Here is a 72,089-nt window from a genome sequence, read left to right as displayed (position 1 = left end):
AGAGTTTAGGTACAAATATTTCCCAAAGTTTATAAAGCATTGATCTGATTTTCTTCTGTAACTTGAAACAGTCCATACTTATGTAGTAGACTTAAGCGTTGTTGCAGGATCAACTAAAGTATAGAAAAAATAACATTTTTATTACGAAAAAAATTTTAAAAATTAAAATGTAAGGTGTGCATTTTTTGTCCTTGTAATATACATAATAGGTGGAATTAAATAGGTCTAGTGCCTCAACCGCCATGTCATGCATAAATTTGGTAAAAATTTGGTCTCCTTCAAACGTATAACATTGGGTTAAATGGTACCTCATTTTAAGAAACCATTTTGGAAAAAAATTGCATCAATTTATTTGTAACCTTAAACGGGTTCAAAAATATTCAAAATAGTTTTAATTTGCTTAGAATGTTTGCTGCGTTACCTGATCTATAAAACATCTATAAAAATCTATAAAACATATATATATTACAAACAGTCCCTGAAAGAAATAGTGTTGATTTTTACACAATATTGAGCCAGAAAAGTACCCTATATCCTTAAGGGATCTGACATTCGACGCTCCGATCCATAGAACGCCAGTTTTCTTTCTCGCAATAACGACGCCCTCTTGAGTAGTCCCCGCCCGGAGATCCGAATGGGGGACTATTTTACCTCCTGAATATTTTACCGAAGAGGGTGCCATTTTCATTTAACCATACAGTAGAGCTGCGTGCCCTCGCGAAAAATTACGGCTGTAGTCTCCCTTTGCTTTCAGCCGTTCGCAGTACCAGCACAGCAAGACCGTTTTGGTTGATGTTACAAGGCCAAATCAGTTAATCATCCAGACTGTTTCCCCTGCAACTTCTGAAAAGGCTGCTGCCCCCTTCAGGAACCACACGTTTGTCTGGCCTCTCAACAGATACCCCTCCGTAGTGGTTGCACCAACGATACGGCTATCTGCATCGCCGAGGCACGCAAGCCTCCCCACCAACAACAAGGTCCAAGGTACTTGTGGGATATTTTTCATGGATGACACTTTTCCGAATGTCAGATAGTATGTCGCCAGACTCATAAATTCTACACACCAACGTCAATATTCGTTTTGTTGCCACTTCCCCCCACATTGTTTTAGAAATTCTTATAGAATGCTGTCTATCCCTTCTGCCTTCTCTGATCTTAAGTCATCCAAAGATCTCTTAAATTCTGATTCCAATACTGGATGCCCTATCTCTTTCAAATCGGCTCCTGTCTATTCTTCTATCACATCAGCTAAATCTTCCCCCTCATAGAGGCCTCCAGTGTTCTCTTTCCACCTATCCGCTCTCTCCTCTTGCCCTTTTTAGAGATGTCCATTCCCTCTTCAACTGTGCTGCTCTCTAAGCTATTCGTTATTGCTGTATCTATATCCTTAGAGAACTTCAAGCGCCTCTCATCGTTTGTTAGTACTTCCGTATCCCACCTCTTTCGGTATTGATTCTTCCTGGCTAATCTCTTAAAATTCAGCCTACTCTTCATCACTACTAAATTGTGATCTGGGTCTATATCTGCTCCTGCATACGCCTTAAAATCCAGTATATGATTTCGAAATGTCTGTCTGACCGTGATGTAATCTAACTGAAATCTTTCCGTATCACTTGATCTTTACCAAGTACACACTACGTGATCAAAACTTCCCGGACACCCTCAAAATCATGCGTTTTTCATATTAGGTGCGTTGTGCTGCCACCTAACACCAGGTACTCCATATCAGCAACCTCAGTAGTCATTAGACATCATGGAAGAGCAGTATGGGGTGCTCCGCGGAACTCACGGACCTCGGATGTGGTCAGGTGATTGGGTGTCACTTGTGTCATACGTCTGTACACGAGATTTCCACGCTTCTAGACATTCCTTGGTACACTGTTTCCGATGTGATAGTGAAGTGGAAACGTGAAGTGACACGTACAGCGCAAAATCGTACAGGCCGACCTCGTCTATTGAGTGAGAGAGGCCGCCGACGGCTGAAGAGGGTCGTAATGTGTAGTAGGCAGACATCTACCCAGACTATCACAGAGGAATTCCAAACTGCATCAGGATCCACTGCAAGTACTTTGACAGTTAGGCGGTAGGTGAGAAAACTTGGGTTTCATGATCGCTTTACTAGCTGAAATTTATTACAGAACTCAATTATTCTCTCTCTTCACCTATTCCTTGTCCGAAGTCCATATTCTCCTGTAGCGTTTTCTTCTACTCCTTCTCCTACAGCTGCATTCCAGTCACCCATGGCTACCTGATTTCCATTTCCCTTTACGTACTGTATTGCCCTTTCAATATCCTTATATACATCTCTGTGTCATCTTCATCTTGCGACGTCGGCATGTATACCTGAACTATCGTTGTCAGTGTTGGTTTGATGTCGAGTCTAGTGAGAACAATCCTATTACTGAACTGTTCGCAGTAACACACTTTTTGCTCCACCTTCCTACTCACTTCGAATTCTACTCCAGTTATATCATTTTCTGCTGCAGTTGATATTACCCTATACTCATCCGACCAGAAATTCTTGTCTTGTTTCCATTTCAGTTCACTGACCTCTACCACATCTAGATTGAGCCTTTACGTTTCCCTTTCCTGATCTTATACTTTCCCCATTACGTTGAAGCTTCTGACATTTCACGCCCCGACTCGCAGAACTCTGTCCTGTCGTTGCTCATTCAATCTTTTTCTCATTGCCACCTCCCCTTTGGCATTCCCCTTCAGGAGTTTCGAGTGGGGGACTATTCCGGAATCTTTTGCCAATGGAGATATCATCATGACACATTTTTAGTTACAAGTCACATGTCCTGTGGATACACGTTGTGTGTCTTTAAACCTGTGGTTTCCATTGCCTTCTGCATCCTCGTGTCGCTGATCATTGCTGATTCTTCCGCTTGTAGGGGCAGTTTCCCACCCCAATGGCAAGAGAGTGCCCTGAACCTGTGTCCACTCCTCCGCCCTCTTTGACAAGGCCGTTGGCAGAGTGAGGGTGACTTTTAGTGACGGAAGTTTCTGGCCGCCAATGTCGATTGTTAATCAAAATTTAAGTGGCGGCAGGTTTCTAACCCGTGACTGAGGACATTTTTATTACTAATACATATTTTAAAAATGGACGCATATGTGCCTATATGCGCGCGTTTGTGCGTGGGTGTGTGTGTGTGTGTGGGGAGGGGGGGAGGTGGGGTAGGTGGGTGGGTGTTCCACTTCTTCTCCTGGCGGTGTGTGTGTGTGTGTGTGTGTGTGTGTGTGTGTGTGTGTGTGTGTGTGCGTGCGTGTATGAGTGTTCCACATCTCCTCCTAAACCACCGAACCGATTTCAACCAAACTTACTACACGTATCCCTTACTGTTAGGAAACAATTGCAGTGGGGGTAAGAATCACCTAATATCATAGTCCAGGAGATATGACATCATAAACGGTGAGATGCGTGTAAGACTGCCGTATCACGCATGATGTTTAAATGTATTACTTCTGTGGTACGAGGTACATTCGCAATAAATTTTGCAAGCAGTATTCTCATACGCCACTAAATGCACCTACAAAAGTACACCATGGTACTTCACATAGTTCAGGAGATATGACACCACAGACACTGAGATGAGTGAAAAGTTTCTGCATTGTGCCTGACGGTTAAATTCATTACTTCTTTTCTACGAACTCAATTCTCAACACATCTTTCAGGCAGTATCCAGATATACCGCTGAGTGTACGAATAGTATTATATCATTCAATGACGTCATAAACAATGAGATTCGAATACAACTTTCCATATGATAGTTGTACAGTTTTTATTAGTTACATATATACAGGTATAGAATGTAGCCCAAACAAATACTAACAGGTATTATGTGAAGAGAACTGATTATATAAAAAGTTAACTTTCATAAATTCTCCCTGCGACTTCACTGCACTTTCCATCTCTTGATAATATCGCATGTAGCTCTTTTAATGTCGTCTTGGGGTTTCATAATGAGGGCTGCACTACTTATTATCCGAAAGATCAATTTGTCTCTTGTGTTTACTTTTTCTTTATATACTACGTCTTTCTACCATCCTCACAGGAAAATATCTAAAAGATAAAGTCCAGGGATCTTGTTGGCCAAGAAACGCGACCACTTCTGCCGATTCATCTTCTGACGAATGTTAGGTTAGATGTCGTGTGACCTGACGGCTAGAATGTGCAACGACCCTGCGATCATGTTGGCACACATCCTTACGGCCAAAATACCATAAAATACCACACAGTTACAGAGAAGCGTTACTAATAATGTGTCTCCACAAAGACACAGACAAGTGATGTGAGTTACTATTGTTATTCATATCGTCACGAGAGGAAATTGTGTCATCAGTAAAGAGTATTTTGGCTTTCCTCGGCGATTTGCAAGTACGCAGCGACAAAATTCCAGTCACCGTTCTTCATCTTTTTCTCAAAGGTGCTGAATACGCTGTAAATGATAAGAATAGAGGCCGTGCATACGTAAAGGTTGACAAACCAAATAACTTTCGGCCATCAATTTTCAACCTTATTTTATTTGGAAACCAGTTTCAGCGTTTTACTACGCCATCTTCAGGCCCCTGACCGACGTGTAGGAAGAATGTACCTCGGTTGTGATCAAACCAGGCGTCAGCAATAGTGGGATTATTAGATATTTGCTACAATGATAACTTCAACCATTACCTGACATCGGGTAGGCAGGTGATGGTTGAAGTGTTCACGGTAGCAAATATTTTTTGTGTCATAACAATTCCAGAATAGTGTCCAGCCAGTATGGTAACAAATTGTAAGTGGTGGCAGACACTGTGAAACGTTATGTAGGACATGATTGAGGCACCTAAGTGCTTCCGACATTTGTCATGGTAACTGTATTAGTTAGCAGTTATTGAAACAGAGTGAAACGTCCCCTTAGAACAATTATACACGACTGTCCTTAACCTGACACACAATATTTTGTTAGCGCAACGCAATCTGACTTTCAAAATTCCCTACAAAAGAATGGCCCTGACTAACATTAAACTATACCTTTCACAAATCACTTACCTCACAAAAATCTTCGCTGCTCAAGCTATTGCAATACAGCGAGCGCCACTACTGCCAGCTAAATAAAAGATTCAAACTATGGAAGGCACTAACTACTGATAGGGATAGTTAGCAAATGAAAGATATTAATAGAGAACAAACAATGTATTTACCTTGATATCATCATATATAAATATAGCAGTTCATGACAAATTTCAAAACTCCGCCATCTCTCTCCCCACATCCACCACTGCTGGCGGCTCACCTCCAACTGCGCAACGCTACGCGCTGTTCACATCCAGCTGCCGCTGCCCAACACTACAATGGCGAGTATTACAACAATGCAAAGCAGCCACAGACTGCACACAGCACAGCCAGTGATTTTCATACAGAGGTGGCGTTACCAATAAAAAAACCTAAACAGCCTACTTACATAGCCCCCATGCTCCCCACAAAAAATTTTCACAAATTGGATTGGGCAGTGGCCAATACAGATTTGAAAGAAAAATTTCATAATTACAATAACAAAGAAATCAAATGCACACACTTATTGATACAATGTTGGTCAAAAGCTCAAATTTTCTCACAGTCCATAAAGACAGTCCTGATCGTTCATCACAGTAAAATAGTAGTTTTTTTCTCAAAGTCTGAGCAGTAAAAGAAAATGCACACGGAAGTAGTGGATATCCACACAGTCTTGAAGAAGTAGTGTTGTCCTTCAAACGGAAAGACAGTACTGACTCTTGACATGCAGACAGGTAATGGGCCACAACAGAGCAAGCCCACAGCAGAGTCATTTGACGTCTTGAAGAATATTGGTAGGTAGGTCATCACAGAGCAGACCCACTGTAGTCCTGGTAGAGATTACGGTATTGGTGGGCCACTAGAGGTGCAGACCCACTGCAGTCCTTGTAGAAATAATGATATTGATGGATCATCAAAGATGTAGACCCACTGTAGTCCTTGTAGAGATAGCCAGCAGCCATCTGTTGTGACTGTGCAGGTGCACAATCACCATTGAAGAGTCTTGCGGATAATATAGCAAGTCCATAAACCACCACTTGTGCACTCACAAAGTTTTTGAAATTGTCCTTAGAACCAGCAATGCTGTTATCCAGTCCCTTGCTGAATTATTAACACACGTGCAAACACTAACAGTCCCTACTTCTCACATATTGTCCATATACTATGACCAACTGAAACGTGTGCAGTGGAATGTAACTTACAAGTTACTTAATTTGATGAACTGGTGTCAATTACAATTTTATAACATAAGAATACAATTACAAAGGTACAAAATACATCATTAAAGAACATAACAATACAGATAACATTCGTGGTACAGGCTTTACAAAAGAATCGAACTAACATATACATCAGTGTTACAGGAATTATGACATAAGTAAATACATAAAAGGTCAGAATAACTTTCGAAACATCAACTCCACACATGAGCATTAACGCAAAACAGAACAAATAATGTCTAAACATCTTTACAAAGTAAATAACACATTATTAATGCCAATTGTATTTGAGGATAACAGTATTCCTCATCATAGTGAATGTAACTTAGTATTAGAAGAGAAAAAAGTTATATGAAACAGTACACAGAGACAGGAAGAAAACAAATAGACAAGGGTACACAAACATATAGTGGGATAACACAAAAGGGAAAGGACAGGGTTTGTTTTACTGCAGTATTTTGCATGGAGATCTCCCTATGTTCATCATTATTCCCAAAAAGTCCTATCTAAGCCTGCTTTCTGTATTCTGTTCATATTTCTTTCAAAATAATTATTTCTGATTGTACAATACTCATTTGGGCCCAAATCTTTTTCATATAACTTCGCAATGCATTCTTTACCTATTCTCCATAGTCAGTTTCTTATATAGTCTACCCCCTCTTAAGCTAACTTAAATCTACTGAGCTCAGATGCTAAACTAAGGGACGAGGCAATGCAGCAGCACATAAAACAATTAATATAAACAGCAATGAAAAAAAAAATGGAAAATCGCAAAGCAAGCTACAGTAAATCTAAATTACCAAGCAATTCAACATTACAACTAATATGAGGCAATGCGCAGCAAACAAAGAAATAAATCTGGCTTAGCAGAGTAACACAAATTAAAGTTCAGTAGCACTATGCCTGGCAAACAGCAGCTTATATCTAAACATGACATAGCTCAAGCAGAAAAAATAGTACACTAAAGATAACAATGCAGATAAGGGAAATGTATAATCACATCTTAATGTCTAAGTAATTAAAGTGGTGCACCACAACAACTTATTGTAAAAGAAATATTACCATGTACTTGAAAAGAATATTATGTATGCAGTTACTGTTACTAGTCCCTTCTTATTGTTCTTTCCTTTCCAAGTGCTCCTTTTTTTAAGAATGTGGATCACAAAATTATTATTTAATAGATCTGTTGACAGAAAGTGTTCACATTAGCAAATGCATCTAAGTTTATTTTATAAAACTAATGCTGTAACACAGCTGGAAAACAGGTATCAAATGAAATAAGCAATTACGCAAACCAAAGCATAAAAATATCATTTAATAGTCATGTGACATTTCATAAGTTAGTAGAAATTCTCTCAACTCTCGTAGAAAGACGCTTGTCGTAATCAGGTGTGCAGATGTAAAAATATTTCTCGTCATTTCATTAGGCATTTCAGTAAATATCATAAATTACGAGCTCCACAGTATGCTTTCAACAAGGAAATGTCAATAGCGAGGATAATGGCCTCCCCTTTTTTTTTCTACCTGTGCTTCCGGAAAGGCACACCCTAATGGCTTGTTCTTCAGGTGTCTGACACAGCGGTGTGCCGACGACGCACGTGCAGGTGGTCACTTAACTTTCTTACGGAAATATTTACGACAGCAGTTTCCGCTACAGTGACAGTCTCATATAAAAATTTCACAGGTCGAGAATTTACGTTGCAAATGTGTAGAAACAAAATCCTATGAATATAACAGTGTCCAAAAGAAATTTTCGCCGGCATTGTGATACATTCACGCATTTACACACATTTCATAACTCTTAAAGTACGATTCTTGGTTTCCAACATCCTGTTTCACAAGTCAAGAGTCCCTAACTTCTATTCATTATTCATATACATATAAACACGTAATCACATTCCTCATATATGGTAGCATCATCTTATTGACATAAACATACCTCAACAGCATAATACACATCGTCGTCGTAAAAATAACATTATAATACCTCAGTCAAATCTCAAAAAGGTCGTAGCTTTCTGCAATAATTTCAAACCATAAAAAACATTCTCTGCTCATTTCAATAGTGTCATCTGCCTCAAACGTACTTTAAAATCATGCTCCCTTACCAAATATATCATTCAAAGCTCTCATAGTATCACAATGGTTCCGAAAAAATATGAGCATTTCACAAAGTACAGACAAAATACAATTTCATAAGTGTGAAGTTATCCAACTGTGTAATTGCGTAAACATCTGTCACTGATGTAATAAAAAAAGTTTATCTCTCAGTTACATGATCAGATAGCTGTGTAATTTGTGTGTTAGAGAAATATGGTACCGATGTGTAAAGTTGTATAAGCAAATACCATATTAGCTAGGGTTCCTTGTGGTTGCCACACACATGGTACACAAAGTAAGCGTGTACCCCCCTGAGGATTAATGTAATTATACCCTCAGGTGTTACAGATTACAGCAATGGAATGAAATGTATCACGGAAAACTTTCTTTGTAATTCAAAAATGTTTAAAAATAAATGTTTTAAGTACAAAATTAATCACCAAAATGCGTGTCCTGTAGCGCTAAATGTGCATCTTGTTGTAAGATAATCTCTGTGGAAGTGTCGTAGTTATTTTCCTCCGAAAGCTAAGTTCTGCAGAAGCCAATGTCCTTACCTCATGATAAACAAAAGTGAAATGCTTTGCGTAGAGATATCTTAGTTATTACGCTTATTGTTGTGATGATGAAAGTACTGTGCTGCAACGTATTGTTGTGCTATGGAAAAGGCTGTCTCCTTGTAGCTATACCACAAAAGTTACTAATAAAACATGTTTTGATTTCCAGAAGAATTCAGAAAAACTGTGCAGATATAAAACAGATACACCGCAAAAGCAACATTGTAAATTGTCACTCATTAGTAGCGTCGTGATAACACCGTGTAGTTGTCACTTAAACTAACCACTGTGTCGTCTGTTCACTATAACAATGCATTCGTAATTTCTGTTTAAAAATGTTCCCTAGGTTCTAGACTGGATATTTAACTTCAAACATTGTTGCATGTTAACAGTTTCTTAAGTCTGACAAAGCATACTAGAAATGTGAAGTGAAAAGTTTTATGGCAAAGACAAAGTTAAAAAGCAGATTATCTTTCAATAAACGGTTTTACATGTGAAATGTGGTGTAAACCTTTACTCTTCCTAGTACGCAGAGTTTCAACTTCAACGCAATTATCATGTGGTATACGTCGGATTCTGTAAGGTCCATTGTAAACTAGAAAGAATTTGTGACTCAAGTGTTTCTTCTTATGTGACAATGAATGAGCTTTAATGAGAACTTTCTGACCAGTATACAATTTCTTTGCATTTGCTTTACCGTGTAGTTTTCTCCTTTTGTCTGCTGCAGATTTTATATTTTTAAGAGCCAAATCAATTATGTCTTTGTGTCGACGTTTACGTGTATTCGGGAAAGGTACAAGCTCTCTGATTCTGTTCGGTGGTTCTTCATTCTTCAGTACAAGAATAGGTGGTAAAGCAGTGGAATCATGAGGCATTTCATTCAGCACATTTTGAAATAAGTGTAAATATCTGTCCCAATGCTGATGCTTTCTGTGACAATAAAGTCTGCAAAGCTTATTGATTTCTTTCATAATCCTTTCAGACGGGTTGCAATGTGGTGAGTACAATGAAATAAAAACAGGTTTGATTTTATGATTCCGAAGCGTGCGTGACCAAACAGCAGATCTAAATTGCGGTCCGTTATCTGAAATGACTTTAGCAACGTGGCCAACTTCATGTAAGAAATTTTTAACAAAGGCGTTGGATACAGATCGTCCAGTGGCTTTACGTAACGGAGTGAAAGAAACAAATTTTGAAGTAAGTTCAACAGCGACTAGAACGTACGAAAATCCATTGGATGTTCTGACAAGGGGTCCCAAGAGATCAACAGCAGCAAATTCTTTTAATTTAGAAGGAATAATAGGAAACAACGGAGCATGATGTGAGATAGTAGATGGTTTCGCCTTTTGACAAAGTTTACAAATAGACAAGACTCTTCGAATTCGCTTTTCCATATTGTTAAAATAACAAGTCGTTCGAAGAATATGATAACATTTTCGTGGACCAAAATGTGCGTAGCTGAAATGAATGTACCAAATGAGCTTATTAACAAAATCGTCTGGAATGCAAAGTACCCATAGCTTGTCATCAACAGTGCAGCGTTTGAAGAGTATGTTGTTTCTAACCAGGTAATAATGCCGAATCTGAGTGTATGTCTTTTCATGCCATTTACTTTTGATGTCTTTCCAAATCGGATCTTTATCTTGTTCATGAGCAATGTCCTCTAAAGATGTGGCGATGAAGTTTTCAAAGGCGACTTTCTGAATGTAAAGAATACTGAAATTTTTCTCGAGGTTGCCTTCTGTGTTACTTTTCTCAAGCCCAGCCGGTGCGCGAGACAGCGCGTCCGCAACAATGTTCTCCTTGCCGGGAATGTAGACTATTGTAAAGTGGAATTCTTGCAGAAACAATACCCAACGTTTTAACCTGTCATGATTTAATTTTGAAGACATAAGAAATTGTAATGCACGATGATCACTGTATACTTTTACGTGCTTACCAGAAAGAAAGAAACGGAATTTGTTAAATGCCCAAACGATAGCTAAAGCTTCTAATTCAGTAACGGAATAATTTTTTTCAGATTTTGTTAGCACTCGGCTAGCAAAAGCAATGGTTTTCTGAATGGTAGTGTCATTTTCTATGGCTTCTTGAAATAAATGGGCACCAAGACCGACTTTAGAAGAATCCGTGCTAAGGCAGAAATCTTGTGACAGATCTGGATGAGCTAAGATTGGCACGTGAAGTAACGCTTCTTTCAAAGAATTGAATTCCAATTGTGCTTGTTCGTCCCAGTTCCAAATAGTATTTTTTCCAGTGAGAGAACAAAGTTTTGGTGTAACAAGAATTTGCATATTCAGAAAACGACGGTAAAAATTTACGAGACCTAGAAAGCTGCGGACTTGTCTTTTTGTGGATGGAACTGGAATGGCTCTGATTGCTTCTAACTTTGCAGGATCTGGCTGAATCCCTTCAGAAGAAATAATATGTCCCAAAAACTTCACCTTTGTCCTACCGAATTCAGACTTTTCCAAGTTAACTGTAATTGCAGATTCTGCAAAAATACGTAACAAACTGTTGAGAATGCGATTATGTTGTTCCCATGAAGCTTCTGCTATCAGAATATCGTCCACATATAAGGTGATGTGACGTTTTAAGAACTCAGGTAATATGGAATTTAACCCACGAATGAATGCTGCCGAAGAAATGTTCAAACCAAAAGGAAGTTTCCGAAACTGGTAACAAACGCCGAAACAAAGGAAAGCTGTGTATTTTCTACATTCTGGATGAAGTTCGATCTGATAAAAGCTGGATCTGAGATCAATGGAAGACAACACTTTTACACCATTAAAATTTTGAAGAAGTTCTTCCATCGTCTGCGGCCTGTCTGTTTCAGGAATGATGATAGTATTGATTTGTCTCGAATCTAAAACAAGCCTGATAGATCCATTTTTCTGCTCAACAACATGTAATGGGTTGTTGTATGAGCTTACTGCAGGCTCAATAATGCCCTCAATAAGCATAGATTGTATTTCTGTTCTAACACGGACCCTATAATGCGCCGGAATTACGTATGGTCTAACACAAAATTTAGTATGTTCACGAACACGAAATTGGTATTGAAATCCCTTGATTGTTCCTGTTTTGTGAGTAAAAACTGTGGAATGTGCTTGTAAAATCTCAAAAAGGTCCTGCCTATCAGTGTCATTACAATTCTCAATTGTTTGAATTTTATTCTGAATTAACTCATTAATTTCAAATATGCCGTCGATGTCATCCCTGTCAGTACCTGCAGAGTGATTGTTAGTGTCTAGTTCCGTAGAAAATTCCGAACTGTTGTCTAACAGAACGTAAAGCCGATTAATTTCCTCATTATGGTTTGAGAGCCAGTCTTCAAATTTCAACGCTATTGACTTACCTTCTTTCTCTAAACTTATTTCAGCATCGTGAAAGTTTAAGATTGCTTTGAATTCATTCAAAAAGTCTACTCCCAATATAATTTCCGTCGACAATAATGGAACAATAAGAAAGTTCGTAGAGAAGCTGTGGCTTTGACAAAAGAATTCTAAGTTGGTTTGTTGGCGTACATCTACACTTTTTCCAAAGATTGCACCTTGTAATTTAATCTTACGTAACGGAAGTGTGGGGCAATCGTTCGATTTGTTGCATTTGCTAAAGGCTGTTTCACTAATTACTGAGATGGGACTGCCAGAGTCAAGTACTGCCGTAAATTTTACGTCATTTACAGTAATGTGAATCACAGGATATGCAATGTTGTTAAGTTTTACGTCGTGTTCCTGGAGTAAGATGTCCCTAATGTCTTCCATTTTTACGTAATTACTAGCTACGGCAGCTGCGTCATCAGTTTCATAAGTACGTTTTGTTGCTGCCAGCGGTGTGAGTCATTGCCTATTGTCTCTTTGTTGGCGCGCGTCGTTATTGGGATTTGGAAACCTAACTTCTACAAATTCACCGTGACGAGAGGGCCCTGCTCTGTTTGAATCCCGCCAGTTCTGATGCAATTCAGGTCTGTCGTTACGATCATATCGTCTGTCGTCATGTTGGTAGATTCCATAGTTTCTTTCTTGTCGGTCACATGGTGGAGAATTTCTCCCTGAATCGTAACTGCGCGCTGGTCCGTTGCGTCTAAAGTTATTCTGTCTCCCTTGATAGTATTTATTTTGGTTCCCATATTGTCTGTTTATCTTATTGTCTCTGTGATAGTCATTACCACGGAGAGGTGATCTTTCCCTGTAGTTATTACTACTCTGCCAACGGTTGTCATACGGGTGGTGTCTGTTTGGTCACGATTTGTGTTGTGAGAATAGCCTTGTCGTGTCAAGTTATTACTTCTTTCATCGCGGAATTGCGACGGATGTGACCTGTAATTGTTGTGTTCCTGGTTTCGCGTTCCGCGATTGTCAGTGTCAATTTCTAATTCTTGTAAGAGTCCCTGAAATGCTTCAATGTCGTCTTTGCAACGTCCTGCCAAAATAATATGTCGTAAATGTTCAGGCAGTATAATTAAGCAAATGCGGATGAGTTCTGATGGGCTGTATGGGTTTGAAAGGTACTGATTCTTATGCAACATGTCTTCAAAATATTTCATAAGACTGGAAAATTCAGATTGTTCGAAACGTTTCATCATTATGATGCTATGTTTTACTCGGTCTTGTGTGGCTTGAGACCAATATGCTGAGAGGGAGGCATGGTAAAACTCTCCTTCACTGTGGCAATCGTGAATTACCGATCGCATTCTTACAGCTGGTTCATTCTCCAAGTAGCCACATATAAATTCTAATCTGTGTTCTAACGACCAGTTGGGAGGAAAACAATGCGAGAATTGATGGAGCCATGTTTGTGGATGAATGTCGTTGCCAGAATTCTTAAATGTTTTGAATTTACGTGTAGTAATGAACAGCTTATAGTCAAAATCATCATGTCGGCGAGTCGCATATTGGTCATTGTTAGGTCGTGTCGGCCGTTCCATCTCAAAATTCGGTGCACATTGCCAATTTCTTTCATAACTTCCGAAATGCCCTGTGTTATTATTTTGTGGCTGTTCCGTATTTCTGTGTCCCTCTTCCCGTATTGGGGAACGAGTATCCTCTGAAATACGTAATTCTTGTATTACCTGTGTCAGCTGATCTTGTACTTCCCGGATTTCTCTTTTGTACTGTGCATTGATTTTATTTTGATTCTGTTTGAATTTTCTAATTTGTTCATATTCTTCTGTGTCAGTGAAGGCTACAGGTCTTGTGTCATTCAGATCATCATCTACCTTTGTAGATAAGTTAGTGACCTGATCCGAAAGTTCGGCTACTTTCTCCGATAGTGAACACATTTCCTCAGTGTGTTTTTCTGAACCAAGTTTCAGAGTGTCCATTTGTGTTGAAATCGAATCTACTGTGTCCTTTAAGTTTTCCTGAGTTTTTGCAAGTTGCGTAACCGAATCGGTAGATGCAACTGAGTCAATTTTAGCCCACAAGGTCTCATGATTTTCATGAACAATGGTTTGCAGTTCTTTTATGGCTGCTTCGTGATCCTGTAATGCATTTTCATGCCGCGAAAAAATAGGTTGAAAATACACACAAATTTGTGTTTTTACGTCATTACAGACTTTTTGACATTTCGATTCAATGTTATGTAACTCAGTAGTTAAATCTTCACGTGTTTGTTCAAGTGTTTGTTCCAATGACTCTAACTTTTTAAGATTTTGTTCCACTGTGTCTAACTTTTGAAGCTTTTGCTGTGTTTGTCTCTGATTTTGTTCCATTGTGTCTAACTTTTGAAGCTTTTGCTGTGTTTGTCTCTGATTTTGTTCCATTGTGTCTAACTGTTGCTGTGTTTGTCTCTGATTTTGTTCCATTTGTTGCATTAATTGCAATAATAATGTATTAGTGTCTGGAATCTGTTTCTCTACGCTTTTCGGCAGTGCATTTGCACCGGTAACATTCACATTTTGACAAGCAGAAAATGTGTCTTGACTTATTTGAGAAAACGGTGATGACCCAAAACCTGAATCTACAGTATTTGCGAAATTGTGCCCTGTCATTTCGGATTCCTGAGGCGAGCTGTTGCCGACCGATCGATCGATAATGCTTCCCTGTTCACTACCTGTTTCACTGTCTACACCATTGTTTGCAGCCCGATCCATTTCCCTATGCACAATTACCAAATTACTACTTTGAACATCAGTTAATTCATTACTCGGTGGCGCTAACACACTGCTTTCATTTTCACTGTCATTTCTCAGTTTACTTTGGAGCCTAGTATTACGTTTTTCACACGCCATTATTGTCACAGTATTTCACACGACAACACAGAAAAACACAATTTGAAGATCAAAAATAAGAGAACACATTAACATACCACTGAAAATAATATCTAGTTAATTGCAGCTGCGAAATACTTGGTGCAAATCTACATGCATGCCACAACTGTTTTACTGTACAACAATGAAAGACTGCAACTACAAAGGAGATTTTCTCTACAATTACGCGCTAGCAATAAACAAAATCTACACTAATTACACAAACTACAACAAAAAATCAGAAGATTCCAGTGAGGTATCCTCGGCTAAGGGTCGACATATGAAACGTCCCCTTAGAACAATTATACACGACTGTCCTTAACCTGACACACAATATTTTGTTAGCGCAACGCAATCTGACTTTCAAAATTCCCTACAAAAGAATGGCCCTGACTAACATTAAACTATACCTTTCACAAATCACTTACCTCACAAAAATCTTCGCTGCTCAAGCTATTGCAATACAGCGAGCGCCACTACTGCCAGCTAAATAAAAGATTCAAACTATGGAAGGCACTAACTACTGATAGGGATAGTTAGCAAATGAAAGATATTAATAGAGAACAAACAATGTATTTACCTTGATATCATCATATATAAATATAGCAGTTCATGACAAATTTCAAAACTCCGCCATCTCTCTCCCCACATCCACCACTGCTGGCGGCTCACCTCCAACTGCGCAACGCTACGCGCTGTTCACATCCAGCTGCCGCTGCCCAACACTACAATGGCGAGTATTACAACAATGCAAAGCAGCCACAGACTGCACACAGCACAGCCAGTGATTTTCATACAGAGGTGGCGTTACCAATAAAAAAACCTAAACAGCCTACTTACAAGAGAACGTTGTTTAATTTATGTTAGTTGCTTCGATAAACATGCACATGAAAATTTAAGAGCTTTAATTATTCAGAAAAATATCCATCCTTTACATACTATCCCTTAACATAATTTTCATATTCGGTATGAACATTTCCTTATGAAATACTGGTTTGCTTTCACGCTTGTAGGCCCGTAATCCGCAGTGCGGCCGTCGCTGTTTCGCGCTGCACACTCGCACGTAGGAAACAAACTGCCCTGATTTAACTAGCGCTGTTCTAACCCGGATTAACTGCTCTATAAATTGTGTGAATTATGCAGCCAAACTTAGCGACGGCAAATTCGTAACGCACATGGCGGGGCCGTTGCCAGACCGCCACCTGCGGCTGGTCTAAAGGTGCGGCGCGAGCACAGCACAGCACAGCCGGCACCCGAGTGCTCGCAGGTAGTGACGGGCATTCACGGGAAACGCTACGCTTCCAGAGATTTACGCAAAATTAGCACGGTGTCGACTGCAATTTCCTAAATGTATTACTCAAGTCCACTCACTTGTCTGCAGCTGAGCGAACTATAAATACAGGGTACCCATAAAGTAAGTATCCATTTCGCGGAAAACGTATATGTGGATTATTTCTGTTACAGGTACCGTGAAAAGACATCACATTGTTAACAGTTGCCGAAAGAATCACAATTCTGGAATATCGCTTACGTGGTGAAACCTGTGCTGAGGTCCAGAGGATGTTTGAGAGAAAGTATCGGAAGGATGCCCTTACAAGACTTGTCATTCGGAGGCTCGTCATCAAATTCCGGCGTACAGGATCTGTAGCTGATGAGAGACGCGCTGGGTGACCACTGCTCAACCCAAAATCTGTACAGCGTGTGAAGGAAGCTATCGAAAGAAGTCCAACGGCATCTACCCGCCAGCTGAGTCGTGATTCACAGTGTGGAAAGTGCTTCACTACACCCTTAAAAAGAGGGCATGTCATATCCAGCTGCTTCACCGGCTAGACGATGAAGACCATGTGGTACGAGCAGCCACGTGTCATGATCTGTTGGAGGCTGTAACGGTGGAGGACCTGATGAGTCATGTTATGTTCAGCGGCGAGGCGACATTTCGTGTCTACGGCGTCGTCATCAAACACTATTGTCAGATCTGTGTGGAGGAGCAACCCCATCAATGCACTGAGTGGCAAAGGGACTCTCCCAAAGTCAATGTGTGGCTTGGTCTCATGAAAGATAGGAGTTATGGGCTCTTTATGTTTGCTGAAAAGACAACTACCAGATCAACCTACCTGGACATGCTGCAGTTGTTCTTGGAGCTACAGCTGCAACAGGATGGTATCCTTGCCTCTGCCATGTATCAACAAGATGGGGCACCACCCCACTATGCAAACGCTGTCCAGGGCTACCTGAACGAGACCTTTCCTAACAGGTGGATAGAAATAGCTGCAGGTCGCATGTGGGCTGCTCGCTCCCCCGACCTCGCTTTGACTTTTTTGTGTGGAGTTTCATCAAGAGCCGAGTTTATTCTTCCAGGGTGACACATTTGAATGAACTGAAACGGCGAATACGAGAGGCATACTTGCTGATAACCCCTGAAAAGCTACAGCGCGTGTTCCACGCAACCACAAGGCGATGGGAACAGTGTGTTGCCAATGAAGGTGGACATGTTGAACAGTATTAGCTACCCTCTGTAAATACGAATCTGTATTTTGTTGTGGCACATCTGGAAAATGAAAATGGAAAAAATGTTCAAAATGTGTGTGAAATCTTATGGGACTTAACTGCTAAGGTCATCAGTCCCTAAGCTTACACACTACTTAACCTAAATTATCCTAAAGACAAACACACACATCCATGCCCGCGGGAGGACTCGAACCTCCGCCGGGACCTGCCGCACAGTCCATGACTGCAGCGCGTTAGACCGCTCGGCTAATCCCGCGCGGCATGAAAATGGATACTTACTTTATGGGCACCCTGTATACGCTCCACATTTCATACCTTATTGTAACTTAGTTTCTCTTCTTGTCCTTCAATTGAAAAGCGACATAGCATCTATAAACTGTCACGCTATTTGCGCCTTTTCGATTTTTTCAGCATCCGCGATTCGTTGTCAAAAATTATAAAGCATTGAATATTGATACATAAGTAATAAAGAACTATGATACTACCAGTTACTAGTTTCTTCCTTATGATTTCTTAAATTATTTTTTGGTACTGATATTTTAATCTAGGTTCTTTTATGCCCTGTAGTAGAGAATTCGTTCACTCTAACACAAAATAATAATAATAATAATAATAATAATAATAATAATAACATACAAGATTATACCACAAATGCCTGAAGTGATAATTTTGCAACATGAAGTCACCCGAGCAATTAATTATACGCACAATTGGAGAGCCCCTGGAAAAGATAAAATAGCAAATTTCTGGCTAAAGAAGTTCACCTCAACACATTCACATCTAACTAAATTATTTAACAGTTACATTGCAGACCCATACACATTCCCTGATACACTTACACATGGAATAACTTATCTGAAACCTAAAGATCAAGCAGACACAGCAAACCCAGCTAAATATCGCCCCATAGCATGCCTACCAACAATATACAAAATATTAACTTCAGTCATTACACAGAAATTAATGACACATACAACACAGAACAAAATTGTAAATGAAGAACAAAAAGGCTGTTGCAAAGGAGTACGAGGATGTAAAGAGCAACTGATAATAGATGCAGAGGTGACATATCAAGCTAAAAGTAAACAAAGGTCGCTACACTACGCATACATAGATTACCAAAAAGCTTTTGATAGAGTACCCCATTCATGGTTACTACTAATATTGGAAATATACAAAGTAGATCCTAAATTAATACAGTTCCTAAACGTAGTAATGAAATATTGGATAACCACACTTAATATCCAAACAAATTCAAATAATATCACATCACAGCCAATACAGATTAAGCGTGGAATATACCAAGGAGACTCATTAAGTCCTCTCTGGTTCTGCCTTGCTCTGAACCCACTATCCAACATGCTAAACAATACAAATTATGGATACAATATTACTGGAACATACCAACACAAAATCACAAATTTGCTATACATCTACATCTACATCTACATCTACATTTATACTCCGCAAGCCACCCAATGGTGTGTGGCGGAAGCCACTTTACGTGCCACTGTCATTACCTCTCTTTCCTGTTCCAGTCGCGTATGGTTCGCGGGAAGAACGACTGTCTGAAAGCCTCCGTGCGCGCTCTAATCCCTCTAATTTTACATTCGTGATCTCCTCGGGAGGTATAAGTAGGGGGAAGCAATATATTCGATACCTCATCCAGAAACGCACCCTCTCGAAACCTGGCAAGCAAGCTACACTGCGATGCAGAGCGCCTCTCTTGCAGAGTCTGTCACATGAGTTTGCTAAACATCTCCGTAACGCTATCACGGTTACCAAATAACCCTGTGACGAAACGCGCCGCTCTTCTTTGGATCTTCTCTATCTCCTCCGTCAACCCGATCTGGTACGGATCCCACACTGATGAGCAATACTCAAGTATAGGTCGAACGAGTGTTTTGTAAGCCACCTCCTTTGTTGATGGACTACATTTTCTAAGGACTCTCCCAATCAATCTCAACCTGGTACCCGCCTTACCAACAATTAATTTTATATGATCATTCCACTTCAAATCGTTCCGCACGCATACTCCCAGATATTTTACAGAAGTAACTGCTACCAGTGTTTGTTCCGCTAACATATAATCATACAATAAAGGATCCTTCTTTCTATGTATTCGCAATATATTACATTTGTCTATGTTAAGGGTCAGTTGCCACTCCCTGCACCAAGTGCCTATCCGCTGCAGATCTTCCTGCATTTCGCTACAATTTTCTAATGCTGCAACTTCTCTTTCTACTACAGCATCATCCGCGGAAAGCCGCATGGAACTTCCGACACTATCTACTAGGTCATTTATATATATTGTGAAAAGCAATGGTCCCATAACACTCCCCTGCGGCACGCCAGAGGTTACTTTAACGTCTGTAGACGTCTCTCCATTGATAACAACATGCTGTGTTCTGTTTGCTAAAAGCTCTTAAATCCAGCCACACAGCTGGTCTGATATTCTGTAGGCTCTTACTTTGTTTATCAGGGGACAGTGCGGAACTGTATCGAACGCCTTCCGGAAGTCAAGAAAAATAGCATGTACCTGGGAGCCTGTATCTAATATTTTCTGGGTCTCATGAACAAATAAAGCGAGTTGGGTCTCACACGATCGCTGTTTCCAGGATCCATGTTGATTCCTACATAGTAGATTCTGGGTTTCCAAAAACGACATGATACTCGAGCAAAAACAACAGATCGACGTCAGAGATATAGGTCTATAGTTTTGCGCATCTGCTCGACGACCCTTCTTGAAGACTGGGACTACCTGTGCTTTTTTCCAATCATTTGGAACCTTCCGTTCCTCTAGAGACTTGCGGTACACGGCTGTTAGAAGGGGGGCAAGTTCTTTCGCGTACTCTGTGTAGAATCGAATTGGTATCCCGTCAGGTCCAGTGGACTTTCCTCTATTGAGTGATTCCAGTTGCTTTTCTATCCCTTGGACATATTTCGATGTCAGCCATTTTTTCGTTTGTGCGAGGATATAGAGCAGGAACTGCAGTGGGGTCTTCCTCTGTGAAACAGCTTTGGAAAAAGGTGTTTAGTATTTCAGCTTTACGCGTGTCATCCTCTGTTTCAATGCCATCATCATCCCGGAGTGTCTGGATATGCTGTTTCGAGCCACTTACTGATTTAACGTAAGACCAGAACTTCCTAGGATTTTCTGTCAAGTCGGTACATAGAATTTTACTTTCGAATTCACTGAACGCTTCACGCATAGCCCTCCTTACGCTAACTTTTACATCGTTTAGCTTCTGTTTGTCTGAGAGGTTTTGGCTGCGTTTAAACTTAGAGTGAAGCTCTCTTTGCTTTCGCAGTAGTTTCCTAACTTTGTTGTTGTACCACGGTGGGTTTTTCCCGTCCCTCACAGTTTTACTCGGCACGTACCTGTCAAAAATGCATTTTACGATTGCCTTGAACTTTTTCCATAAACACTCAACATTGTCAGTGTCGGAACAGAAATTTTCGTTTTGATCTGTTAGGTAGTCTGAAATCTGCCTTCTATTACTCTTGCTAAACGGATAAACCTTCCTCCCTTTTTTTATATTCCTACAAACTTCCATATTCAGGGCTGCTGCAACGGCCTTATGATCACTGATTCCCTGTTCTGTACATACAGAGTCGAAAAGTTCGGGTCTGTTTGTTATCAGTAGGTCCAAGATGTTATCTCCACGAGTCGGCTCTCTGTTTAATTGCTCGAGGTAATTTTCGGATAGTGCACTCAGTATAATGTCACTCGATGCTCTGTCCCTACCACCCGTCCTAAACATCTGAGTGTCCCAGTCTATATCTGGTAAATTGAAATCTCCACCTAAGACTACAACATGCTTAGAAAATTTATGTGAAATGTATTCCAAATTTTCTCTCAGTTGTTCTGCCACTAAAGCTGCTGAGTCGGGAGGTCGGTAAATGGAGCCAATTATTAACCTAGCTCGGTTGTTGAGTGTAACCTCCACCCATAATAATTCACAGGAACTATCCACTTCTACTTCACTACTGGATAAGCTACTACTAACAGCGACGAACACTCCACCACCGGTTGTATGCAATCTATCCTTTCTAAACACCGTCTGTACCTTTGTAAAAATGTCGGCAGAATTTATCTCCGGCTTCAGCCAGTTTTCTGTACCTATAACGATTTCAGCTTCGGTGCTTTCTATCAGCGCTTGAAGTTCCGGTACTTTACCAACGCAGCTTCGACAGTTTACAATTACAATACCGATTGCTGCTTGGTCCCCACATGTCCTGACTTTGCCCCGCACCCGTTGAGGCTGTCGCCCTTTCTGTACTTGCCCAATGCCATCTAACCTAAAAAACCGCCCAGCCCACACCACACAACCCCTGCTACCCGTGTAGCCGCTTGTTGCGTGTAGTGGACTCCTGACCTATCCAGCGGAACCCAAAACCCCACCACCCTATGGCTTAAGTCGAGGAATCTGCAGCCCACACGGTCGCAGAACCGTCTCAGCCTCTGATTCAGACCCTCCACTCGGCTCTGTACAAAAGGTCCGCAGTCAGTCCTGTCGACGATGCTGCAGATGGTGAGCTCTGCTTTCATCCCGCTAGCGAGACTGGCAGTCTTCACCAAATCAGATAGCCGCCGGAAGCCAGAGAGGATTTCCTCCGATCCATAGCGACACACATCATTAGTGCCGACATGAGCGACCACCTGCAGATGGGTGCATCCTGTACCCTTCATGGCATCCGGAAGGAGTCTTTCCACATCTGGAATGACTCCCCCCGGTATGCACACGGAGTGCACATTGGTTTTCTTCCCCTCTCTTGCTGCCATATCCCTAAGGGACCTCATTACGCGCCTGACGTTGGAGCTCCCAACTACCACCAACATGGATGATCTAAAACTACTGGCAGCAGCAAATCAACAACTCAACCAATCACTAAAGATAACAGAAGTATTCAGCAATGAAATAAATATGGCTTTTGGAACAGACAAATGTAAGAAAAATAGCATAGTCAAGGGAATACACACTAACCAAGAAGATTACATGTTGGATTACCACAGCGACTGCATAGAAGCGATGGAAAAAACAGATGCCTATAAAAATGTAGGATACAGACAAAAAATAGGAATAGATAATACAAATATTAAAGAAGAGCTAAAAGAAAAATATAGACAAAGACTAACAAAAATACTGAAAACAGAATTGACAGCAAGAAAGAAGACAAAAGCTACAAATACTTATGCTATACCAATATTGACCTACTCATTTGGAGTAGTGAAATGGAGTAACACAGGCCTAGAAGCACTCAATACACTTTCACGATCACAATGCCACAAATATAGAATACATCACATACATTCAGCAACAGAAAGATTCACATTAAGCAGGAAGGAAGGAGGAAGGGGATTTATAGACATAAAAAACCTACTTTATGGAACGAGCAGAAACTAGCAAAATACACAAAGCAATCACTCATATAAATACATAGGCTACACCATTGCAATTTCGTAACCACTTCTACAACCCTTCAGATCACATAACATCAACAGATACAAAGAAAGTAAATTGGGAAAAGAAAACACTACATGGCAAGCACCTGTATCATCTAACACAGCCACACATTGATCAAGACACACATGGCTAAGAAAAGGCAATATATACAGTGAGACAGAAAGATTCATGATTGCAATACAGGATCAAACAATAAACACCAGACATTACAGCAAGCATATTATTAAAGATCCCAATACCACAACAGATAAATTCAGGCTTTGCAAACAACAAATAGAAACAGTAGACCACATCACAAGCGGATGTACAACACTAACAAATACAGAATACCCCTGAAGACATGACAATGTAGCAAAAATAATACATTAACAACTTGCCATACATATTTAAACTAATAAAACAACACGTTCCCACATACAAGTATGCACCACAAAATGTACTGGAGAATGATGAATACAAATTATACTGGAACAGAACCATTATAACAGATAAAACAACACCACATAACAAACCTGACATCATACTCCAATAAAAAAGAGGAAATTAACACAACTAATTGAAATATCCATACCCAATACAACAAATATACAGAAGAAAACAGGAAAAAAAATTGAAAAATACATCCACCTGGCTGAGGAATTCAAGGACATGTGGCATCAGGATAAAGTTGACATTATACCAATTATACTACAGGAGTCATACCACACAATATCCCCCAGTACATCAACGCAATACAGCTACATCCAAACTTATATATACAACTACAGAAATTTGTAATTATTGATACATGTTCAATTACCCGAAAATTCCTAAATGCAATGTAACATATACCACACAGTTAAAAGGAAGTCACGCTTGATCAAGGTCCGCGTCAATTTCTATTTTTAACCAGACATAACGTCTGAAACAGGAAAGAATAATAATAGACACTTAATGTACTTGTAGAGATAAGGAAATGGTTACAGTTTCAGATGAACTGGATGACTTATTCTGTGAAAACAGCTTCACAAATTGAGCAAGTTAACAACATGTTGAATCACATTTGGCTCGTATTCAAGCAATTATTGGGCTTGACACGGATTTGCAGAGTTGTAGGATGTGCTCCTGAGGGACGTCGTGCCAAATTCTGTCGGATTGGAGCATTGCATCATCAAAATCACGAGGTGTTTGGAGGGGCCTTCCCATAAAGATTCAAACATTCTCTGTTGGGGAGAGACCTAGCTGGTCAAGGTAGACTTTGTCAGGCACTAAGACAAGCGTATGCGGGTGGGCATTATCAGGCTGAAAGCTAAACCCAGTTTAACTTGCCATGATGGGCAATGAATAGGATCCCAGAATATTGCCGAAGTACCGCTATGTTGTAGTGGTGCCGCGGATGACAACCGAAGAGGTCCTGCTATGAAATGAAATGGCACTCGAAACGATCGGTCCTGGTCGCCGAGCCGTATAGCGGGTGTCTCACCGTCGTCCGGGGAGTCTCCAGACACGTATTCACTGGTCATCAGAACTCAGTTCGAAGTAGGACTCATCAGTGAAGAGAATTCTAATTCATTAAATGGGATTCAAGGCCAGATGTGGTGGACACCACTGCAAATGGGCTTACTGGTGTACGAAGATCCGGAGATCAATGGTAGTAGGCGCAAGTTGCGTCCTGATCTCAACCCCCTTTCTGTGAGCCGTTTGTTAATGGTCCTTGTGGTCACTGAAGCACCAGTTACACATCGAATCGATGATAGTGATGAATCCGGTGCTCTCTGTGCCCCTCTGACGACTGCTCGGTCCTGTCGTTCTGTCGCCTCTTTACGTCGACCGCTTCCTTCTTGACGCTGTGTTCGGCCAAGCATCACCCATTCCTGCCAACATTATCGAACAGTGGCATTGCTGCTATTCAAGTGTCGAGCGATTAACCGATTAATCCAACGTGCTTCTTTGAACCCAACTGTAGTTCCTCTCTCAAATCTAAAATTTGCGCCTGTCTATGAGGAATTATTACTGTCCACCTGAGTACACGGAATGAAATTGGCAAAGGCTCTATGCCTTAGTGTCGACACTTCTTCTGTTGATTGTCCTTGCAGCTGAGAGATGAAATTACGCTATTACGCTCCAGCGTCACACATTCGCTCTGATACCTCAGCGACAAGGCCCATGGCACCTGCATCTCAGTCTAAATTGACCTATGTTTCAACAAAACTTACTCGAAGTGTGATGCGATTTTTAACCTAGCAACATTTATTTATGATGCCCATCTGCAGTTTGTGATCTAGTGGCAAGCAAAAAGTTGCAGAAACATCTCCACCAAAAAACTCATGGGAAAAAAGGTGACTGCTTCTAGCTCACGGGTTTCTGACTCGGTTTCTCGGCTGGGTCGGAGATTTCGCTCGGGAATGCACATGTCACCCAAGTGGCGTCAGAGTCAGTGCGGTCGAACAATCCCAGAATGGTTCTCTTGGCCAATAATACCGTACGATGTTTCATTTACGTGGCTGCACAGTATCAACTAGATACTTACCGGAAATGCGTATTCCTCTCAACAGGACATTAAATATTGAGTTTTAGGAAGAATATATGCATATGGTCACAACACATTGTCTGGAAAAAAAGAGATAAATATAGGTGACAGATAAAGGATATCGAGAAAGTGTTCCAAATGCTTTCAAATTCCTGTATTATCGCGCACGATAAACATTTTTGGGGCACTAAGCATTTTCTTGTCGTTTGCAGCAACATTGCCACAAAGGAAGAAGTAAAATTAGTAGCTTATGTGAAGGAAACAATTATTCTGGTTACGTGGGCATTTTCCACTGAAGTGTTGCCGTGTTGCGCTGATCTAATCTCCTCACGCTTCAGACACTACTGTTTATACGATGTATATGGTTTATTAGCAAGAGATATTTAAATAACTCTTAATGACGTAAGAAATGCATAAACCATTTGCCAAACTAGGATATGACGAACGATGCAAACGACTGAAGACACGCCTGTGTTCTATGTTCGAGAATCAGAGTTGTCCATTCTGGTGGTACAGAGATCACTACTCTACATCTACATCTACATGACTACTCTGCAATTCACATTTAAGTGCATGGCAGAGGGTTCATCGAACCACAATCATACTATCTCTCTACCATTCCACTCCCGAACAGCGCGCGGGAAAAACGAACACCTAAACCTTTCTGTTTGAGCTCTGATTTCTCTTATTTTCTTTTGATGATCATTCCTACCTATGTAGGTTGGGCTCAACAAAATATTTCCGCATTCGGAAGAGAAAGTTGGCGACTGAAATTTCGCAAATAGATCTCGCCGCGACGAAAAACGTCTTTGCTTTAATGACTTACATCCCAACTCGCGTATCATATCTGCCACACTCTCTCCCCTATGACGTGATAATACAAAACTAGCTGCCCTTTTTTGCACCCTTTCGATGTCCTCCGTCAGTCCCACCTGGTAAGGATCCCACACCGCGCAGCAATATTCTAACAGCGGACGAACGAGTGTAGTGTAAGCTGTCTCTTTAGTGGACTTGTTGCATCTTCTTAGTGTCCTGCCAATGAAACGCAACCTTTGGCTCGCCTTCCCCACAATATTATCTATGTGGTCTTTCCAACTGAAGTTGTTCGTAATTTTAACACCCAGGTACTTAGTTGAATTGACAGCCTTGAGAATTGTACTATTTATCGAGTAATCGAATTCCAACGGATTTCTTCTGGGACTCATGTGGATCACCTCACACTTTTCGTTATTTAGCGTCGACTGCCACCTGCCACACCATACAGCAATCTTTTCTAAATCGCTTTGCAACTGATACTGGTCTTCGGATGACCTTACTAGACGGTAAATTACAGCATCATCTGCGAACAACCTAAGAGAACTGCTCAGATTGTCACCCAGGTCATTTATATAGATCAGGAACAGCAGAGGTCCCAGGACGCTTCCCTGGGGAACACCTGATATCACTTCAGTTTTACTCGATGATTTGCCGTCTATTACTACGAACTACGACCTTCCTGACAGGAAATCACGAATCCAGTCGCACAACTGAGACGATACCCCATAGGCCCGCAGCTTGATTAGAAGTCGCTTGTAAGGCACGGTATAAAAAGCTTTCCTGAAATCTAGAAATACGGAATCAACTTGAGATCCCCTGTCGATAGCGGCCATTACTTCGTGCGAATAAAGAGCTAGCTGCGTTACACAACAACGATGTTTTCTGAAACCATGCTGATTACGTATCAATAGATCGTTCCCTTCGACGTGATTCATAATGTTTGATATAGTATATGTTCCAAAACCCTACTGCAAACCGATGTCAATGATATAGGTCTGTAGTTCGATGGATTACTGCTACTACACTTCTTAAACACTGGTGCGACCTGCGTAATTTTCCAATCTGTAGGTACAGATCTATCGGTGAGCGAGCGGTTGTATATGATTGCTAAGTAGGGTTCAAATGGTTCAAATGGCTCTGAGCACTATGGGACTTAACATCTGTGGTCATCAGTCCCCTAGAACTTAGAACTACTTAAACCTAACTAACCTAAGGACATCACACACATCCATGCCCGATGCAGGATTCGAACCTGCGACCGTAGTAGTCGCGCGGTTCCGGACTGAGCGCCTGAACCGCTAGACCACCGCGGCCGGCGTTAAGTAGGGAGCTATTGTATCAGCGTAATCTGAAAGGAACCTAATCGGTATACAATCTGGACCTGAAGACTTGCCCGTATCAAGCGATTTGAGTTGTTTCGCAACCCCTAAGGTATCTACTTCTAAGAAACTCATGCTAGCAGCTGTTCGTGTTTATATTCCATTCGTCTTCCCTGGTGAAGGAATTTCGGAAAACTGCGTTCAATAACTCCGCTTTAGCGGCACAGTGTCCGCCCCCGGTAGCTGAGTGCTCAGTGCGACAGACTGTCAATCCAAAGGGCCCGGGTTCGATTCCCGGCTAGGTCGGAGATTTTCTCCGCTCAGGGACTGGGTGTTGTGTTGTCCTACTCATCATCATTTCACCCCCATCGACGCGCAAGTCGCCGAAGTGGCGTCAAATCGAAAGACTTGAACCAGGCGAACGGTCTACCCGACGGGAGGCCCTCGTCACACGACATTTCATTTCAGCGGCACAGTCGTCGGCAACAGTACCATCGGCACTGCGCAGCGGAGGTATTGACTGCGTCTTGCCGCTTATGTACTTTACATACGACAAGAATTTCTTCGGATTTTCTACCAAATTTCGAGACAATGTTTCGTTGTGGAGCCTATTAAAGGCATCTCGCATTGAAGTCCGTGCCAAATTTCGCGCGTCTGTAAATTTTAGTCAATCTTCGGGATTTCGCGTTCTTCTGAAATTCGCATGCTTTTTCCGTTGTCTCTGCAACAGCGTTCGGACCTGTTTTGTGTACCACGGGGGATCAGTTCCATCTCTTACCAATTTATGAGGTATGAATCTTTCAATTGCTGTTGCTACCATTCCGGCCGCGGTGGTCTAGCGGTTCTAGGCGCTCAGTCCGGAACCGCCCAACTGCTACGGTCGCAGGTTCGAATCCTGCCTCGGGCATGGATGTGTGTGATGTCCTTAGGTTAGTTAGGTTTAAGTAGTTCTAAGTTCTAGGGGACTGATGACCACAGATGTTAAGTCCCATAGTGCTCAGAGCCATTTGAACCATTTTTTGTTGCTACTACATATTTGAATTTGAGCCACATCTCGTCTACATTTGCATAGCCAGTTCGGAAGGAATGGAGATTGTCTCTTAGGATGGCTTCTAGTGACACTTTACCCGCTTCTTTACATAAAATTATTTTGCGTTTGTTTCTGGTGGATTTGGAAGAAACGGTATTGAGCCTAGCTACAACGACCTTGTGATCACGAATCCCTGTATCAGTCATGATACTCTCTATCAGCTCTGGATTGTTTGTGGCTAAGAGGTCAAGTGTGTTTTCGCAACCATTTACAATTCGCGTGGGTTCGTGGACTAACTGCTCGAAATAATTTTCGGAGAAGGCATTTAGGACAATCTCAGAAGATGTTTCCTGCCTACCACCGGTTTTGAACAAGTATTTTTGCCAACATATCGAGGGAAGGTTGAAGTCCCCACCAACTATAACCGTATGAGTGGGGTATTTATTTGTTACGAGACTCAAATTTTCTCTGAACTGTTCAGCAACTATATCATCAGAGTCTGGGGGCCGGTAGAAGGAGCCAATTATTAACTTAGTTCGGCTGTTAAGTATAACCTCCACCAATACCAATTCGCACGGAGTATCTACTTCGACTTCACTACAAGATAAACCACTACTGACAGACACAAACGCTCCACCACCAATTCTGCCTAATCTATCTTTCCTGAACACCGTCTGAGACTTCTTAAAAATTTCTGCAGAACTTATTTCAGGCTTTAGCCAGCTTTCTGTACCTGTAACGATGTCAGCTTCTGTGCTTTATATTAACGCTTGAAGCTCAGGGACTTTCCCAGCACAACTACAACAATTTACAACTACAATTCCGACTGTTCCTTGATCCAAGCACGTCCTGTATTTACCATGCACCCTTTGAGATTGCAGCCCACCCCGTACTTTCCCGAGGCCTTCTAACCTAAAAAATCGCCCAGTTCACGCCACACAGCCTCCGCTACCCGTGTACCTGCCAGCTGAGTGTAGTGAACTCTTGACCTCTTCAGCGGAACCCGAAACCCCACCACCCTATGGCACAAGTCAAGAAATCTGCAGCCAACACGGTCGCAAAACCGTCTGAGCCTCTGATTCAGACCCTCCACCCGGCTCTGCACCAAAGGTCAGCAGTCGGTTCTGTCAACAATGCTGCAGATGGTGAGCTCTGCCTTCATCTCGTAAGCAAGACCGGCAGCCTTCACCAAATCAGATAGCCGCTGGAATCCAGAGAGAATTTCCTCAGATCCAACGCGACACACGTCATTAGTGCCGACATGTGCCACCACCTGCAGCTGGCTGCCCCCTGTGCTCTTCATGGCATGCCGAAGGACCCTTTCCACATCAGGAATGACTCCACCCGGAATGCACACGGAGTGCACACTCGATTTCTTCCCCTCCTTAGCCGCCATATCCCTACTGATGTAAATATTAGTGTATTTGTGGATGTTTAGCCAATTTCGTGGAACTATATCTGTTACATGCATTTACTATATTCCTCCTAGTATTCACCGTGAAAGTTTTATCCTCGAAATCTAATCTTGAATTTGCGGAAATGCTTGTAGCTTAAAATCCAATATGACTTTGCACTAGACGTTGTCTAAATCCCATAAGATTATTTCTCTAAAAAACTAAATTTTATCTTTTATATGAATTTATTGACAGAGAATTATGTCCTGCAAATGAGACATCCTAAAATGATCTGTATTTATACGCAAAGCATATTTTACGCCCCTGTTCCGCATTTCGTGGACTCGTACAGCTACCAACTTACCACATAACCTCAAAGAAAGCACCATCATTGGTACTTGCGGCATTTATAGCGTTAACTGTTCGAAACGTGAGTACATGCGAATCTGAGCTTCCGTGGAAGGAACGATGCGGAAAATTATTGGCACACAAGGCCCATGTGGATCTGAGCACGAGTGAATTTTTAGTCGTCCGTTACACAAGCTGCGATGCAAGTATAGCACTCACAAACACGAACTGAATTGAATTTTGCAATTATAATACTGCCACAATGTGACTTTAGTTTTAAGGTGTGATTAATACAAAGGATATGGATAATTAGGAAAGATTCTGAAGAATGAAATATTTACTACTACCGAAAACTAGCCTGACATGTTAGCCGTGAAGCTACAAGAAAAGGTATCTAGTTCATACTGGACGCTATGCTGGAATTGTTTTGACACAAAAAATGTAATTCAATAAACGTTTTCTGTGCTTGAAATGACACTGTGATTTGCACTGAGGTAGAATGTATGCAATTTCCCAGTGCTAGCATATAGAGAGGGCTTCGGAAAAATGTAGGCACTCTTCGGTAGTCAATATTAATGGAATAAAATGACATAGCGTTCGAATTCTTGCAAGGGGGGAAGGTTATTTTATGTGTTCAAAGTGACCCTCATTAGAAGTCCAACAAGGTCGATGCCGCTGAACTACTGACCGAACTACGGCTGCCAGTGTTGCCGATGCGATAGCCGCACAGGACGCCTCAATGGTTTCTCGTAGCTCGTTCAGCGTAGCTGGCTTTTGTTGATAAACTTCATTTTCCAAGATCCCAATAGGTAATCGTCAGAAGGTATAAGGTCCGAACATCGTGGTGGGTACTCCTCCTCTTCGACCTATTCGTCGTCCAGGTACATTTTCATCCAAGTACGATCTGATATCTCTGAGGTAGTGAGGTGGGGCGCGATCTTGTTGTAGGTGAAATCTTCCATTTCAAAACACCTCTCGCACGGCAGGCAAAATCGATGTTTGCAGCATACGAAGATACACCTCACCAGTTACGATACCTTCAAAGAAGAATGGGTCAGTGAAGCCGCGTGTTCACAGGCCACACAACACATTAACAACTGGGAGATTAACATGTTTGTCCACGTGAACGTGAGAACTTTCAGGAGCATCGTTCACGCAGTTGTGGTGGTTTACAGTTTCATTCAGGTTGAACTGCGGCTAGTCAGACCAATAACTATCGCTGCAAAGCGTTCGTCCTCGCAAAACATGCCTTCAAACCACTCGCAGTACTCCATTCTTCGATCTGGGTCGCCCTTGTTCGTAGCGTGCAGCGATCTTGGAATGTACACTTTGCAGCCTTCAGAATTCGTCGTAAGCTTGATCGGCTTAACCTGCTTTCACGTGCACCGTGCATCACAGATTTTTGAGGTGATATGGTGAAATGTTGCAACACAGCAGCGCTGGAAGGTGGACTTGTTGATGATTTTGGTCGCCCAGCCCTTTCCTTATGCACATACTGAACAGTACCGCCGTCTTCAGATTAATCCCGAATTTCGATATATTGTTATATATGTTGGTGGCTAAGTTCCGTACACATTACCTCATTACCGTTGTACCTCCATCATGCTTTCGTACTACCAGCACTACTTCAATACGGCCTTGCTTTGCTCAAACTACAATCTTACTTCATTCATTGCTGCATTGTCATCTGCTGAAAAGACGTGCCAAGATCTGCTGAGAAAACAATGGTCTAGGCTACCTCGCCAAACTGGCACGCTACGTCGCTTTATTCCAAATATATTAACGATCAAAGAATGTCTAAATTTTTCTGGACCTCTCCGTATTATTTCGCTACTTTCATTTACTCACACATAAATTATCCCTGTAAAATCAAACTTGTACTAAAGTAACGGTTCAGTTTGATTGAATATTGTAATAATAATTATTACAAGTATATAAACAATGATTCATAATACATCGGTCATTAATTTTCATATGTACTTTTTCCCCCAGAGTTTACGTTTTCTGCAAATTTGGAGGTCCTATGAATCATAATTTATTAGTAACTATCATCGTATTCAGTGTTATATGTTCGCTATTTCGTGTTTAGGATTTTGTGTTGCTCAGAAATTAATTTCTCGATTCCAAATTGCACACATATTTCAAAATAGCATATTTCACAAAATTAAAGCAAAATAACGCTACATTTATTGTTTTTTATACACATTGGGAGATACTGTGGAGAGCCGTTATCTCTACAACAAAATAATTTTCGTTCGCATAATTTTACATGCTACCACGGAGTATGTTAGAATTGGTGCTACCTGAGTTACAGTGATAATTTACCCAGTTGTCAATTGTATTAAAATTATCTGGTTGCAGTAAGAAGAATAATAATTAATGGAGACAAAAGTAACGTAACACTTACGTATGAAATGTGGAAAATATTAATGTTCTCAAATTCGAATGACTTGGGAGATGTGTTTCTGATATCTCGTTATATCTGGCGGCAGTTCCATTGTTAACTTCGAGCAGAGAAAATGTGTTTATCGTGTAACGCTAAAACTGTGTCAAAGCGCCAGTGTGAAAAAGAAATATATTATGTAAAACACATTTCAAGACGTGTCTCATACACTTCAGATAAAGAAACGAATATTTGTGTAAAACAAAGATCCTACAATCCTCTCGCAGTATGAATTTATTACCTACACAGCTACGTCATTGAAAGCACTTATTCCGATGGAAAGACGATAAAGTCAGATAAGTATTGCAGATTGTGTCATAACAAGAATCAGCCGAATTTACGACGTGTGGGAGGTTAGAAACTGCATTAGGACATTGACTAATGTTTGGTATTTACGTAGAGCGCACGCTGAGATACGACCCAAACAATCGAACATTAGAATACAGTGCGAAGTCATCAACTTCGGTTACTACACGACATGAATTAAAGAATGAATAAGTAAAAGCATTTTAACATAGCAGTGAGATCGGGTCTGACATCCGGAAGTGAGGTGATGTACCTATAAAAAGTAAAAAAAAAAAAAAAAAAAGCAGTGTTAAGCTTTTCCTCTTAACGTCTTACAGTTGTCGTTGACTGAAAATTTGATTCCTTCAAGTAAACATATTTTATGAGCTTTAGAACATGTTTATATTCAAGTTGTCACTATCCTGGACCGAAGGTATGTGTCTTTTCTAACTATGTTTATATCCATTCTCTTCACAGTACTGTGAAGTGCATCAGAGTGGTTATTCCAAATTGGATCATATACATTCATGTTCAGAAAAAAACTTCCTGAACAACTAAGGTCGTTCAAATGCTCAAGGCATGTACATTAATATGTTCTGCAGAAATTAAAGCATTTCAGTCACCTCAGCATGTGTCCTGTTGCCTAGTAGGCACAGGGTTCGCCATGGGCCCTGATAACTTGTTCCACGCGTGGTGACATCGACGCGAATGGCCTTCTGTGGTATATCCATCCACGCTGCGTTCGCCTCGTTCCAAAGTTCATCTGTGGTGGTTGACACTGGGTCACAGCGCTGCACCCGTCGTTTCACCATATCCTACACATTTTCAGTTGGCTACAAGTCTGGTGATGTGGCAGGCGAGGGGAAAAGGCTGACATCCTGTGACACCAAGAAGGCACGTGTTCACGCATTGTCTTGCTGAAAAATGACATCAGGGGTGTTGTGCAGAAAGGGTACGGCTATCGGTCGCAGATCTCATTAACGTATGTCGCAGTGGTCACAGCACAGAGCCCCGCACACTCACCAACTGTGACATGTGGTTGTGTAATCACTGTGATGTCGCTCCCCTGTCTGCGGTGAATCAAAATGCGGCCATCATTTTGAAACAAACAGAAACTGGATTCGTCCCCAGTGACGTCATTATCCACACCATTGCCTTCTAGTAAGTTTCTGCACATTCGTCAAAGGTAGGCGAAGAAGTGGACGACTCGCACGTACCCATGCGGTAATAAACGGCGGAGGACAGTCACCCATGATAGTTTCACCGTTCCACTGTTGCACCAGAGCCGAGGAGGACGCAGATCTGTCCTGCAATGCCATTCGGTGGTGTGACCTGCTCATCTCGTTGTGTTCTACAGCCCGCCGTGAACCATTCTGCATACAACCTTACACTGCCGAAACACTTCGTTCCACACGAGCAGCAGTTTCCCGGATGGATGCATCACATTCTCTTATGCCAATAATGCACCCTTTTTCAAATTCACTGATTTGACGGTACGGTTCTCGCAACCGTCCGCGAGGCATCCTGTACGTTTGTTGAAGTCTCTCTGATCCATTACCTTTATATAGCGACAACGAGAGCAGCAGGCATATTTTACAGTAAATGGCGATGCACCGCGATATCGACGTTGATCTCAAACCCGCGGGCCGACAAGGTTAAAATGCTAATCATTTTGCAGCACATACTAATGTACGTGTCCTGTGAATATGAACGTCCCATCTCTAGTCGTTCAAGATGTTCTGTTCTTTCTGAACATGAGTGTGTTATGTATCATTCCGTTGCATTAGCATATGGAGAGCGAGAGGAATGACTGCTTAGATATTATATAGCTCTGTGGGCGCTGCAGTTATTCTAATCTTGTCTTCTTGGTCCCTACAGGAGCGATATATATAGGGGTATGAAGTAATTACCAGGGTTCAGTCGCATAATGTGACCACCATCTATGTTCGACATCAGTGAGTAATAGCCGCTTACAGACGACAGATGACAATACTAGCAGTGGAGGGTATATAAAGCTTGTCGGCAGGACGCGGAAGACAGTGCAGTCGTTGTCGTAATGCGTCCGAAACGAAATGATAATTGACTGTCGGGCCAGTGGTGGGCGCATTTCCGAAACGACTAAGTTTGTAAACTGTTAGCGAACCTCCGTGATCCAAGCCTATCAAAAGTATCTCCTCAACGACCGTTCAACGAACGTTTCTGCGATTGGGCCTTCGTAGCAGATGCCTGGTTCATGCACCCATTCTGACTTCTGTTCATCGCCGACGAAGGCTGGAATTCACACGCCAGTACCACAACTGGGCGTTCACTGAGCAGCGACAAGTGGACTTTTCAGATGAATCTCTTTGTATGCTTCATTGGACGGATGGCCGTTGGTGCGTACGACGTGAAACGTCTGAAAGCAAACAACCTGCAACCATTAGTGATCGTCATGATCTGGTGAAAGTTTTTGTGGCATTCCCTTGGTGACCTCGACATTCTAGAAGGCTCAGTGTGTAAACACAAGTAGGCATCTATTCTTGGATGTCATGTCCACCACTACAGGCTGTTTTTCCTCGGCATGATGGCATCTACCAGGAGGACAATGCAACGTTTCACACAGCTGATAGTGTACGTGCCTGGTTCTAAGAGCACCAGAAGAGATTTCCGTACTTCCAGGCTGCCAGACTTCCCTGATAGGGCTGTTCGTGTCAAGGAGCACCAACCGAGAAACCCATTACAGTTGTCCACGGCGCTGGAGTCGGCATGGTCTCACGTCCCTGACGGTATCTTCCATAATCTCGCTGATCCTCTTTCTGCACGTATCCCGCTGCAAAAGTTGGTTATTCAGGTTTTTGACAGGTGGTCGCATTAATGTGACTGGACAGCGTAGATCTCTCACATAATACTGGTTTTTGAAATTTTATGACTAGGGATAATCGGCTTCTATCTTCAAGCGTGTATTGAGGCGTAACGCTTCAAATCACTCCTATGTTAAATGAGAGATGGTAGCGGGCAAACAGCTTCAGAAAAAGAGTGCTAGTTATCGCATAACTGATGCGATCTGACCCAACAGCTAGCTGCAAGTAGTTACGACTGCGGCTGAAAGGTGTCATCTTCTTATGTACTATAAAATTATCAAGAAATTATATTTTGGAAACAAAACTGTAGTTATTGTTTATTAGGAATGTTATTAACTACTACTAATTTGTTTATTAGTGTGAATGATGAAGTGAATGGAACGTACGATATTAAATGACTATTGTTATGTCTATTAACTGCATAGACGTTGGCGGGAGAACTGTGATTGTACAGAGAAAATGAATTATAGTCTCAGGGGATTTTTCTTAAATGTACAACTAGCCAGTTTATGGGACTGTAAAAACAAGAAACTTTTACAATAATTCTGTTATTTAAAGAGGGAGTTATTTTGATATCTGTGGAATTTCTAAATTAATTCATTTAGTAAACTGTTCATAAATTCAATTACAAAGTTGTGACTGGTCAAATTAAAAGACACTGGAATTTGCGATTTAATAGTAATATCGGGTTGGACATGATATATATAAGCCAATCAGAGGATAGCACATTTGCGCTTATTTCGTGGGCAATAGAATTGCTTCGTGAAGCTTAAAGAGTCAGTTCGGAGATCAGCCACCATCATGTTCAGATATAAACAGCACTGAAGAGATGTGATAATTTCACAGAAATATGATTAAAACTGACCGTGAAGTGCTGTAAAGTGGATGCGAGAATATGAGAAAAACGAGCACATGAGATTCCAATTGTTAATAACTGCGACTTTTAAATAACCAGAATCCGCATGGCACGTTATACAAGCCGTGACCGCAAACAGAACATTCGTAGTGATCAAATTGTGCAACATATGAGCGAGCATTCTGTGACAGATAATCCGTTTGGTAACCCTTTTGGTAACAGATTCTGTTATTTACCATAAGCTGGCTGTAATGATTGACAGTGATTGTGTGTGAATGTTGAAACTAGAACTGAAAATTAGCACGTGCTTGGCAGTGTTCTTTGTAGCAAACAAGTGACAATATATCAATGTTTTCACTCACAAACTACCTTTCAATCAATCGCTCAGTTGACCTGATACTGAGATCATTTGTTGCACCCATTGGAATCGTATAATAGTACTGTTTCTATGAAAGCTTTCCCATTAGAAGAGCATCATTCGTTTTTAATGGGGAAGGCATGCGGACCGGACTGCGGAAGAAGAAATCACAGCAAGGTGAGTAAACATTATTTTTGTAGGACGAGCACATATGACTTCGCAATACCACTTGAGGTTTATCAGCATTTCCGTGCCACTCTCCAGGGAGTCAAACAAACCTACTACAATTTGTTATGCCCTTCTTTGTGTAAGTTTAGTTAGTCCTACATGGTATGGGCTCCATAAGCTAGAGTTACGTTCCAGGATGAGTCGTACGAGAGTTTTGCAAGCATTCCTATGTATACACTGACTGCATTTTCCCAGTATCTCATCACTGTATCGATGTCTGAAAACTGCATTGCCTTCGCCTGAGCAAACGTGATACTTTTGTTTCATACTTCCACAAATTGTTACATTAGTTATGTGTATGACTTGATTCATCCCAGTTGTACCTATTGATACTGCTGTATTAGAATACTACCCTTCTGCGGATTCTGAAGCGTGCAATTTTTCACGTACGAGCATTTAAATAAAATTTCAAACTGCGTATCACATTGAAATCTTATGTTGTTGTTGTAGAGGGGTTTTGTGGGCGCACGACAGCAAGGTCTTCAGCGCCCGTTCAGTATCATAGTGAGACGGGTCTCAAGGAAAAAAAAAAGCTCAGAATATTTACATAAAACGGAACATAAAACACGGGAAACAATCATCGGAAAAGATGTGCTCACCCACACCGAAGCGTGGGATGAAGCAGGGCGTCAGCAGTAAAACATGGACAACACAGGAAGAAAACGAGAGAGGCGGCTAAAACAATGTAGCAGATGGAAGTGGCTGGCTGACCGCAAGGAAAAAAAGGGAGGAGTCAGCCACTCTGCAATACACTAAAACCTCCAGCCTAAAAGTTTAGGCCAGAGTCCAGACACATCACAAAACTTAAAAACCCTAGACACACACGTCTCATCATTAGCTAAAACACAGGGCAGATCACCATCAACTTGTGCTTCTGCCCTTGCATCACGGTATAAAATGCAGTCTGTTAAAATGTGGCGGACAGAGATGTGCACGCCACAAGCATCACAAAACGGAGGATCCTCCCGCCGTAATAAATAGCTATGCGTCAGAGGACAGTGCCCGATCCGAAGACGTGTGAGGGCCACCTCTTCCCGCCTGAGCAACCGACAGGAGGAACGCCACGGCCGAGTGGTTGACTTTACCGACCGCAGTTTATTGGCCGTCACCGCCAGCCATTCGTCCTCCCACAACTCCATGCACTTCCTCTGGAGTGCAGCGATGACTGACTGCAAGGGGATAGGACACTGGACCACATCCTGCTCTCTGCAGGCCTCCTTGGCAGCCCGATCAGCCTGTTCATTGCCCCAGATGCCGACATGACCAGGCACCCAGCAGAAGGATACCTCTTTACCCCGCTGTTGGAGCAAGTACAGTTGGCTATGTATCAGCTGGACCATCTCTTCAGTCGGGTACAGGTTCTGCAGCGATTGTAAGGCACTAAGAGAATCGGAGCAGAGAAGAAATCGATCGCCCCGAACACGATGCATCTGCTCCAGTGCCGTCAGGATCGCGTGTAGCTCCGCTGCGAAAACGGTATATTCAGCAGGGAGGCGAATCCGGGTAACATGGTCAGGGAACACCACAGAACAGCCAAGGAAATTCTCCTGTTTGGAGCCATCAGTGTAAACGACAGTGAAACCGTGATGCACATCTAAAATGTTAAAAAAAAGTGACTGGAATGTAAAATCTGGCGTGCCATCCTTCTTAAAACGAGTCAAATCTAAAATAAGTTTGGGTCTCCGGAGGAGCCAAGGTGGAGATCTGCTCCAACCGCGACGTAAAACACGAAGACCAGCCATAGACATTGCAGCGAGGCAATCCTGTGCGCGAATCCCATAGGGCTGCGTCGCACGTTGCCGGTTATGAAATAACCGTGCCAGAGGAGGCTGAGCAACGGTATGGTATGGTGTACGGTGTGAACAAAGTTTTATACGCCTGGCGTACCGTAAGTAGCCGTCGCCGCATATGAAGTGGCGGTTCACCAGCCTCTACACAGAGGCTTGGTATGGGGCTAGTTCGGAATGCCCCAGTGGCCAACCGCAGCCCTTCATGGTGGACAACGTCCAAAATCTTTAAGTACGAAGGCCTCGCAGACCCATACACCGTGCACCCATAATCGAGCCGAGATCGCACAAACGCCCTGTAAAAATGGAGCAGACAAGTCCTGTCAGCTCCCCATGTACTGTGGCTAAGACATTTTAAAATGCTTAAAGCCTGAAGCGACCGCCGTTTCAGGTCTTTAAGATGAGGTAACCACGTGAGCCTCGAGTCAAAAATGAGCCCCAGAAATCTCACCGTGTCTTTAAAAGAAAGAATAGTGTCCCTCAAGCGCAACTCAGGAAAGGTGAAAATCGAACGAGAACGGTTAAAAAAAAACACATACAGACTTCTCGGTGGAAAACTTAAATCCACTCTTCAGCGCCCAGTCATCCAAACGCCTAATCGTAAGTTGCAACTGACGAGTTGTCGTTGCAAGGCTTGAAGAAGAGCAGAACAAAGAGAAATCATCCACAAACAAAGAACACTGGACAGGACTTTTCACCATGGACGTAATGCGATTAATAGCGATGGCAAACAGAGTCACACTTAAAACGCTACCCTGAGGGACACCGTTCTCCTGCTCAAAGCGATCAGACAGGACGTCACCAATTCGGTATCTAAAATATCGTGGCGAGAGGAAAGACTGAATAAAAAGAGGAAGACAACCACGAAAACCCCATTCGTGAAGCTGCTCCAGGATGAGACGCCGCCAAGTGGTATCGTAGGCCTTCTCGATGTCGAAAAATACACCTATAAGGTGATGACGGCGTAGGAAAGCTTGTTGGATAGCCGCCTCCAGGAGGGCAAGGTTATCGAAGGTGGAACGAAGCCTCCTGAAACCACACTGATAGCGACTAAGTAGTTGCCGGGATTCTAACATCCAGACAAGGCGGCGGTTGACCATCCGCTCCAAGGTCTTCCCTATGCAACTAGTGAGGGCAATACTACGGTAGCTACTTGGGCTCGAGCGGTCTTTCCCAGGTTTTAAAAAAGGGATTAAAACTGCCTCACGCCACGCGTCAGGAAAGTGACCCGACGCCCAAATGGCATTAAAAAGTGCGAGGAGGATTTCTTTGTTGCGCATTGTGAGGTGCCATAGCATACTGTAATGGATCCTGTCGTGACCAGGGGAAGTGTCACGAGCTCCAGACAATGCAGAATCCAGCTCCCACATAGAAAAAGGGCAGTTGTAAACTTCATGAGAGGTGGGCTGGAAGTTCAGACTACACCTCTCAGCAACCGCTCTATGGCGCTGGAAACCTGGATCCTGACTGGTTGTGGCAGTAACTGTCGCAAAATATGCTGCCATAGTCTGGACAATGTCTCGCGGATCTGTGTGGAGAGTGCCGTTATTCATTACAGCAGCTATGGGGCACCTCCCTCCTCTGCCAGAAATTCTCCTAATGGTCTCCCACACAATGGAACTTTTGATGGAACGATTAATGGTGTTCAGGAACTTTTGCCACGACCTCTTCTTGCTCTCACGAATAATGCGGCGACATCTCGCCCTCGCCGCCCGAAAGGCTGCAAGATTCTCAGCAGTCGGCCGACACTTGAACCGCCGCAGAGCTGCACGCCTGGTCCTGATTGCAGAGCGGCATTCGTCACTCCACCAAGGCACAGGCGGCCTTTTCCGGTGGCCTGTGGACTGTGGAATGGATGCCGCAGCGGCATGGTGGACCGTTTTGGTAATATGATCCACCCACACCTCAACATTCGCACAGTGTTCGAATTGGGCCAACTGGCTATAAAGTGTCCAGTCAGCTCCACTGAGTACCCATCGTGGTGGTCTCCTTTCGGGGCCCACGCCATCTGGCAGGTGAATCCAGATTGGGGAATGATCACTGCCGTGCAAGTCAGCGACCACTTCCCAGTGAGCACTAGCGGCAAGAGCTGGAGAGCAAAGCGAGATATCAATGGCAGAGAACGACCCAGTCGCCGTGCAGAAATGAGTACTCTGTCCTCCATTGAGCAAGTAGGCACAGGATGACAGGAGAAGCCTCTCAATTGCTCTACCCCTGGGACAGGTAATTGCAGAGCCCCAAAGCACATTGTGGGCATTAAAATCACCACAAATAATGAATGGCTGGGGGAGCTGTGTAAGAAGGTCGGTGAGGGCCGCTTCATCAAGAGCATCATGTGGGGGCAAGTAAAGTGAACATACAGTCAATGGATGACGCACGTGCACGGACACAGCGACGGCCTGTAGAGTCGTCGTAAGTGAGAGAGGCGAGGAATGGTAGTCCGTCCTGACGAAAATACCTACGCCTCCTCTAGCTCTCTCTCCACGCAGGTCGTCCTTTTTGTGGAGTGTATAGCCTCGTATCTCAGGGGAGTATGATGGATGGAAATACGTCTCCTGGAGACAGAGACACAGTGGTCTACCCTGAGAAAGTAGACGAAGTTCCTCCACATGCGTCCTGAACCCTTGCAAGTTCCACTGGAGTATGGGAGCCATCTATGTTGGGGGTAGCACCTTCATCCTGTCTCTCCGACGGGGTGGGGAGACCGCAGCAGGTGGAGGGGCAGGCGTGGGACGAGATGATTGCCCCACACATACATCGTACTCCATCAACTCTGGGGAAGAGTCAGATGAAGCCACGCGTAAAACAACATCCGCATGGTCACATGGTTTACCACGGGATTTGACCCGCTGTTGCTGTTGCACAGTAGCTTTCTGTGGCTTGGTGGACTTTGGGGGAGCGGATGTGGGAGTGGTAAGTGGCGCACTGGGCTTGGGGACAACCTCAGCTGTTGGAGGTGCGAGGGGCTGGACCAAGTCCGCCACTGTACTTTTGTCTGCCGTTCGAGTAGGGGCTATTGGCTCTGGAACACTGGCTGCGTTGCAAGTGCACTGACAGCTACAGGTGTTAGTGCCAACACTCACCACCTCAGTATGCGATGAGGCATCGACTTTTGGAGTAGGCTTCTGTACCAGGGATGCAAAAGATGTAGCAAATGTGGGAGGTTGCATCGACTTATAAATCTTCTTGGCCTCATCATAGGGGATACGCTTGGTTGTTTTTATTTCCTGGACCTTGCGTTGCTCTAAAAATATGCGGCAGTCCCTACTCCAAACAGGGTGGTTCCCAGAGCAATTAAGACATTTAGCCGGAGACGAGCAACCAACTCCTTCATGAGCAGCCTGACCACAGTTTCCACAAGTCGCATCGCCTTTACAGCCTAAGGTGGTATGCCCAAAACGCTGGTATTTGAAACAGCGCATTGGGGCCGGGAAATAAGGCCTCACACTAAGGCGAAGGAAGCCAGCTTTAACATGTTCAGGAAGTGTTGTGCTACTGAAGGTCAGAATAAAGGAGTCGGATTTGACAAGAGTGCCATCAACCCTCTTCATGATGTGTTGGACATCAACGATACCTTCCGGAGCCCACTCACGTTGCAGTTCTTCCTTGGGAATATCAGCTAGATCCCGGCATGTCACAACACCTTTGCTATAGTTCAAGGTGCTGTGCAGTTCGGTGTCTATGGCATACTCTCCAAGGCATTTAGCAGACTGGAGGTTAGTTGCTTGCTGGGAAGTGGACGTTTCCACTAGCAAGGTCCCATTACGTAAGCGCTTCACCGATTTTAAGGAGCCACAGATTCCCTCCAATCCCTTTTGTATATAGAAGGGCGAAACCTTCTCGAAACTACCCTCCTTCCGTTTCACAATGAGAAACACATTCGGATTACCAGAATGCATTCTGTTACCTAAGACAGGACTTTTCAAAGAAGCGCCGGAGTCAGGGGGACTGACTGCACGGGCCCTCTTAAGAGACTGGGTGTTAGAACCTTCCAGCGGCCCACCCTTTCCGCTGGGAGGAAGAAAAGAGAATTTCGAAGGATCCATCTCGGTCCCACGAGCAGCTAGGGAACTAGAAGTCCACCTAGACAGAGCCCCGCGTGCCTAGGTAAGCCTTATACAACTGAGGTGCGGCAGGTTCCCCAGAGGTTGCCCGCTATCGACTGTTCCACCTCAACAGCCATGCATCTCATCAGCGCGCAGCACACCTTGAGATTGAGGTTTTTTTTATAGAGGTTTATTCCATCCTCGCGATGCGGGCGGTCAAGCCAAGATCCCCATTCCCTGAGACACACAACATTCCACCGCCGCGCCGCACGGTGGTCGTTGAAGTATGCTTAGAGGTTACGGTGACAGGGGACTGGCGGCGCTAACCAGTCCCCAGCTCAGGAACCCCGGGGTCGCCAAGCCCGTACCCAGCAAACGAATGCTGAGCCCCTGGGGGCGAAATCTTATGAGCTACTGCGCTGTTCAGATAGGATTTCATTACACAAGGCGATTCCGTGATGATGCTACATACTATCAGGGATGATAGAGAAGGGCAATTGAATCAATTTAAGATAAGGGACCCTGGTGAGGAAACGATCGAGTCGAAAGCTAGAAGCGAAAATCGTTCTGATACCTGTGCCAGTGGAATACATGTACCAGTACTGTTTTTGCTAAGGTTATATGGTGGGCAATCCCGAGGAGCACTTAGGTGTAGAGGTTGGGATAATATCTCAACTAATCCAATGCAGATGGCGTTCTGTGTACTGAACATGAGCAGTCCCGGTGTACGGTGTCTGCACTGTAGTAAACGGAAGTCAGTGTTTACAAGTTGAAGTACTAACGTCGATAAGTACTAACCAAATGGAGTTGTACCCGGTGACATGTTTCTCGTATTTGGGTAAGCAAATTGAGGTAGCAGGAAAGTAGGGAGGTTTTTACAGGACCAAATATAGACGACATTCGGCTCACATCTCGTTTCCAAGATTTTTCCAACGATTAGGTGGAAGAGGACAATTGCTATCAACGTAGAACGACCGCGGAGAAAAATAAACTACTCGGAACCCCGACTTAGGTTCAGATGGCTCTAAGCTTTATGGGACTTAACATCTGAGCTCATCAGTCCCTTAGAACTACTTAAACCTAACTAACCTAAGGACATCACACACATACATGCCCGAGGCAGGATTCGATCCTGCGACCGTATCAGCCGCGTGGTTCCGGACTGAAGCGCCTAGAACCACTCGACCACAGCGTATAGTAGACTATTATGTTCTAGAAGCCCCACTATGTTTTGGCCGAGAATACGTTCTAAGACCCGGAGTCACTGACACTGGTCGGTGTTGTGTGAGTCACATTTACTACCCTGGAAGTTATTGTTCGAAATTACAGATATAAGGAAAATTATGATGAAGTGTTAACTGAGCTGCCGATTCTATATGAAATAGGACGGGATTACATCAGACGATGGGTCTTGAAAACTTGCTGTGATACATGAACCTACACCTTCTACTGACACGTCAATGACTGTCAGGTCAACGTATAATATAAGTCTGTTTCCTGGAGAGGAGGCAGAATCCACGTGAGGTAGGAGTATGTGACGTACATTTAGTATGTATAGTACGTGACTCACAGTAATTCTCCAGACGTACCATTTAACTGTAGCCTCCAACGGATCCATAGCAGTTAGAGTGATTTCCAGCCCGAGAACACCATTGCTGCTGGGCCTGCGTCGTGACTGGTGGAATGTTGTAGAATAGTTAACAAACAAATTTAAGTTACCTAATTTCAGAGACTGTTATGTTACATGGATCACAAGTTGCTTTTACAAACTGAAGGAACAACATCCCAGAAAATAGTTTGTCTTATAACAAGGAAAAGCATCTGAGATAAGGTTTACTGATTCCCTGAAGCTAATAGGAACTTCCTGTTTCGAATGTTTCTTTTGTTGTGGTTATGTTCACTAAGATAATTTCGTAACTAACTCAAGAGTAACGGGAATGTATGTGAAACTCAGACAATATACAAAACTTTCGAAGAGTTCCGAAGAAAACACTGGTAAACAAGCCTAAAAAGGCGGAAATATTGTGCTAACCTCCTATGTACACTCCTGGAAATTGAAATAAGAACACCGTGAATTCATTGTCCCAGGAAGGGGAAACTTTATTGACACATTCCTGGGGTCAGATACATCACGTGATCACACTGACAGAACCACAGGCACATAGACACAGGCAACAGAGCATGCACAATGTCGGCACTAGTACAGTGTATATCCACCTTTCGCAGCAATGCAGGCTGCTATTCTCCTATGGAGACGATCGTAGAGATGCTGGATGTAGTCCTGTGGAACGGCTTGCCATGCCATTTCCACCTGGCGCCTCAGTTGGACCAGCGTTCGTGCTGGACGTGCAGACCGCGTGAGACGACGCTTCATCCAGTCCCAAACATGCTCAATGGGGGACAGATCCGGAGATCTTGCTGGCCAGGGTAGTTGACTTACACCTTCTAGAGCACGTTGGGTGGCACGGGATACATGCGGACGTGCATTGTCCTGTTGGAACAGCAAGTTCCCTTGCCGGTCTAGGAATGGTAGAACGATGGGTTCGATGACGGTTTGGATGTACCGTGCACTATTCAGTGTCCCCTCGACGATCACCAGTGGTGTACGGCCAGTGTAGGAGATCGCTCCCCACACCATGATGCCGGGTGTTGGCCCTGTGTGCCTCGGTCGTATGCAGACCTGATTGTGGTGCTCACCTGCACGGCGCCAAACACGCATACGACCATCATTGGCACCAAGGCAGAAGCGACTCTCATCGCTGAAGACGACACGTCTCCATTCGTCCCTCCATTCACGCCTGTCGCGACACCACTGGAGGCGGGCTGCACGATGTTGGGGCGTGAGCGGAAGACGGCCTAACGGTGTGCGGGACCGTAGCCCAGCTTCATGGAGACGGTTGCGAATGGTCCTCGCCGATACCCCAGAAGCAACAGTGTCCCTAATTTGCTGGGAAGTGGCGGTGCGGTCCCCTACGGCACTGCGTAGGATCCTACGGTCTTGGCGTGCATCCGTGCGTCGCTGCGGTCCCGTCCCAGGTCGACGGGCACGTGCACCTTCCGCCGACCACTGGCGACAACATCGATGTACTGTGGAGACCTCACGCCCCACGTGTTGAGCAATTCGGCGGTACGTCCACCCGGCCTCCCGCATGCTCACTATACGCCCTCGCTCAAAGTCCGTCAACTGCACATACGGTTCACGTCCACGCTGTCGCGGCATGATACCAGTGTTAAAGACTGCGATGGAGCTCCGTATGCCACGGCAAACTGGCTGACACTGACGGCGGCGGTGCACAAATGCTGCGCAGCTAGCGCCATTCGACGGCCAACACCGCGGTTCCTGGTGTGTCCGCTGTGCCGTGCGTGTGATCATTGCTTGTACAGCCCTCTCGCAGTGTCCGGAGCAAGTATGGTGGGTCTGACACACCGGTGTCAATGTGTTCTTTTTTCCATTTCCAGGAGTGTATATTGTACACAGTGCAGCTGAACGAAACTCAGACAATATACAAAACTTTCGAGTTCCTTAAAACAAATTGGTAAACAAGCGTAAAAAGGCGGAAATATTGTACTAACCTCCTACGTTTATAGTACACAGTGCAGTTGAAAGGATTATTCGAAAAAAGATATTACTGTTAAAATTACACAGCTGTAGCTCACAACTGGCAATTTAGTACAAAATATCAAGTTTGCTACATTCACAGTAAGCCAAAAATTCCTGCAACTTTATCTTTAATTCAATAGTGAAAGCGATTGTCTCAAAGAAGATACTACTACCAAAATACGTAGGACATACAAATATAGTTTTCGTCCAACAGTAATGCACGACCTACATTTGGCTCATTACTCGTAATAGCACAAAAATTCTCAAAAATACACACTATAGCACGACACACACACACAAGTTATGTTCAAATGTGTGTGAGATCTTATGGGACTTAATTGCTAAGGTCATCAGTCCCTAAGCTTAGACACTACTTAAACTAAATTATCCTAAGGACAAACACATACACACCCATGCCCGAGGGAGGACTCGAACCTCAGCCGGGACCAGTCGCACAGTCCATGACTGCAGCGCCATAAGGTATGATACGATCCGTGACAAATAATAGAGAAACGATACAAACAGTAATTTTAGTTCATATGTAACATGTAAGGAGCTAGAGTCACGAAGTGAAATTCTCTGACACAGTTAGCACCGCTCGTACGAAATGGAAAAACCGGAAGTCCGTTTATATAAGCGAGCGCAATACACATATGTTACATTTAGGTGAATTAGTGATACCATCTACTGCTGCATCAGCTTATCCCACGTATAATAGAGAATATCGTCCCCTGTCACAGCAGCACATCTTTCATTATTTGCATTATGAGATAATTTTATTCACTAGTAACATCAAACGAAAACACATCACTTTTCCTAATACGATACTCAAACAACAAGTACTTCTTTAATCTGTATCATATACCCTCCTTGAGTGAGCAATTAATTTCTGAATGATGTTTTATTCATACTACTAGAAACACAGCAGTAGAGCCCTCTGCATTTAGCCCAGTAAAGTGTCGTCAGTCCTACGAAATAGCTTTGTCACTAAATCTCCTTCATCAAGCATTCCTCCTAAATACGCCACAGCTGAAATGCTTAGACAACCAGTTTGTGTCAGTGGTTACAGAAACCCTTTGATCAGTATATTATGAGACTATTGTCAATTATTTGTGTAAGATTAATCAAGTCGTCAATATACACATGTAAACTGGTAGAAAATATCTGAAGCGGAAGAATTCAGACATTTGAAACGTGTCTAATGATATAACACGGGTAGACAACGATAGATGCTATGTAGTGGTTATGCCAATGCACTAGCAATCAGGAGGATGGTGGTTCAAATTCTCGTTCGTACATGTAGATTTAGGTTCTCGTAGTTTCCATAAACCGCAGACTCTAATGGTTCAATCGAAATGGAAACGTTCGTACTTCGAAACTATGAGCGTGTGCTCCGTCTTTAGTTATTTCCGTTTCATCGGTGGGTTGTGGTTCGCAGTTCATTTTAAACTGCAAGTCCCCCTTACAAATGAGTGGATGAGATCGTTTAAAGGTCAAAGGAAGGAAATGGGCTAGTAGCTCCTATAGGACGTGTTCAAACCAACCTTTATTTTGCAGTGTAGTTCACTGTGATCTGCGAAGCGTAGTCGTGGTCGCAGCTATGCAAGCACGGGAGAGTTGTCCTTCGTCCTCTGGGCGCCACTTGTGCAGTGCAGTGTCTCTCGCCCCTCTCTGCCACTCCTCCTGCAACGCGGGCAGCTGTATTGTTCTTCGGACGGCCCCCCGCCTGCTGACGCGGGCCATGAATAATTTGTCGCCAAGTCGGGAGTAAGTTGCAACGCGCGGCCGTGATTGACGGCCGACTGGCCACGTACGAGCGCCGTGCTCCGGCCTGGGGCTTGATTTAGATGCCACCTTTGTGGGAAATCAATACCTTCCAACACCGATGTATAATACATGCCGAAAGAGGATATCGGCTCAGCTCACTACGCACGCTTTTCAATTATTAATTATCTCTTGATTGAAACGGATGGTAATGTTGTCGGTCATGAATTCTAGCCTGCGCAAATATTCATCGCCACGAGACTGTGTTAGTGAGCGAGTGTGTGTGCGTGTACGTGTGTTTGTGGCCGGGTGAGTGTATGCCGATAATGACATGGGTTTCCCCCGAGCTTTCGTTCAGGTGTTCGCCGTTGCAGATCCAGGAACGTTTGATGTTGCATTTCAGCTGCTTCGTTATTTATTTTCTCCTCGTTTCGAGGGAATCCTGCAGCCTGCAGGATCTACAATGTTCCATACTGTGCATCGACCCTTTTACGGTAGTAATTACTGACTGGGTCATTCGTGAGACTTGCAACATGATATGAGCTGTGCTTTCTATTGATGTCCTAGACAGCTCCGTACTGATTTATAGATGAGCATCAGTTGACCTGCAGAGTTCACTCTCATTTCCTCTAGACACAAATTTTAAGCTCCTGTCGGTAAAAACGGAACCCTTATGGAATCGCTTTTTTGCCCGTCTGTCTTTCTGTCTGTGTATCCGACTGTTAAAAACTCTATCTGGAACGGGTGGGCGTATCAACTTGAAATTCATGTCACATACTAAGGGTGGCGAGCACCAAACTAGAATAAATTACTCTTGTAGTAACTCTTACTTCTTTAGTCTGGACTACATTAGTAGATTACTTCTGTAGTAATATACTCTTCTAGTAACTGTTGGAGAGCTCAATTTCTGTTTACTTCTTTAGTTTTAACTAAAATAGTAACGCCTTTTTACTAAAGAAGTAAGCCATTTCTGTACACTGATGGCACGTGCATTACGTTCCCTCTCGGAAGATACTGATTGTCGGCAGACATTATTGCGTCACCTTTTGCGAAATGTATGTTCATCACTATAATTTTAGAAGCTAGAAAGGATTATTAAATTGAATTATTAAAATTAGAAAATGTAAATGCTATCATACTAATTAATGATAAGATCTGTGTATCATGAAAAAGAAGCGTGCTGTTAATGGATGAATCTATTGTTAACCCTGCCATCTACAGCTACCAACGTCTATTGTTGGTTGGTGACGTATATTAATTTAAGAGCCAGTTTGAGATACGAGCTACTATCAACTTGGGGGTAATTAAGAAACGTTCAAAAGACATATCAGAAAATGAAAAAGAGCGATTTCCTGAAATAATGAAAAATTACATAACCACTATTGAAGCTAAAAAGCACGATTCAACATGCTAAAAAGGAAAAAGGATGCTTGGGAAAAAATTCACACTGAATAAAATGCAGAAGCTCTTACACAAATATCACAAGAGCAGCTTAAAGTAATTCGGAAGGACACGAAAGCGTAAACAAAGAAACTAAGAGCTAAATGTAATCAAGAAAAATTTCAAACTGGCTGTGGAATAGGTGAGACGAAGATCGGCAATATGAGACAAATTGTTCTTGATGTGATCGGAGAACCGAGAGTTGTTGAAAAAAGCAGACGAGCTTCATTCCTTAAAAATTCGTTTAAAACGAGAGGAATATGATGCAAAAATGTTAGTAATGGAAAGACAAAGAGAAATCATGGAAGAAGAGCATAACCTTAAAATGGAAATAGTGAATAAGTTCAAGAACATAATGGAGGAAACTTCAAGTTCCAGTTCCTCAACCAATGTGCTCGAGTAATTTGGGTTTTTGTGAATGAATTAGAAAATATTCATATATAAAACATCTTTTATTTCCTTGATATTTTTTCAAATGGTTAATATGTTCTTGTATGGCGTAACACAGGTGTCATAATATGTTTGGAGAGTGCATATCCACTATCTCCAACAAGCAATCCATCATATTGTCTATTTTCAAATTCTGCAGCTACTCCACTACTGTCCCAAATGCGTGAATCATTCGTGGAACCCAGCCAACAGCTTACTAAGTTGATAATATTCGTATTGGCATCACAGATGATTTGTGTATTGATAGAAAAGAAATTCTTACGATTTCTGCATGGTTTTGCTTGTGCTCCAGAAGGACAAGGTATGGGTATATTGTACACAGTCAATAGCCCCTATGACATTTGGGAATCCACCAGTTCGATAGAATTCCCTTTTGTTCTTTGATATATTTCATTGGCTCTTTAGCATGCACACATATAGTGGCTTTAAGGTAATTACACTGTTTATCACACTGTTTAAAGCTCTTCCAACAGTAGTACGATGGATATTAATGCGATCCCTTGCTGCGATTTGATAAGTACCTGTGCTAAAGATTCGCGGTACACACAAAAGTTGCAGCGTTGGAGACAAATCACGTTTTCTGTCGGAATTATGCTGCACTATCGGCTCCAGTATTCCAATCAGTAACTCAAAAGATTCCTCACAAAACACAAACCGCTCTTTGAAATCACTGACGCTATACATCAAAAATGGGTCTCTTCTCTCCATTACAACCCTCTTTCTTGGGATATTCACCTCTTCCACCATCTCCATATAGTGTTCGTAGTTCTGGTAATGCATAGAATTTGACAATTAGAACACAGAGTTACTAACGTAGTAGCGAAATCTTCAGTGGTGCTCTCCACCAGTAATGGAGTAAATAAATTTACTTCTGAAGTAAATGAAAAATTTACTCCTGGAGTAATTTACTCCTTCAGTTCAGTTCTATAAACTGGAAGTCGCTGATTTTCTTCTCTCTTGGTAACTTACTATTTAAGTTCCACTTACTCCTGGTTTGTACTCACCACCCTAAGGTTTATAGGTCCTTGGCGGTTTAATAAATGAAACTCCTAAGGCAATGCAGCCAAAAATTCCAGCCTTTAAGGTCAGATATTTTGGTACTCGCAAACTCACTCATCAAAACCGATAGGGTACTTCTCGTTGGACTAGATTCATGAAATTTGGGAAGGAGCAACGTTTCGCAATAAAGACGAAGGTAAAAATCCGAAACCTCTAAATATGTAATTGTAACAGTCGAAAAAAAGATTTTGTCGTTTGGAGTCGGTCTGTCTGTCTATCCGTCTGTCAAGACCTCTTTTTCTCAGGAACGAGTAGCTGTATCAACTTGAAATTTGTGTCACATACTGAGGTCTATGGTTCCTTGGCGGTAGAGTAAAAATTAGCTTCTAAGTCAATGCAATGAAAAGTACGACCATTACGTCATATATTTTGATATTACTAAACTCACTCATCAAAAGCTGTAGTTACTTCCCGTTGATCTACAGTGATGTAATTTGGCAAGATTTCACAGTACAAGTGAAGGAAAAATTCTGAAAATTGTTAATTTGTAATTATATCACACACAAAATTTTTCTTTCGTTATTTGTTATCCGACGTCAAACTTGACTAGTGTGAGAATGTTTGTTTCAGAAAGAATTTGAAACGCCGTATCTATCTGCAGGAATGGATTCTAGATATCCGACGATTCCGAAACATTGATATGAGCAATAAAGTCGTTCTTTGCCTGATGTTTGAATTTTACCATTGCGATCCAGTCATACTGAGTGGAGAACTACTAATTATTATAATGACGACTGACTGCTTCCTTCTTGAGTTTATGTCACATTTATATTCCTGAAATTAAAACGTTTTCGAAAATCTTGGAATCCCTGGGAGCGATATCTTGCCAGTATCAATGTCGACAACACGCAAAAATGGACGAGATTCTCAATTCCCAGAATGGGTCAACGGTCTGTATACATAATGAAGTTTGTACGGAACCCTCAGAGCGCAAGTTCAACTCGCATTGACCAAATTCTTTTTTTCCTAAAAGTGCTCAGTGTTCAGCTGGTATGATTGAGGTGTTTACGTTTTCTTATCTTGTGCTTGTATTTTAGTTCATCTCTGTGAATATCTGAGGCTCAGTGGTAAAGTACCAGACAGAACTACAGCTATACTCCGCAAACCACTTCACAGTGTGTGGTGGAGAGTGCTTTTTATTCATCGTCACTTTTCACTTTTCCTGTTCCAGTCACGAATGTTTGCGAGAACAACTATTAGTAAGCCTCTGTGTGGGCTCTGATTTCTCTACGTATCCAAACGCTTCAGGTTAATGTGTCACTTGCCGCCTCTTTCCCCTCTCGCAATGCTTGTTAATGTGAAAAATGCCGAGATGTACCGTCGTTCGGGGGCTTCGTTATACTGTACAGTCCCCTGTAACTAGAAGGGTCAGTCAGTTCGTAGGTCGGGGCAGGCAACGGTATACCACCTCCAACAGCACTGCAGTGCTGGAATCAATCTTCGGGTTGATGACAGTTTTACCTTTGACATAGTTGATGTACCAAACATATCTGTAATAGGTTTTGCAGATTTTTGGATTCCTCCTGTTTAATTCCCTATTGTTCCTTCCAGAACCGAGTCAACTATTCGTAGATGTTATGGCAAATGCCGCACTAACTTGTTCCTCCTTCTGGTAAGAGTCTTCCAGAAACTTCTTTCCTCATGTACTTTTTCTGTAGTTCTACACTTCGTACTTCATCTGCACACTTAATTTTTAACGTTCTTCAGCACAACAACAATTCAAATGTATCCATTGTCTTCTGCTTCGGATCCGGTGATTCACTTCATAAAATGCTATACTCTAGACATACAATTCCAGAAATTTCATCATTACCATATCATTATCTGGTACTGGTGGAGGTCTTATATTAAGGAAAGATTTTCGCAGCTGCCAATCTGTTTTCTGCATTCCTTATTTCAACCATCCTAAGCAAACACGGTTCCTGATACGGGAATTCTTTTACGTCTTCAACTTCTCTGTCACTCCCAGTTTTGAAGTCGTGCAAGTCACTATTCTTCTTTCTACTGATTTCAACACTTGCGACCTTGCTTTGTCTATTCTTAAACCATACTTTGTGCTAAGTCAGTTCCTTCCAACAGGGGGAATAGATACGGCGCTTAAAATTACGAGTGTCGTCAGTAATACAAATCAAGTGTACTTTAACCGCGCATTTATCCAAAATGAACAGTAAATTTTGTACATAGCGTCCACGTGTTTCGGACGTAAGCCGTCAAGAGGTCACTGTGAGCGAAGAAAAAAAAAAAAAAACATTTAAAATTTTCATTGCTGGTGTCTCGCTTGTGACCTTCCAGCCAACAAACGTCGTACAGCCTAAAGTGAGAGTTTTATCTGCAGCTGGAATAGGCATAATATTGTCGTATCATACCACTAAGCCTTCATGTAGTTTTATTACTTTGAGAAAGGGACCTAATTCAGACTACGGTACTAAGCACTTCGTGAGTTTAAAAAATGGTTCAAATGGCTCTGAGCACTATGGGACTTAACATCTGAGGTCATCAGTCCCCTAGAACTCAGAACTACTTAAAACTAACTAACCTAAGGACATCACACACATCCATGCCCGAGGCAGGATTCGAACCTGCGACCGTAGCAGTCGCGCGGTTCCGGACTGAAGCGCCTGGAACACCTCGGCCACCGCGGCCGGCGTGATTTTAAATAAATTTCTAGGGAAGAGTGCGATGTAATTTTGGCAAGCAGCATAGTTTATTTACAGAATGAATATCTTTACTGAAGACAATCTTTCCGTCATTGGGAGATAGTTCAGAGATACTTTCTGAGCGTCTGGATACAAGAAATCTACAGGCTTCAAATTGGTGAATGTGGGACTGATTCATACGGATTTTTAAATTAAAAATTAAATTAAAAATGAAATAAATTAAAATTATTAATTATACATAAAGTAATTATAAAATAATAAATAAAATAATTGTAAATAAAATTTATAATTATAAATTAAATAATTAAATTCAAAATTAAATAAAAATATATCAACTTATCATTGAAACGACTGTAACAGCATGTGTACACAAACAGTTTATCAAATATACAATAGCATCACAACATCCCCCAGAATGTCAATGTCTGCTCTGTTATCTTGAAGAACTGTGACCATAAAACAACGTTATATTGGCAGACTCTTCGTTGACACTTTGACTATCGCATCCGCCCTAGTAATCCGAAAGTTGACGTATTAAGCCATCGGAAGAGACAGTGAACGCACCATGAAGAAATTAACCGAATGTTAACCGAATGGAACGGAAATCGGAACATTCGGAAAATGTGATTTACATGCACAGACAAACAAATGCTTACAGTTTCAGAAAACATGGATGATTTGTTCAAGAAAAAGAGCTTCACAAATAGAGCACTGGTCCACCTCAAGTCTTTATGCAAGCAGTTACTCGGCTTGGCACTGATTGATAGAATTGCTGGATGTCCTCCTAAGGGATGTCGGGCGAAATTCTATCCAGTTGGTGGAATATATCGTCAAACTCTCTAGCTATTTGAGATTAATTTTGATGCGGCACGCCACGAAATCCTCTCCCGTGCCAATCTCGTCATCTCAGAGTAGCACTTGCAACCTACGTCCTGTTTTATTTGCTGGATGTATTCCAATCTCTGTCTTCCTCTACAGTGCTTGTCCCCCACAGCTCCCTCTAATACCAGGGAAGTCATTCACTGATGTCTGAACAAATGTCCTGTCATCCTGTCCCTTCTCCTTTTCAGTGTTTTCCACACATTCCTCTCCGACGCTGCGCAGAACCTCCCCATTCCTCATCCTATAAGTCCATCTAATTTTCAACATTCGTCCATAACACCACATCACAAATGTTTCGATTATCTCTTTACTGATTTTCCCACAGTCCATGTTTCACTACCATACAATGCGGTGTTTCAATCATACATTCTCGGAAATTTCTTCCTCAAATTAAGGCCTATGTTTGATACCGTCAGACTTCTCTTGGGCAGGAATGCCCTTTCTGCCAGCGATAGTCTGCTTCTGATGTCCTCTTTGCTCCGTTAGTCATTGGTTATTTTGTTGCCTAGGTAGCAGCATTCCTTAACTTCATCTACTTTCTGACCATCAATCCTGATGTTATGTTTGTCTTTGTTCTCATTTCTGCTACTTCCCATTACTTTCGTGTTTCTTCGATTTACACTCAGCCCATATTCTGTACTCATTAGAATGTTCATTCCATTCAGCAGATCACGTAATTCTTCTTCATTTTTACTCAGGGTAGCAATGTCATCAGAGAATCGTATCAATGATGTGCTTTCACCTCGAATTTTAACTCCACTCCTGAACCTTTCTTTTACTTCCATCATTCCGTCTTTTACGTACACATTGAACAGGAGGGACGAAAGACTACATATCAGCCATACACCCTTTTTAATCCGCACTTCGTTCTCGGTCATCCAGTCTTATTATTCCCTCTTGGCTTTTGCGCATATTGTATATTACCCGCCTCTGCCTATTTTCCTCAGAATTTCGAACATCTTGCACTATCTTAGATTGTCGAACGTTTTTACCATGCCTACAAATCCTACGAACGTATCTTGATTTGTCTTTAGTCTAGCTTATATTATCAACCGCAGCGTCAGAATTGCCTCTCTGGTGTTGCCATTCTTCTGTATATTATTCTTGTCAGCATCTTGATGCATGAGCTTTTAAGCTGATTGTGCGATAATTCTCACACTTGGCAGCTCTTTCAATTTACGGAATTGTGTGGATGATCTTTTCCCGAAAGTCAGATGGTATGTTGCCAGACTCATACATTCTACACACGAAAGCGAATAGTCGTTTTGTTGCCACTTTCCCCAATGATCTTAGAAATTCTGATGGAATGTTTTTGGATATATAACTTTCCATTCCTTAGTACTTACAATTGCCTTATTTGATGTTAAGTCTTCCAAAGCTCCCTTAAAATCTGATTTTACTTATCTATCGCTTTTGAATCGAGTCCTGTTTCTTCTTCTGTCATATCAGACAACTCTTCCCCCTCATAGAGGGGATTTGCTGTTGCACTCTTAATGTTACCACCGGTAGGAGGCCTGCGAAGAGGGGCGGGCGTCAGCAGGTGGCCTGACGGCGAGCAGCATCGCACGGTGGATGGAGTGGTGACGGCAGCGGCTTGGCGAGGCCACTGACGAGAGCAGCAGTCGGCGGTCCACAGTGCAGACTACAGGCTGCCCAGATGCGCGGGAATGGGCAGGCAGAAACACGCAGTATCACGTCGTGGACCCGGCGTGGGTGAGACAGCAGATTCAGTATCCGCCCATACGAGCAGAGACAGGCAGCAACGATTTTGCACACACGAGCGAAAGCGACTGACAAGGAGAAGGCCTCAGACACGGCCAACCGATTCGGCTCAGATTTGGCAGGTCGCTTGTGTACAACCTAAAACGAAGGAATCTAAGATATTTTGGGTCAACACCCCCGAAATTTTGAGAAAATCACCCCTAAAAATTATGCCGAGCAATCGACTCAAAATTGGAGGGATAGATAGATAACTGTAAATAGAGCATTTTTCATCATCAGGTATGGGGTCCGCAAATGCAAACTTTTCCAGAAATGGAGGAAAGAAACATCTACAACTGCCACTTCTGTACCCACATGGTAAACGCTTTTCGCCGACACTTCGGAAGCAGTGTAGCTGTCGAAAGATTGCATTCATTACATGTTCTTCGTGCCGTGAGTATATTTGTTTCGAATGTTTATATGACAAGTACCACCCATCTAGTTGATCGAAGAAAAGTGAGGACACGTAACAGTGACTGGAAGAGCCATTGTAAAGTGACCTGGAGTAACATTTTAGTTGTTGACTATCTCATGAGGTTTGAGAAATTTATTTGCCTACCTTATTATTATCATTCCTTATTGATTTGTTCTCCTTATTAACCCTCCTATCCCTATCAATTGAGATATAGAAAAATACAAACGAAAAGAAGGACATCCGCTAGGTTTCTTCGAGATTCGAGCGCGGGTTCTCCGCAGACGCTTACCTTGGCCGTTGCGCTATATATATATATATATTTTTTTTTAGTTTCATTTTGTTCGCTTTCGTTCGTTGCATCTGCTCGGGGCGGACGTCGTAAGACATCCGTTTAAGTTCGTTGTTGATCGATTAACTCAGTTTTTTTTACTACAGAGGGCAGCTAGCCCTCTGACCGAACACGCTGAGCTACTGTCCCAGCGATATCGATGCTGTCGATGAGAAGAGTTTACTACGTGGTTACAGAACGGCAGTTGTATAAGTTTCTTACCTCGATTTCTGGAAAAGTATGTGTTTGCGGACCCATTACTGGTGATGAAAAATGATCTATTTACAATTATCTATCGAGCCCTCCAATTTTGAGTCGATTGCTCGTAGTAACCCTTAGGGGTGATTTTCTCAAACACGCGGGGGTGTTGACCCAAAATATCTTAGATTCCTTCGCTTTAGGTTGTACACAAGCGACCTGCCAAATCTGAGCCGAATCGGTTCGCCGTGTCTGAGGCCTTCCCCTTGTGAGAGGAAACCAGCTGAGAGGCTGCAACATCCCGTGCCATGAAGCGGCTCGGCAACTGGAAGGCGCCAAGTCCACAGCATTGGTCTCAGCACTGCCAGCACAGCGGCAGCTAGCAGCAGGTCCGCATCTACATCTACATACATAATCCACAAGCAACCGTAATGCGCAAGGCGAAGGTGTATCCTCTACCAATGCTTTTCATTTCCCTTATATTTCAATCGGCAAATAGAGCGAAATAAAAACGACTATCTATCTGCCACCGTCTGAGCCCTAATTACCCGCATCTTATCTTCACGCACCTTACGCGAAATTTATGTTGGCTGCACTGGAGTCATTCTGCAGCCAGCTTCAAATTCCTGTTCTCTGAACGTTCCCAGTAGTGTTCCTCCAACAAAATGTCGCCTTCCCTCTGGGAATTCCCATCTGAGTTCCCAAAGCATCTCCGTAATACCTGCATGTTGTTCGAACGTACCGATAACAAGTCTTGAAGCCCGCCTCTGACCGATCTGGTGAGGACCCCAAACACTCGAGCAGTACTCGACAATACATCGCATCAGCGTCCCGTATGCGGTCTCCTTTGCAAACGAACGGCACATTCCCAAAATTCTCCCAATAAAACAACGTCGACCATTCGCCTTCCGTAGCAAATATATCTCTTGCTCGTTCCTTTTCAAATCGCTTTGTAATGGTCGCCCATATATTTAAATGACGTGACTGTGTCGAGCAGGACCTGCTAATGCTGTAGCCGAACATTATGAAATTACAATGAAATCCAGACGATTGGCTGCTTATAGGTGTTGATAAATATCAACGGGGGCAGTTGAAACTGTCTGCTCCAACCGGGACTCGAACCGGGGATCTCCTGCTTACAGGGGAGACGCGCTATCCGGCTGAGCCATTTTCTTTCATCTTTTTTCCTTTATTAATAGCACATAAGCACAAAAACAAAATAATGAAGTACTGGAACTGTTTCGAAAGGAACTGTATCCTACAATAGACTGAAGAACACATTTCCATATAATTAGCAGCATTTTTAAGCTTACAAAATATAACAAAAATTTTAAACTGACAATAGCATCTCCAGTCCAGACAGAGACATAGAAATAAAACGCAAACATTAAATTGTTACCCAAATAAGAAATGTAGATGATAAACGGGTATTCATTGGACAAATATGTTGATACGCCTGGGCATTGAGTCAAACAGAGCTTGGATGGCGTGTACAGGTACAGCTGCCCATGCAGCTTCAACACGATACCACAGTTCATCAAGAGTAGTGACTGGCGTATTGTGACGAGCCAGTTGCTCGGCCATCATTGGCCAGACGTTTTCAGTTGGTGAGAGATCTGGGGAATGTGCTGGCCAGGGCAGCAGTCGAACATTTTCTGTATCCAGAAAGGCCCGTACAGTACCTGCAACATGCAGTCGTAAATTATCCTGGTGAAATGTAGGGATTCGCAGGGATCGAATGAAGGGTAGAGCCACGGGTCGTAACACATCTCAAATATAACGTCCACTGTTCAAAGTGCCGTCAATGCGAACAAGAGGTGACCGAGACGTGTAACCAGTGGCACCCCATACTACCACGGCGGGTGATACGCCAGTATGGTGATGACGAATACACGCTTCCAATGTGCGTTCACCGCGATGTCGGCAAACACGGATGCGACCATCATGATGCTGTAAACAGAAAGTGGATTCATCCGAAAAAATGACGTTTTGCCATTCGTGCACCCAGGTTCGTCGTTGAGTACACCATCGCAGGCGCTTCTGTCTGTGATGCAGCGTCAAGGGTAACCGCAGCCATGGTCTCCGAGCTGCAAACGTCGTCGAACTGTTCGTGCAGATGGTTGTTGTCTTGCAAACGTCCCCATCTGTTGACTCAAGCATCGAGACGTGGCTGCACGATCCATTACAGCCATGCGGATAAGATGCCTGTCATCTCGACTGCTAGTGATACCAGCCGTTGGGATCCAGCACGGTGTTCCGTATTACCCTCCTGAACCCACCGATTCCATATTCTGCTAACAGTCATTGGATCTCGACGAACGCGAGCAGCAATGTCGCGATACGATAAACCACAATCGCGATAGGCTACAATCCGACGTTTATCAAAGTCGGAAACGTGATGGTACGCATTTCTCCTCCTTACACGAGGCATCACAACAACGTTTCACAAGGCAACGCCGGTCAACTGCTGTTTGTGTATGAGAAATCGATTGGAAACTTTCCTCATGTCAGCACGTTGTAGGCGTCGCCACCGGAGCCAACCTTGTATGAATGCTAGCTAGTCATTTGCATATCACAGCATCTTCTTCCTGTCGGTTAAATTTCGCGTCTGTAACACGTCATCTTCGTGATGTAGCAATTTTAATGGCCAGTAGTGTATATATAATTGACTGTCTTTAGTAGAATTGCAGTTCAGTTGATTCACAGCTGCCCAAACTTTTCACAGAAAGTCATTTGGAGCATTCAAACGAATAACAACGACATGCACAGGAAACATAAATAGGAAAACGTGAATTGAAGTCAATAACACTGATGAGAAGTCGGGAGCAGTGGTGGTAACAGGTGTAACCCCTTATTCTTTGTGTATTTTGTCCACTACATTGTCGTGCATGTGGTTTGTGTCCTTACCCTACACCTTGTTTTTCAAAAATTATGTCTAAGATATTACCAAACATCGTCCTGATGTTTGGGTAACGTTTCATCTTCCAAAGTGCCGTTCTCATATAAGCTTCGAAACTAATGAGATTATCTTCACTATTGTGGATGATGTATGTCACACACTGCCCTAACAGCCACATCACGGTGTTGTTCTTGGTAGCGGGAAAATGTTTCGTGTCCGGCCAGAGCAGGATGTCGGTGCAGTGGCTGGCTGGGCTGCTGCGGGTAATCAGGCCCAGCCTCTGCTGCACCCATTTCCAGTTAATGAGATGACCGCCACAAGTGAAGCGATTGCGTAAGGTGTCGACAAGACCACAGCTGACGCATTTATCACTGTCACATAAGCCGATTCTATGCAATTTTTCATTAGTCGGTATAACATTGTTTACCACTTTATACCATGTGGAGGCCACCTCAGCAGTGTGGATGGTTAAACTTACGTTGTTCCAAACTGCCTTCAAATGAACACTCGGATATTTAAGTTCGATGGGATTCCGGACTATTGGAGATGTACATCTTTTTAATAACAGGTGTGTCGTCGGTAAATCCTGCGTGAGATAGTTTCCATCTATATAGTTTTCTTCAAGAAAAAACTGCTTGACATGTCGTAGTTTGTAATGCATTTTACCTACATCAATGGGTGGGTGCACATTGGTAGGTTTGTAAATTCGGAAGAGCCAACTGGTTACGCTGAGAGGTTCGTTGTCCAAGAAGTGGGTGATTCGTTTAATATATAACGCAGTACACTTTCGGTTGATGTCAGGCATGTTGAGTCCGCCGGCCTGTTTGGAAGACGTCAACGTGGTGTGTTTCACTTTAAACAGATGCCCTTGCCAGATAAATCTATTAGAGAGTTTCATCACGTGTTTGGCCTGCATATTGGAGACTGGAAATATTTGGGCCGTATAGTACGCTTTATTGAATATATAACTGTTGAGGAGTCGTATGCGTTGAAGAATGTCAACGGACTGCCAATTGTTTTCATAGATGACACGTTGTATTTTATTGGTGACCTGTTTCCAAATTTCAGCATTCATTTTTAGCGGGCTTTTGTAGATAATGATCCCCAGAGTGGTGTGGGCTTCGACACGCTTCGCCCAAGGTACAATAACGGCGTCGAATCCTCGAATGTTGGCAAAGATGCATTTATCGGCGTTGATTTTAGCACCGGAAGCACGACAGTACTCATCTACCGCGATCTTGAGGGTTGATGCCTCTCCGTCGTTGCGCAGTAGCACTCCGACGTCGTCGGCGTAAGCACGAACCACGAAGGACGTCTCGGCGATCGACAGGCTTGAAAGTTTGTCATGAATGGAGCGTAAGAGCGGCTCGAGCGATAAAACAAATAACATCATGGAGCGAGGGCTCCCCTGCGGCACTCCTCTTTGGACCTCGATGGGCTGAGTGAGCTGTCTATTTACGCTGACTATGGTTGTAATGCCCGGGACGAAATGTTGCACGACATTAATAACTCGTTGATCAAAACCACACCGCTGCAGTAGCTGTAGGAGGTACTAGTGGCTGACGCGATCAAATGCCTTGCAAAAGTCGATAAACAGCAATGCGAGATTCACGTTACTGACTGACACTATGGCCATTACATCTCTATATTCCGAAAGGGGCGTCATAATAGTGCTACCAGGGAAGCATGACCGATGGTTGTGAATCACTTGCTTCATTAATGGAGACAATCTGTTGTTGAGTGCTCTGGCAATGGTTTTGTAATCAAAATTGAGTAAAGTAATCGGTCGGAAGTTATCTAAGGTTTTTCTGTTTTTTCCTTTAGGTATCAATACAATTAGACCTCCCTTCATCTCGGCCGGCACGTCACTCCCTCGCACCACTTCATTGAGAACATCTGTAAAAGCGTGTCCGATAATGGGTCAGAAACGCACACAAAATTACCGTGGCAGACCATAAGGGCCAGGGGATTTATCCGATGCTGAGCCAGAAATCAGTTCAAGAACTTCTTATGAAGCAAAATCGTGTACGACCGACGAGTTCTCCGCAGGCGTGACTACGGGGGGCATAGCACGCACGATCTCGCCGCCGTCATCACCATGTGGATCGCATTGCGAGTACAGATCCGTGAAGTACCTGTCACTGCAATAAGAATATCACTCTGTCGGGTCAAACGGAGTCCACCATCTGTGTGCAGCTCCAGTATAAAAGCTTGCTTGCGATTGGCAAGATGTTTTACGAGGTGATACAGCGGTGCAAGTTCGTCGTATTGATGCAATTTTGCTTTAGATCTGATCTTAAGTCCTTCAAGCTGTGTTTGCTTTATGCCTGTAAGCTTCGCCTTTATTTGTTTGATGGTCGTCAGCTGCGTGTTGGTTGGTGACGTAGTCGCATACAACTCTCGCAGAACTGTCTGGTGAAAATCAATAGTGCGTTTAACATTTTGCACCCGTTGCCAACTGTAGTTTCTTAAGGATAATCGCATTTTCCGTTTGACCAAAACATTCCACCAGGCTATCTTGCACGGATATCTGCAGCATTGCCTGAGACAATCCGCCCATGTCGTGGAGATGATATCTTGTAGCGTGGCATCGGCGAGAATAGAAACATTTAGGCTCCACGGAATCCTATGCCATTTAGTATGCTATTTGGCCAGATTTATCGTGACACAGAGGGCGCAGTGGTCGGAGAAACTAGCCGGACTGACATCGGCGTGCAGAACATGTTGGCAAATGTTCTCAGAGATGTACAAACGGTCTCGACGGCTACATGCGGTGGAGGTCAGGTACGTGTACTTTACCAGGGTATGAAATTTTAGTTCCCACGCATTCTTCAACAGCAGGTGACGCACCAGATCATGTAGTTCCCCACAGTAATTAAAGTTGGGCGAGTCATCTTTCCTGTGGATCACACAGTTAAAATCACCACTAATTATCAATTGGGTGGGGTTGCGGCGTAACAAGTAGATGATGTCTTGTTTAAAGAAGTTAGCTCTTTCTGATTTTAGAGTCGTTCCAGATGGAGCATAGATATTGACGAGGGTGACGTCAAAAATTTGGCAAGCTATGCCTCTACCGGAGTCCAACATTTCTATATTGCTCACTGGGATTCCGTCTCGTGATAGAACGTCCGTACCTGCACCCCTGTCCACCGCGGTGTTTACGATTGTTGCAAATCCTGATACATGAAAACTTTAGATAGACACTTCCTGTAACAGAACTATATCAGCTTCGGACTCAAAGATAAACTGCCGTAGCATTGCGAATTTTAAATCTGTCCTAACTCTATTAATGTTCAGGGCCAAAAACTTATAAGCTTGACTCATGATCATCAGAGACGTGTGGGTGTTGGGAAGCGTAGGAAGCCCAGTCCATCTCACCATCGGACTTCGAACCCATATCTGCAGGTTTCGTAGCAGTTTTTGTGCTGACTTTACTCTTTGACTTACTTACAGCCACGGAGTCATTTGGTTTAACTTTATTCTGCCGTCGCACAGTCGTCCGAAGTGTCATAGACGAGGGCGGAGTCTGCGAGTCATGGCTGTAAGCAGTATGTGAAAGTCCTTGCTTCGTAACGGGTGACGGCAAGTCCGAAGACGCGGCTTTAGTAGGCTCACTGTGTTTGTCTGGGGCCGCACTAGCTGTTTGTATACAGCTTTACGGTCCTCGCGCGAAGCAGTTCTGAGGTGGCAGGTGTTTATGTTATGCTCTACACCACGTGCATCATCCTCTGTGTTTACAGTGTGCAGTTGACTGACTTCCACCTCTTGTGCGTTGACCACCTGTGGCGAGTCGACAAGCGGCATCGGAACGGATTGCTGTAAACACTCGACTGCACTCGTATTGACAGTTTCTGCGTCGGGAGTTTCAATGTGAATTTGGCGGGTCGTAACTGAGGCATCCGACATATGCGTGCGCTTTGTGGAGGCCCATGACTCCGCGTTATCAGTTTGATTTTTTACGAACTGGTCACCAGAATCACTACGTCGCTAGTGCGGCGTCGTTTGTTGCTGACAGATAATGCAACACCAACGGCGAAGGGGTGACTGGCCACGGGTTTCTGAGGTAAGGGTGGAAAGGTGCCGTTACCGATATCGTTGTCCTCTGACACAGATGCACTTGGTTGGGAGTCAATCACAGAAGGCGTCTGATTTTGAGTTAGGACGTCAGCCAATGTTAATCTCTGTCGTTGTTGCAGATTGTTTCGAAGTACGACAACACGCCGTGGGCAATCATCTCGTAAATGGCCACTCGTGTTACAGATAAAACAAGTGCCTACTTATCCATCGTAAATGACATGAGCCTAATAACCACAAACCATGTCCGCCCCCACTAGCTGAATGGTCAGCGCGACAGAATGTCAATCCTAAGGGCCCGGGTTCGATTCCCGACTGAGTCAGACATTTTCTCCGCTCAGGGACTGGGTGTTGTGTTGTCCTAATCATCATCATTTCATCCCCATCGACGCGCAAGTCGCCGAAGTGGTGTCAAATCGAAAGACTTGCACCAGGCGAACGGTCTACGCGACATCATCATCACCACAAACCATTATATAGGATGGGATACTGACTTTAACGGCCATGTCAACTGAACGAACCCCACTATAACAATGGAGTTTGTGACGGCTCGACCATTTTTCGTTTCTAATCTGTCGAATGTCACCGAATTTGGCGAGGACATCTCTAAGAAAACAATTCTTAACCTCAGATGGCAAACTGAACACTCGCACTTGTTTATATTCGATGTCAGCGTTAATAATTTAAACTGTACTCACCGACTGATCACCATGTCGGAACTCTGCTTTCCCACCAGTATTCACCAAAATTTTCTCCAGTTGTATCTGCTCTAAAAACTTCACAAAGAAACAGTATTCGGCCACGTCATAATATGCTCTGTGGACCAGGTCGGACGTGATACCAATAATATCTACTATCCAGAAATGGATTTCTAGATAACTCGGTTGCACATTCTTGGAAGATTTCTCAAATTCAAAACACAGGGTATTCTTACGGGGTACACTGGGAGCCATAACTGCACTATATGAGCGGCCGAGACCGCTGTGAGTTAGTTAAGAAACGTGTGTACGACGCTAGTGAAGAAGCAACGAGAATATCACAGGTCGCAATCCAAGAATTTCTATAACCACGGCTTGCGGCGCTACGACTACGCGGAAGTACCGGCATGTCCGGTCGCTGTCGCGTCCCAAGCGGAACTGTGAGCCATCGATGTCACAGAGGATAGTACGACTGCAGGGACTGATATCTGGCACGCCCCCCACAAGACCCACTTTTCCAACTTACTGTCCACATACTACGTTTTTAGTGCCCCTGCCCACTACACTCATTACTCGGGGCAGTCAGTCTACCGAATCCCGTAAGAGTTTGAGCAATGTGAGTGCATCTGCACTGAAGAAGATGATTGGCCGGTAAGGCTTTATCTATATGAAGATGGTATCTGTTCTTACGGACATGCTTCGCCCATAGATCTTTTCACAGACGCACGAATCTCTATTAACCTTTGCCTGTCGCCATTTGCACAGCGTCTTTTGAACGGAGGTTACAACAGTCCTCCTTCCTCATAATTTTCTGAATTTCATTGTTAAGCGACCGTGGGTCTTTTGCGTCCTTAACCCAGAGATGCAGTGTCAATAAGTAGAGTATGTAGACTTGTAGACCGTTGTAAGTCCCTTCTTGGAACTAATGACTGGCAGACATCTTTGCCTCTGGCTAGAAATGAGGAGTACTCACACGAGCTTGGCCTGTTCCTGTTTTTCTAAAGCATCGGTTTCCATTACGTAAGCGATAACGGAACAATCGCTCGGACGTGAAGCAGTCAGGTCACCCATGCCGCAGCAGCTCTGTCTTTGTGTTGCGTCAGTGCTGTTACACCTCTGGTCTCTCTGTTTGGTCGTGGCATGCGGTAACCGTCTGGACACCTCGAAGACAGTTTTACCACTTAAGCAGGTAGCCACTAATGTAACTTCACCTGGCTGCCCAGAACTGACCTGCTCCTTTGGCTTATTACATTAGCCATGGGAGATGTATCAGCTTCACTCAGCTGTGACCAGTGAATTATTTGCGACGCCCTGCTCTCCTTGAATCTAAAATCACACGTTTGCAGGTATGTAGGTGGGGCAAAAATGCTTCTGAGCAGGTTCCGACAGAGTCAAAACTTGCAAACCGAATTATTGCCCTTCGAAGTCAATACTGGGTTTGGATGGTACAAAGTGAGAAGTAGCAATCAAGACTTCCAAGCAACGCATACGTCATTATTTGTCACAATGTACCTAATTTCAAAATTTGGCCTGTAAAGGCTAAGAAAATTCTTATGAACTAATTTCAAACTAAATCATGTGCCTTGTTGAGAAACGTATGTAGAAGTTTTTGTACTAAATTCTCCACGTTGCCAGATTTGGTTTTTTTTCGGTAGATGTCGGCAGGCAATGTACTTCTATAAAAAAGTACGGCCATAGATACGCAACGGGACATGGGTATCTCAAAGACTAACACGCAATGCATCAACACTACGGAAAGGTTATATGCTATTCAAAGCCATAAATTTTTTCTGCAGCAGTGGTTGACATTGTTCCCCTCAGATGAAAGAGTCGTCTGTGTAAATAATCCTCCGCAACCCGTTCGCCCAACTGCTAATTACGCTGCAAAACAGTTTTGTGACGCTAATTAGTCTTCAGCCTCTGGTACCGATCGGTGTCTCGGTAAACTATAGACTCGCACTGCGAAGCGCTAATTATGACCGCAAACATATACACGCGATCTGGCTGTCACTGCAGAATAACTGCCGTAAGGTAGGGAAACACTATACGTAAACACACACAGCTGCCACTGAAAGTACACATAACTAGCGCAAACAGCGTCTGTGTTTTGCAGTGGACAAAACGGATCATTAGAAAACATCTCACGCGCTGGTAGATTGGACTGTATGCGCTATGCAGTTATATTTGGTGAGTACAGGCATGCTGGACAGAAGAGGAGAAGCGAATGAGAGTTATATTCACACAAAAAAAGAAAAAAAATGTTGAAAGCAGTAATTTCTGGAAAGGTGAAGAATGGGCTGCATAAAATTTCGCAGAAATTGTTCGAATGTTTACATTATGAAACCATATTCCCACGATAAAGGCAGTATTTAAAAAGATCAACAGCCCCAGTCACTGTCCTTCTAGATGTACTAACAAGGGGAGGCTACGACGTTGAGGTCACGGATTTAGTTTCAAACTTTGTACACCTTTACTAGGCCATTAAAATAACATAATGTGCCAGTAATAAGGTGCACTGCTCTGGAAATTCCAAGAAAACCACATGAAAGAGAAGTTTTACGCGTCTGTTATGTACCTGATGTACCTGTGCGAATGTGCTGCCTGTAAGAAGTTAGTGAGGTCATGTGGTTAGCGTTACCACTTTGCAAGAGGGTCGAGGACACAGTCCGACTCATGCAGACGTGAGGCGCGGACGTCCACTGCGCCCCACCTGTTGTGGAACTCGAACGCGCGTTTGTTCCCTTCTCGCCACGTTTTTGTGTATGGAATCCCTCTTACGAGAGAGCCAATGGCACTCTCTACCACCAGACAATGATCAAAATCGCATTCCAAGCAGTACACGCACAACCAAGACCTTACGAAATTGAAAACTTTGTACGGGATGATTTTCACCTGGATCCACAGAATGTCATTGGCATTCACTTTTCCATCACTGGGAACGTTGTATATGTGAAAATGTGCACCAATGAGCTGTGTACAGGACACATAGGTGACTTAATGATTGACCGCGGTAGTGTGCCGTACGTAAGGCGAGAGATTTCGTCAATCTGTAGGATGATGGAGGTCCGCGAACAGTAGTGAACGTGCACTGCATTTCCGATCGCACATTGTTTTGTGACACAGCTACCGCCAGATAAAGCTACACCATGAATCAGCGCCCATTGCCTACGCCTGCGTTTCGCGATGATGTGATACATCGACGATCCTTCGTGATCCATTCTACCCAGGATGCATACACAAACAATCGTCCCTTCGAGGTACTGTGATCCACGCCTTTGGGCGGTTCATTGCTTGCTGACAGGCAGGTGAATGCGGCTTTGCGGAACAATCTCGCAGAATGCGGTAGTAAAAATTTAGTGTGTGCCGCCCCCAGGCTGCTGTGAGCAAGCAACGCCAACGTAGCGCACAGCAGCCACCATGGAAGTGTGGTCGGGTAAGTTCCTCGCCAAATGACGTCCATGTTGCCTTCAGGAGCTGCCGGCACTCAGGCGATTGTCGGTGTGTCATTCAATTCCCAGGGGCCTTTTCCAAGCCATACCATCTAGCGTCGCAAGGTATTGGTGCATATGTATAGGATGTATGGTCGGAAAGAGCAATGGACCATATTTCAGCGGCACGCGTGCCCCGAACAATGCTGCGCGAGAGATAGACACAGTCTATACGGCTGGAGGAGTGGTGATATAGTGTGTGAAAGTCGCCCTATCCCCATTACATGTATTTTTACATGTCAAAGGGGGGAAGGTTGGTTATGATGGTGGATAGCACCGGACTTGGAAACGTAGTGTGCAGTTGGTCCTTCGGCGTCTGGGTGGAGTTAAAATACCCACCGAAGATCAGGGCATCCTAGCTTCCCATAAAGAGGGGAGCGACCACATCTACGAAGAAAGTGGACCGTTCACGGCGTCGTCCTGATCCAGAGGGTGCATAGAGTTAACGATTCTGACAGAAGTGGCAGGCTCGTTCGCGACGTGAGCAGTGTATTCGAAAGGACCGACGAAATCCTCGACTTAGACCTCCTGGAGGAGGATAATGTCCATATCCACCATATCCAGAGTACCTTGTAACATCTTAACTTTACTACGCTCACGAATGCTATTGATTTTGAGAGTGACCAGTCGGTATTGTAGGGTCACCACGTTCGTCGGAAGGTGGCGCTCTGCCGTTGGCCGTCAGGAGCGGACCAGCAGCAGCATCCATTGGACTTTCAGTCACTGTGTCGCAGCCGTCCCGACAGCTCCATTGGGACATGCCCTTCTGCTGCTCCAGGCAGTATCACAGTGTAATCCTCGCCATCAGCCCAGCAGCTCGTCAGTACAGGTGTGGTGTTCCGCGACTGGTCATACGCTTTGCACGCAGGTGGAGTTGTCACAGCAGAAAGGACGTCACTCAGGACGCTTGCGGGAGGGTTCAGCGCAGCAGCGTCACTAGGACGTGAAGGTGAGGTGCCGGAAGGTGAGGTGTTGGAACATTATCATCCGAGTTCTGCGTGTCAGAGGACATTGCGTCATCGGACATGTTGACGTCAATGTGGCTCCATTCTTTGAAGATAATCGTCCGAAGGCGCACGGTCCCGCTTCCGGTGCTTCCGTGGGGCCTTTTGTTTGCGTATGTCCTACTCCGTGTCGGAGTGAGAGCGGTTGTCCTTGCCGGAAGGAAGTAAGGTAGGAGTCGGTACAAAGCCAAGAGTCAGATCCATCTCCACGTTGTGGTCAGCGGTACTAGGCAGTTACTCTGATTGCAGTGACATCAAAAGCGTCTGATTAATTTCCGTGTCGGTAGTCATCACCTGCGGCGGATCGCGTGGTTTGGCGTTGTGGATGGTGTCTGTACAGTCTTGAGCTGGAGACAGTTTTGGCGGACATGCCCTTCCTCGCCGCAGCCAGCGTAGTGACAGGTCTGATCCTCATACATAATGATGGCCCTACATCCTCCTATAACCAAATAAGACGGCACATGCTTCACTAATTCAGTTTTAAATTGACAGGCGCAGTTCAGTACAAGACAGGTCTCAAAGCTTTTCCATTTTTCAGCCAGGTGATTGAGTATACTGCCGACGTGACGACGTCCGGTGGGACCTCGAACCAGAGTTGGAAAACCCTGTCCGTACACTCAGATGGTATTATTTGAGGATATGACTGAGGAGGAGGTCTCTCCAGCTCTTCCGGCCGGCGGCCTACCGTTAGATTTTTGTAAGATCTACAGCCAATTACTGACGTCTGTCGGGACGGACATATGCCGCAACTTGATGTGCCCTGAAATACAGCTTCCTGATATCTTCCTCGAAAGATTTATCGTTCCCGTCCACAAAACAAAGGGTGGAATCTTCGTCAGTGACTATCGCCTACTATCACTCCTGAACTGTGATATCAAGATGTTCAACCAGCGTTCGGCAGCAAGTCTCAGGAGGATCGCCCGATACGTGGTGTCTCACGATCAGGCCTCTTCAGGAGGCGATCACAACATCTGGAGTGCATTATGTCGATACCGTGACATGACTGCGCTAGGGCGGACGCGGCGCATCACGGGGATCATGGCCTCCCTTGATTTCAGTCAGGCCATCAACACGGTTGGTCACTCCTATCTGACAGCAGTGATGGGGAATATGGGATTCCCTGACAGATTTGTGGAGATCATAATGTATATACTTTGGGACGGGACATCTAGGTTCCTGTACAGTGGTCGTCTTATGCTCCCATCCAGGTACAACGATCATTGTGGCAAGGATGTCCTCTTTTAGCGACCTGGTACGCTCTCGCCATGGAATTGTTACTTTGCGGCCCCAACCAACTCCTCAGCAGGATCACCCTTGGCGGACACGCTTCTTGTTGCATGGCCTACGCGGACGACCTAGTCCTCTTCTTGCGCAACGGCAACGAAGTTCAGGCAGCCCTGCAGTGGGTGGAGTCCTGCTTCGGGCAGCTCCCTTAACGCTCGCAAATCTCGTGCACTGCCTACAGGCCGTGGACTGCCCGGTGAATGCGTCGCTCCCCAGAGGATCTGCGGCGTAGTGCGACGTCTAGGTACTGAGTTTTCAACCGACTTGCGGCGATCGGTGGCCCTTGATAGTAGGCGCTTATTACGTTGGCGCACCATCTTGCGGAAAAACAACTGTACCCCGTATGCCATCAACCTGAAGCTGCAATTCAAGGACATGTCGAGGAGCTGTTAACTGTTATCGACCTTTCTACAAAGAAAACAGGGGCCCTACAGTTTTGCTTTTGTCATACCAAACCAAACATTGACCTTCGGTATATCACGTTCCCACTCCAAATACCTCGTGTAGTTCTTCATATGCCCGTATTCGGATTTTGTGTCTGAGCACTTCCCACAAACGTGGAATGTGGCTTCATCGCAGAACAAAATGTTGTCCATTAAATTCTCGTTACATACAGATTTCAGGAGGTCATAACACATAGCCCGACGACAGGCGAAATTATGGTCCTCAAGATGGTGCGGAACCTGAATGTGA

The sequence above is a fragment of the Schistocerca americana genome, chromosome 1 (genome assembly GCF_021461395.2).
Source record: "Schistocerca americana isolate TAMUIC-IGC-003095 chromosome 1, iqSchAmer2.1, whole genome shotgun sequence".
Taxonomy (NCBI): Eukaryota; Metazoa; Arthropoda; class Insecta; order Orthoptera; family Acrididae; genus Schistocerca; species Schistocerca americana.
The sequence above is the reverse complement of the archived record's forward strand: the minus strand, read 5'-3'. Positions refer to the sequence as shown.